This window comes from Acomys minous (assembly GCF_964271855.1).
Source record: "Acomys minous genome assembly, chromosome: 4".
Taxonomy (NCBI): Eukaryota; Metazoa; Chordata; class Mammalia; order Rodentia; family Muridae; genus Acomys; species Acomys minous.
The window spans coordinates 93,167,265-93,239,353 of NC_140486.1; the positions used below are offsets into that span (position 1 = coordinate 93,167,265).

General features: G+C 43.7%; 1 protein-coding gene across 1 annotated transcript; it reads left to right on the plus strand.

Annotated features, from left to right (window-relative positions):
- The first annotated feature begins 5,432 nt into the window (after positions 1–5,432).
- IRS1 (insulin receptor substrate 1) lies at positions 5,433–59,713 on the plus strand. The gene is made up of 2 exons (XM_084779130.1): positions 5,433–10,376; positions 55,248–59,713. Exon 1 carries the CDS (start codon positions 6,600–6,602, stop codon positions 10,353–10,355), a length of 3,756 nt encoding a protein of 1,251 aa, XP_084635256.1. The 5' UTR covers positions 5,433–6,599; the 3' UTR covers positions 10,356–10,376; positions 55,248–59,713.
- Positions 59,714–72,089: the final 12,376 nt, after the last annotated feature.

The following is a 72,089-nucleotide window of genomic DNA, read 5'->3' on the forward strand; positions in this document are numbered from 1 at the left end:
CAAAAATGTGAAGTCCTGCATGGAGTTGGCCTCATCCTCTGTTCATGCTGGTAGTCTCAGCATGATTGGGAAGCTGAGACGGATTGCAACTCTGAAGTCTGTCTGGACTATGATGAGTTCAAGGCCAGAGGGGCACTCAAGTGAGACTTTTTCAAAATAAAGAGTTATAAAGGGGCTTAGCAGACATGAGACTCTTGGGTCAATATCCAGTCCTGAGTTCCTGTGTCCTGACACCAAAGCCGAAGGAGTGACCTTATCTGAGCTATAGGATGGAATGACAAATGGCCCATATGTATTAAGCCAATGGAAAAGAAATTAAAAGATCATAGTTTAAAAAAAAAGATGTACAGATGGGTTGGAGGGATGACTCAGTGGTTAAATACACTTACTGCTCTTACAGAGGACCTGGATTCAGTTCCAAGCACCCGTATGATGGCTCCCAACCATCTATAGCTTCAGCTCCTGGGGTCTGATGCCCTCTTCTGACTTCCATGGGTATCTTACGTGCACTGGAGGTACACATATGTAATCACACAATCAAGTTCAGTTCTAGACAGATGTGAAGAAAATAGAAAACAAACAAAAAGGGAAATAAAAGTTATCGAGACAAATGCTATTTATGAACTTACTTGGGGGGGGTGCGCAGGGGAAGCATCAATCAGTACAATTCCTGAAATGGAAGAATTAAATTATGACGCTGAGTTTTTACCTTGTGCCTTCCCTACAATTCATCCGTGTGCTTTTTTCCTGCTTTTATATATACCCAAAATGATGAATGTTTTGACATTGTTGAAGGGATTAGTACATTTCTGAAATCCTGGGTCAGTGCTCAATGCATTGGCTTTCCCTGAATTCCCTAGGATGCAGTGTGAAATCCAGACTGAGAGCAGAGATGGATTCTCACCAGCTGATTGCCAGTAATTGATTTTTCTCAAAGCTGCTATGAGATGCACCCAAGCGTAGGCCATTGCCTGCTCCACCAAGCTATAGTAAACAGCTCCCAAATAGAGACCTTTAACAGGTAAGCCGTATGCTCATGTAGTTCCATAGCACGTAATTAGAAATTTCCCCTTTGTGTGTAAGCCAACATGGCTTAAAGCTCTCTTTGAGTAAGAGTTCCTTGCAATACTGCTTTAGATGAGGATTTCTTCTTCTACATGTTGGTTTGGGGTTTGGATGAGGCCAGAAATCTACCGTATTTTAATTACATCTTGGAAAGAATAATTCTCCATGCTTGATAGCTGTGATTGAATAGAGAAGTCCCCAAACAGTGAGAGCTCCACTGAACAGGATCTTTATCACCGTTGTTCTCTTTGAACGTGCATAAAGCTGTGAAGTGTAAGCACCCTGCTTGCATTTCACAGCACCTCACTATTGCGCCTCTCAATTCATCATCGCTAATCAGGCTCAGTGGAATCTGTAGCACTGGAGACAGTTGGCAACACAGGCCCCTGGCCTCACTCTCTGGACCTTCTGAAGTAGGACCTTCCTTTTAAGAAAATCTTGGGGTCAGAGAAGCTCCAATGTAGCAGATTCCGAGGCCAAATGTGACTTTACTGTTCTGCTTTAATAATCTTTTCTAATCCAAAAGGATGAAAGATTTTAACGGCAAGAGGCAGCCATGACTATAAAATGCATTGTCTACAAATGATGCCTTATACATTAGAAGGCAGTTGCTTGCCATGTGTTCTCAGGCACCCAGTCCCATGCTTTGTTGTGGTTGCTGTTGTTCTTTTTTACAGACAGGTCATTATGTTCAAAGAGCTCAGTGCCTGGTCTAATGCCTGACGCACAAGTAGATGTTCCAGGAATTGAAATGAGGAGAAAAATCTACCCATCACTTCATGAGTTGTAGCTGGCCTTGGCATTCAAGCTTATGGCTCTTCTCCTACGTGAAGTTTTTTTTCCTTTCACTTTTACATCCAATTGGGCTCTGTTGCTTGAGTAAATGTCAGGTACTTGATAATTAGCATGTGTGTGTGTGCTTGTTCTCTCTCTCTCTCTCTCTCTCTCTCTCTCTCTCTATATATATATATATATATATATATATATATATAATTTTGTATTTTTGATACAAAATAAATGCTGCAAGAATCTGTCTCCTATGGTTTGGATGGCTTTGCAGAGGAGGTTTATGAATATTTGTAACTATGAAGGTATATTAAAATAAAAAAATTCCTTCAATGAAAAAATTCCATGAGTTTTAATTGCCCTTCAGTCATTGTTCCAAATTGCCAAAACTGATCTGAGGTTCTGATGGTCTCTCTAGTGCTGCCCCATTTGTATTAAGGCATATGTCTGTTGATACAAAGGTACTAATATAAAGTCAGTTTTGCAATTTTAGAAAGGGTAGTTATAGTTTCACTCTTCTCTCAAATATATATAATAACTGACAATTTTATGATTTTCTTGGTAAAATCATACACAGATCATTTTCCTATTTTAACAGTAATTTTATGTATGTTAATCAAATTATGCACCAAAGACATGGAAAATTTTAATTTCCACAATCACAAATGTATTCAAGGCATCAATATGTCAATTTAGTTCTTGCACTGTTTCTAGTCCCTGTCTTAAAACGCATCCGGTTTACCTTCACTCATTTCAGATGTGGTCTCTAGCTGTCCTAGAGATGGCAGCATTGAGCAACCTAATTTGATAATCGGTTGCTTGCCAGTTCTGTGGATTTTCTGTTAGGTGTAAATTTTTCATACAGAACATTTCATTACAATACACAAGACTAATTTAGCATAAGGTGACAGGATAATACATGCATCTGCTCAACACGACTTCACTTAGATTCCACAAAAGCCTTTCTTCCTGTTCTCTGTATTTACATGAATCAAATGTGAATCTGCATTCCCAGAGTTATTTCAACCAATGAATTAAAAAAAACAAACAAACAAACAACAACAAAACGTTTAGAGCCAAACTTACTGTAGTGCAATTTGAATATTAATTACCTTTAAGATTTGAATATTGAATATCTTTAAGATTGGTAGTAAAACTTGAGAGAGAGAGAGAGAGAGAGAGAGAGAGAGAGAGAGAGAGAGATTGATTTTCACTGGTGAACAGTTTGTTACAATGAACTGGCTCGTGAGTGCATGTGTGTGTGTGTGTGTGCACGTGGGTGTGTGTGACGTGCATGTGTGTGTCACTGAGGATTCAGTTGTTCTACTTCATCTTCAGCCATAATAACAATAACTTTCATATCATGAAAACCCTAATGTTCTGTGTTGATGACTTGTAAAAAATTTCCAAATTAGATTGCTCTTCAGGTCGTTCCCTCCTCCTATGTTTTTCCTCATAAAGGTGCAAGCCTATTTTCTGTTTGTTCTTAGTTGGTGATTGAGGGCAGGAAGGAACTAATTTAAAAAGTGAAAGTCTATGGATTTGAAATGCTTTCCTACAAACAGTGAATTACTGTTCTTGCAAAAAGTCCTTTGGCCAATCTAGACCACAGTTAGTTGCTAATAAACAGCGGTTTATTTTCTCTGTCTCTGTCTGTCTGTCTGTGTCTCTGTCTCTGTCTGTGTCTCTCTCTGTCTCTCTGTCTCTCTCTGTCTCTCTGTCTCTGTCTCTGTCTCTGTCTCTCTCTCTCTCTCTCTCTCTCTCTCTCTCTCTCTCTCTCTCTCTCTCTCTCTCTCTCTCTCTCCCTGGGACAAAAATTCCCACTGTCAATTCTTCTAAGCTAACTTCAGGCATTTCTGCTTGGCATCCTCCCTCCCTCTAAACCTTCAGAATCCAATTCCTGCTATTGCTGCCTCCTTAACATTTCCAAATTACTTACTATTTATAGCTTCCTGTAGTGGGCACGCGTGCCCGCATCACCAAGCTGTCAGAGTGGGGAAAAGGAAGGCTTTCAATTCAACCTGTGTACCAGATAATACATTAACCAGCTTTAGAAGAGCCTGCATGCTAAAAGAGGTGAAAGAGAAACCGGAGGAGTCTCCTGGGCTTGGGAGGAGGTGGCGCCTGCAGATGAGGGATACCCCAATTCAAGTACCGCAAGGCTCTGAATGGCGCCAGTACCTAGTCTGTAGGCTCACCCTCTCTCCGGTTTACCGCATCTGTGTAAGGCGGGAAAGACAGGCTACTCCACCAATCAGCAGGCTGCCCTAGGAAACTCACCCCGCCTCTCGCCCCCGCATTAGGCGGAGGCGCCCCCGCCCCAGACTCCCCAATTCCAGGCCAGGTTGTCTAGTGAATTGAGCATGCCCAGCACCTTTACTACTGCGTCTCCCTGCGAACGTCCTGCAGTGCCAAAAAGCTGGAGGCTGAGGGCGTTCCTGGCTTAGGATAGGAGGTAGAAAACTAGAACAGCCCAAGGCTAGAGGGATGGCTTTAAGCTCAGGGACCAGCGTCACCTTTGCAGGTCTTTACGCTAGACAAGGACATCCTGCTTGGTTTATAGGTCACCTTAAAAAACAAAACAAACAAACAAAACCCCCAAAACTAAGGGAGAGTCTGCTTGTGCAGAGACTGAGTAATATACTTTGCAATTAGGCTGCTGACTAGTTTTCATCAAGAAGTACCCATTTTCCTTTGCAGCCTAACCACCTATCCTGTCTCCCTCTTATCCTTGGGGTCAAGGTTAAAAATTTATAGGGTCATTCAGTGCTCGTGGAAACTATGAAACAAACAGCTGCTAAAATGTACACAGTAGAGGTTTGGATTTATGAACTCTCTGCAGGTCCTTAACATCTTTTTTTTTTTTAAATCATGAACAGAGTTGAGAATGTGATAAGGGCGCCTGGTTTCCTCCGCCCCAATGCTTTGCACAAACCCGTGTGTGAAGCCCTGTTCACCTGCATTAGGGGAGTGAAATTGTGGTATTTACATTTTATTTCCTCCCTTAGTGATCGGAGGCTACTCTCAATAGCGCCAGGTTTGAGATCCCAGGTCTAGGTTCAAAGAGACCCTAAGGCAGCAACAGTCGTTGCCCTTGGGCGTCCCTCACAGTTCCTTCCAGGTGCCTCACCACGGCACATCCGGACATTCCAGGTGGAAGGCTGGCCCAGAAGTCCTTTAGAAAACCTTACAAAAATGTAGATCTCCCTACCTGGGCCTCTTACCCAGAAACCGACTTCCAGCTGGTTCCAGAGGGGTTGTCCTTACCTGTTGGGTGAGAGGTAGCAAGTCACCCGCCTCCCCTCCTCCTCAGCCCTCCTACTCTGCAGCCGCAGTGCACCCCCTCCCACTGCCCCCTCCCTCACTCCTGCGTCTTCCCAAGATCTCCCCCACCCGTTTTCCCAGACTCCCCTCCTGCTCTCCGGTAGCCACCCAAACACGCCCGCCCTCCCGCCGCGGGGATTCCTGCGGGCCGGGGGCGCCCTGGGTGGCGCAGGCATGGGAGGCGCAGCGCCCCGGGCTCTGGCGGCCACGCAGGGGCGCTGCCCGAGCGCTGCAGCAAAGGCCCGGCGCGGGCGCCTCTGCGGCAAAGCCGGGGGGTGGAGAGGGGCGGGCGCGGGGCGGGCTTGGCCCCGAATGTAGAGCGTAGAAGGAGAGGGAGAGAGACCCGGGCTGGAGCCTCCCGGCGGCGGCTGGGCTGCAGAACGCAGAGGCTCCGTCACGTGTTTCGCTTCTCCGGAGTGAGGCGGCGGCGCGGTCTGTGGAGGCCGGCGCACAGTGCTAGACGCTGCCGCCGCCGCTTGTTTTGGTTGGGGCTCTTGCAACTCTCCGAGGAGGAGGAGGAAGAGGAGGAGGGAGGAGAGAAGTAACTGCGGCGGCTGCGCCTCTGGAGGACCGGGCGTCTTCCCTGATTTTTTCCCAAACCTTCCCCCTCGTCTCCCTCCCTTGTCCCCTCCCCTCCTCCCTTGCGGACTGGAGCTAGGGGCAGGGATGAGCCTGTCCCTCTGGACCGTCCCCTACTCCCCGGACTGCCCAGTAGCGTTGAGCGTGGAAAAGCCACTTTCCCCGCCCGCCGAGATGGGCTCGAGTGCGGACTGCAGAGGACGCGTCCTCGGGCGGCAGCAGCAGCAGCAGCAGCAGCAACAGCCGCAGCGCCGCGTTCTCTGCGATTGAGCTGGTATTTGGGCGGCTGGTGGTGGCGGGGACGCTTGGCGGGTGGGAGGAGGCAGAACAGGAGGAGGAGAAGGAGGAGGAGGGAGAACCCCGTGCAACGTTGGGACTTGGCAGCCCGCCTCCCCCTGCCCAAGGATATTTAATTTGCCTCGGGAATCGCTACTTCCAGAGGGGAACTCGGGAGGGAAGGCGCGCGCGCCTGGAGGGCCAAGCGGGGACTCCTCGGCCGTCGCTGCCTCCCTGCACCGGACTCCACCAGGGCGGCGAGGGATGCATCGTACCTCCTTCTCGGCTGCAAGGACTCAGGGGAGACTTAGTCCCCGAAGATTGCGGCTGCACTCACCCTAGACACACTGCCTTCCCCTCTGGGCACGAAACGCCCTTAAACTCGGATCGGGCTATCTTCCTAGGCGCAGCTACCTCGTCCTTCGGCTGCCCCTCCCCAGTGTCAGGAACAGCGTGAATTTCGGAGTCAGGGTTTCTGCTTCCTCCAGCCCGGAGTGCATGTGCGGGGCCGGATTGAGAAGCCTCCCCCCAACCCAGATTTTCGGCACCTCCCTCTGCTCCGCAGCAGCATGGCGAGCCCTCCGGATACCGATGGTTTCTCAGACGTGCGCAAGGTGGGCTACCTGCGCAAACCCAAGAGTATGCACAAGCGATTTTTCGTGCTGCGTGCAGCCAGCGAGGCCGGGGGCCCGGCGCGCCTGGAGTACTATGAGAACGAGAAGAAGTGGCGGCACAAGTCGAGCGCCCCCAAACGCTCGATCCCCCTGGAGAGCTGTTTCAACATCAACAAGCGGGCTGACTCCAAGAACAAGCACCTGGTGGCTCTCTACACACGAGACGAACACTTTGCCATTGCGGCAGATAGCGAGGCTGAGCAAGACAGCTGGTACCAGGCTCTTCTGCAGCTGCATAATCGAGCAAAGGCCCACCATGACGGAGGTGGAGGCTGCGGTGGTAGTTGCAGCGGCAGCTCTGGCGTCGGAGAGGCAGGGGAGGACTTGAGCTATGACACAGGCCCAGGACCCGCGTTCAAGGAGGTCTGGCAGGTTATCCTGAAACCCAAGGGCCTAGGTCAGACAAAGAACCTGATTGGCATCTACCGTCTCTGCCTGACCAGCAAGACCATCAGCTTTGTGAAGCTAAACTCCGAGGCAGCGGCTGTGGTTCTGCAGCTGATGAACATCAGACGCTGTGGCCACTCAGAGAACTTCTTCTTCATCGAGGTGGGCCGTTCTGCCGTGACAGGGCCCGGTGAGTTCTGGATGCAAGTAGATGATTCTGTGGTGGCCCAGAACATGCATGAGACTATTCTAGAGGCCATGCGGGCCATGAGCGATGAGTTTCGCCCGCGGAGCAAAAGCCAGTCTTCATCCAGTTGCTCCAACCCCATCAGTGTTCCCCTGCGCAGGCACCATCTCAACAATCCTCCACCTAGCCAGGTGGGGCTGACTCGCCGGTCTCGCACCGAGAGCATCACTGCCACGTCCCCTGCCAGTATGGTAGGTGGGAAACCAGGTTCCTTCCGGGTGCGTGCCTCCAGTGACGGTGAAGGCACCATGTCCCGTCCAGCTTCAGTGGATGGCAGTCCTGTAAGCCCTAGCACCAACAGGACCCACGCCCATAGGCATCGGGGCAGCTCCAGGCTGCATCCGCCACTCAACCACAGCCGCTCCATCCCTATGCCTTCTTCCCGCTGCTCACCTTCAGCCACCAGCCCAGTGAGTTTGTCATCCAGTAGTACCAGTGGCCATGGCTCTACTTCAGACTGTCTCTTCCCGAGGCGCTCTAGCGCTTCCGTGTCCGGTTCTCCGAGCGACGGCGGTTTCATCTCTTCTGATGAGTATGGGTCTAGTCCCTGCGATTTCCGAAGTTCTTTCCGCAGTGTCACCCCAGATTCCCTGGGCCACACCCCACCAGCCAGGGGTGAGGAGGAGCTGAGCAACTATATCTGCATGGGTGGCAAGGGAGCCTCCACCTTGAGTGCTCCCAATGGTCACTACATTTTGTCCAGGGGTGGTAACGGCCATCGCTACATCCCAGGTGCTAACTTGGGGCTAAGCCCAGCACTGACTGGAGATGAAGCCGCCAGTGCAGCAGATCTGGATAACAGGTTTCGGAAGAGAACTCATTCTGCCGGCACGTCCCCTACCATTTCCCACCAGAAGACCCCTTCACAGTCTTCAGTGGCTTCTATAGAGGAGTATACAGAGATGATGCCCGCTGCCTACCCACCAGGAGGTGGCAGTGGAGGCCGACTGCCCAGCTACCGGCATTCCGCCTTCGTGCCCACCCACTCCTATCCTGAAGAGGGTCTAGAGGTGCACTCCTTGGAACGTCGTGGGGGCCACCACCGCCCAGACACCTCCAGCCACCACACTGATGATGGCTACATGCCCATGACCCCAGGGGTGGCTCCGGTGCCCAGCAACCGGAAAGGAAATGGGGACTATATGCCTATGAGCCCCAAGAGTGTATCTGCCCCACAGCAGATCATTAACCCCATCAGACGCCACCCTCAGAGAGTGGACCCCAATGGCTACATGATGATGTCTCCTAGTGGTAGTTGCTCCCCTGACATTGGAGGTGGGTCCAGCAGCAGCAGCAGCAGCATCAGTGCAGCCCCTTCTGGGAGCAGCTATGGGAAGCCATGGACAAACGGAGTAGGGGGCCACCATACTCATGCCCTGCCTCATGCCAAACCCCCTGTTGAGAGCGGGGGTGGCAAGCTCTTGCCTTGCACAGGTGACTACATGAACATGTCACCAGTGGGAGACTCCAACACCAGCAGCCCCTCAGAATGCTACTACGGCCCAGGAGATGCCCAGCACAAGCCAGTCCTCTCCTACTATTCATTGCCAAGATCCTTCAAGCACACCCAGCGCCCTGGGGAACCAGAGGAGGGTGCCAGGCACCAGCATCTTCGTCTCTCTTCTAGCTCTGGACGCCTTCTCTACACTGCCACTGCGGAAGATTCCTCCTCTTCTAGCAGCAGCAACAGCCTGGGTGGGGGTCACTGTGGGGCTAGGCCAGAGTCCAGCCTCGAACATCCTCACCACCATGTCTTGCAGCCCCATCTGCCTCGAAAGGTAGACACAGCTGCACAGACCAACAGCCGCCTGGCTCGGCCCACAAGGCTATCCTTGGGGGATCCCAAGGCAAGTACCTTACCTAGGGTACGAGAGCAGCAGCAGCAGCAGCAGCAGCAACAACAACAACAACAACAGCAGCAGCAATCTTCGCTGCATCCTCCGGAGCCCAAGAGCCCAGGAGAATATGTGAATATTGAATTCGGGAGTGGCCAGCCTGGCTATTTAGCTGGCCCTTCAACTTCCCATAGCTCTCCTTCTGTCCGGTGTCCACCCCAGCTCCACCCAGCTCCCAGAGAAGAGACTGGCTCGGAAGAATACATGAACATGGACTTGGGGCCAGGCAGGAGGGCAACCTGGCAGGAGCGTGGTGGAGCAGAGTTGGGCAGAGTAGGCCCTGCACCTCCAGGAGCTGCTACCATTTGCAGGCCAACCCGGTCGGTGCCAAACAGCCGTGGTGACTATATGACCATGCAGATAGGTTGTCCTCGTCAAAGCTATGTGGATACCTCACCAGTGGCCCCAGTAAGCTATGCTGACATGCGGACAGGCATTGCTGCAGAGAAGGTGAGCCTGCCCAGACCTGCAGGGGCTGCTCCCCCTCCACCATCTACAACCTCTGCCTCTGCTGCTCCTCAAGGAGCAGCTGAGCAGGCTGCTCACTCTTCCTTGCTGGGAGGCCCTCAGGGACCTGGGGGCATGAGTGCATTCACCAGGGTGAACCTCAGTCCCAACCATAACCAGAGTGCCAAAGTGATTCGTGCAGATACTCAAGGGTGCCGGAGGAGGCATAGCTCTGAGACCTTCTCAGCACCTACTCGGGCTGGCAACATGGTGTCCTTTGGAGCGGGGGCTGCAGTAGAGGGCAGTGGTGGTGGCAGTGGTGGTAGTGGCGGCGGCAGTGGCAGCAGCAGCGAGGATGTGAAACGCCACAGCTCTGCATCATTTGAGAACGTGTGGCTGAGACCTGGGGACTTAGGGGGAGCCTGCAAGGAGACGGCTCAAGTGTGTGGAGCCACTGGGGGTTTGGAGAACAATCTTAACTACATAGACCTGGATTTGGCCAAGGACGTTAAGCAGCGCCCTCAGGAGCGCCCCTCTCAGCAGCAGTCCCTACCACCCCCTCCCCATCACCAGCCAGTAGGCAGCAATGAGGGCAGCTCCCCCAGACGCTCCAGTGAGGATTTAAGCAACTACGCCAGCATCAGCTTCCAGAAGCAGCCAGAGGACTGTCAGTAGCTCAACTGGACATCACAGCAGGTGCGTTTGTTTTGCGATGGCAAAGTCCGAAGCCAAAAGTGCTTTTACTGGGGTTGCTTGAATTCTGTTTTTTTTTTACCTCCACTCCTTCTCACTCGGTCCCACAGTGTCCTTGGGGAGGATACACTTTCAGGAGGTGGGGGCGGTGGGTCAGGGTACACAGATGCTCACCCCACAATGACACCTGGCAGATAGTGAAAGAATGTGTTGGAGCAGCCACAGAAAGGCTTCTCTATTTGAGAATTCCCAAGTGGAGTGCTCGCTGCCACATTTTAAAACTTACATTCTATAAAACCAGCTCTGAGGTCTGGCAATTACCATTGTAAGAGTCATTCTCTTCCTCTCGAAGGTTTCTTTTGACTGAATATTAAGGTCAACCCCTCGTAGGGACAGCTGTGCAAAAAGACCTGCGAGAAAGCCGTGGTTTAAGATCTTCTTCTCAGAGTTCTGAAGGGCAAGCTCACTGAGTGGGTGCACTTTTGTTCTGTGACTTCACAATAACCAAAGCGTAGTAAACAGCAGCGACTTTTATCCCAGCTGTCTTCAAAGGAGTAAATGAGTAAGAGCTTTTTAGACACAAATATTTAGAGATAAATTCTTATCTATTCCTAATCTCCAAAGAAAGTAATTGTGGGGCACATTTTCTTTTTGTTCTTGTACCAGGATTCATGAAATGTTTTTCACACACACACACACACACACACACACACACACACACCATCTTGCAGGCATGGCTGCTTTGGTACAGAATATGCAAGAAACACCATGCGCCTGGGACCCATTATGAGTTAAGAGTTATGGAAGTTCACCCTAGCCTGCCTGCCTTATAACTGCTATTCTTGTACCGAGGCATCACATGTACCATATGGGGGCTACTGTGCATTTTGGGGGGGGGGTAAATCACTTAACATTTTACTAGTGAAATGAACAGGCATTGAGTCAGAGAAAAGAGGGTGTTTGTTTTAGTGTGTGTTGAATGAAGAGACAAAACTGTAGTTTCCATTTGTAGGTTTTGTTTTTGGTTTTGTTTTTTAGTTCAGGAGTAGATGCCTCAGGGATGTTGAAAGGTGGCTTTGGGTCATCTGTGGCCAAGGCTGTATGAAAAGAAACATTTGTAATAGGAAATTAGCCTGCCCTTCATTCTGGGAGCCTGTTTTCTGGTGGTCAGTGTGGTTAGAGAAGAGGAGTGTCAGTCCCAGATATAATGTGATGAGTTGGCAAATCAGAACTTTCCAGAATCGGAAGCAGTTTATTCTGACAAACTGATTACCTTGTGAATTTCGCACGTCCTTCACAGGAAGAGCACTGAAAAACATTCATTCTTCATAACAAGTCTCTTCATAAGAAATTAATTTGTGCCTTGGGCTTTTATCAATAGGAAATAATAATAAACAACAGGAGTGGCTATGTGATTAAAAATGGTTCTGATTCTGCTTCCCATGCCAGATAGAGGCACATGAGCATTAAAACTAAAATGTTATATGTTAAGAAAGCACCCATCTGATTGGTATTTATTTCAATATTTGCTCTCATCACTGGGACAGGGAAATTTTTATTGTGTTGTTGCCAAGACAATATTCTTGGGTTATTTCTAATGTGGTTTTTGAGGGTTGGGACTTCTGTAAGACTTGCCTTGTAAACGGCTTCCTTCAGAAAGTAGGAAGAACCCGAAGCAAACAGATGCAGTAAAGCTAAAATTGGGGTCTCACGGGAGGTAAAGAAAGAAGAGAAATGAACCCCCTCTACCTCCAGGTACTTTCTTACATCACATAGATTTTGTTTTCCAAAATAGAGCAAGCAATGTTTTGTCTTTTGAAGAAACAAACACAATTCACACACACACTCTCAACAAAATCCTTCCCCTCCCAGAGAAGTTTAAGGCTGAACTTTTCATTCGTAAGTTTCTTAGGGAAAATATGATAATCCAGAAAAATCAGTCATGTTTATTACAATACTGGACTAGCAAGAGATCATGCTTTGTCAAACGCCAGGAGCAGTCTTCTACAATGTTTATCTAAATGTTAAGTAAGTGTGTGTGTGGTGTATTCTCTAAGCAGCGCACCTAGTGTTCCTACACCCTCGGTTGTGCTTGCTTTTGCTAAGTTTAAAGGTTTTGTTTGCTAGTCAGTTATCAGAAGCTGAGCGAAATCAGATCTGCCACTGGCAAACAGCTTCTGCTCACAATGAGTTATCACTTAGCTCTTTTAACCTCCCCTGCCATTGCTGTCGCTGCTACTTAGAAAAAGACTGAAACGTGGATAAAGGAATACAGCTGCCACAAGGTGTGTGTGTGTGTGTGTGTGTGTGTGTGTGTGTGTGTGCGCGCGCGCGCGCCCCCCCCCCTCCGCCCAGTTCTCGGAGCCCCTCTTTTAAACCTCTCAGCTTGTTTACTTTGTTTCAATGTCAATCCAAGGAGAAACATTTGTGAAGCATTTAGCTCTCCTGCTCAGGACTTGACTGATTCAACAACAGTCTTTTCAGTGTCTTTTTTCCTCTCATGCACTTCAGGGTCACCTCCAACTTAGTTCTTAACTGCTAGATTCTGCTGTGAAAAGATCAACCCCTTCCCCGTTCCCTTTGTCCCCCACCTCCTAGTGCATGGTCCAGGCATTAGTACAGTCATTGTGGCCTACTGTCTGTACAAGGCTAACCTAGAGCCCAAAGGAAATGATTAGGACCCCCTGGACCTCAGCATGACTGTCCAAATACCTTTAACCAGCATTTGCCTTAGATTCGACTTTACAGTTGAAACTGTAGCTTGGCAGACAGCACACTTTTGCTGACACAGACCGGAGTCATCCCTCCGGGATCCTTTTTGTTTGTTTTTTGTTTTTGTGTTGTCATCCTTTTGTTAAGGCCTCTTTAAAAAACAAAAACAACCCACACACTCATTTCAGTCCCTGTTTTTTCTTACTGCGACCTCTAGGATTCCATGCCTCCACTACTGCCTCTCTGACCCTTCCCGCGATGCTCTCAGTCCCTTGGCCTTTGGAGCTGGCCCAGACCCGCGAGCCCTGGCACTTTCCCTTTTCCCGGGTCACCTCCGCTTCCTGCCTGCCCCACTCCCCCCATTTTGCTTGGCCCTGGGCCCCCTTCTTCCAAGACCCCTCCCGCCCCGAGCGGAAGACTCGGCCGCAAGAAGGCCCTCCAGGTTCCCGCCCCCGCCTGGCTCGGTCCTTGCGGGACACGGAGCCCCTTCCCAGGCCTTGAGGTTGGCAGGGGCAGCCGAGCCTCCGCCCCTCAAGCAAGCGGGCTGGATGCCGGATGCCGATTGGCTACTTCAAGAGCCAATCAGCATGACTGATGGCCGGGGCGGGGCCAGGCTGGGGCCTCGCTTGGGAAGCTCTCACCCGTCTGTCTGGGTGTTGGCAGAGCTGATCCAGGTCCTCCCGCCCCCAGGTCTAAAATGCGGGGCGCTCCATCCTCCATCTCTAATGCATCTCTGCCAGCATCATAGGAATGAAAATGGCTCAGCAGCGGGCTGACAGAGGCCGGAAATGCAGCACTTCCTCTTCGTTTTAATTGAGAAAAATTCAGGCCTCGACCATGTGGCATGCCCCATTTTGTTTCCCTCCTGTCTTTACTATGCTTTACATATTCTCATCTCCAGTCTGCTAGCAGGAGCGAGCGGCAGGCAGCACGTGGTGTGGGGACGATGGGGCTGGCTCTCGGTTCTCACATTTGTGTCTTCCTAAACGGGAGGAGGAGACACAAGCCTTGCTAGGGAGACATTCTGAGAAAAACTCCTTTGCCTTGAAAGAGCCTAACAGTATAGACTTTATTGAGCACCTGCGGTTTACAGTGCACCTGAGCAGGATTAGATCAAGGAAAATTGATCTTCCCACCCCTCTTGGGGTGAGGGAACTCCTGAGCGTAGGCTATAGCTTGCACACTGTGTCTTCGGAATCATTAGAAACGTTTGAAGAGTATACATGTGTTCCATTACCAAGACCGTGACGAAGAGTGGGTGTTTTTTTTCAAACATTTGGTTTTGTCCCACCAGTGCTGACTGGGGTAATTTTTTTTTTTTTTGGTTTTTTTTTTTTTTTTTTTTTTTTTTTTTTTTTGGTTTTTTGAGACTGGGGCAATTTTTAAGGCTTGTTCTAGTTGTACTGCGCCCTCATAACAAAATTTTATGAGAGCTGTTATGAGATTCCATTTCCTGTATAGGGAACGGGAAAGGTACTAGAGAAAGAAAATAAGAAACCTATAAAAAGTATTTTCTCCTTCCCCTACTCTCAGAAGTGTTCCTCAGCAGCCAGCATCCTTCTCCGTCACTCTCATAAATCACCGGGGTAGTGTTTTTCTGAGGTGCCCGTGGAAGAAGCAGAGGTGAAAAAGCAATGTGAGGGACAGCGCCGGTGTGAGAAGATTCGAGTTAATTGAAAGCAGCAGAAAAGAGTTTAGCAGGGCATCTAATTTCTTATTTCCTGCCACTGGTTAGGTCGCTTATGTTTTCAAAAAATTATATATCTCTACATAATAACCGTTTATTTGAACGCCCGAGGAAAGAACTTAAGCTCCAAACCAGCATGCTGCTTTAAAAAACAACAACAAAAAAAAACCCCACTTTCTTCTTTGCTTTTTTTCTTCTCCAGTTTATCAAAATTCCTGGAAAATCACTTTGTGCTATCTTGAGTGATGCAATGGAAGAAAAGCTGCTCCCTGGAGTAAGCTCTTTGAGTTCTAGCCTCGTGACCTTGATCAAGTGATTCAATCTCCTTGAGCCTGTTTCCTCATCAGTAACTGGGGACGTTGGTTCCACATTGTTCGAACCTTCTTTGCGGCTTTAAACATGGGGGTGGGGGTGGGGGTGGGGGCAGGGATTGGAGCCAATGACTGATACCCTGTCATGAGTCATCCATTCTGAGCATTATTTCTCTAAAAAGCTGTCCTTGGGGTCGTGGTAGAGTCATTGGGATTTCCTCTTCTGTTCTCTTCCTACCACCTGTCAGATCTTCTGCCTGGGCAGATGGAGGCCTGGAAGGAAGGCTCTTTGATTTAGGCCTGATTTTCTTTTTTTTTCTTTCCTTTTCTTTCTTTCTTTCTTTCTTTCTTTCTTTCTTTCTTTCTTTCTTTTTTTTCCCTGACCTTTCTTTTTTGGAAAGGGCATTTTCATGTTTTATCAGACTTTCAGGCAAAGCCTCTTGATTGTATTTATCTAAGTGTTTGGAGCCATTTGCAGACTGGGTTAGTCTCCTCGCGCCTCATTTAAAAAGAAAGCATCCCATGGGGGATGGAAGTGGCCTGCGATTTTCTGCTTCCCAAGATCACTCGCTGGGAGCACCACACGCCACAGTGTGGATCTTGCTGTAACCAACCTAGGCCTGTGACGCTGCCCGGCATTTCCTCAGTTGAGAATCTCCCCTTCTTTGTAGGTCATCAATTGATGGGTAGTGTTTCTCATTTGTATCTTCAGTATTCTCCAGTGAGATACCCAGTTAAGTGAACGGATAAGAAACACAAGAATCCATTTGAGAACTGTGGGTTGTCTGTCTTTCCATATGTTTCGTTTGTTTGTTTGTTTGTTTAATTTTGTTTTTGTACAATTTATTTTTTTCTGGTAGGTGTATTAGACAGCTCAGTGCTTTTCTTGAAGGTAAAACGTGTGCTGTCCCAGGACTCTCTGTGATTTAGAATTATGGAGTATTTTGCTGAGCTATAAATATATGCATTCTGCTGACCGACCCAGTGTTATCTTGGCTGTGGAGTTATTAATATATTCAGAGGCTCCCATGGTATTCACTTCTCTACATGGGCTTCATAAATCATTAGAATAATAGTCTATGTATTTTTTATTTAAAACTATTCACTTAGTCTTTTCCCATCTTCCCACTGTAGAAGGATTTCTTAGCTGAATTGGAGAGAAACAGCTCCTTTTATTGTGATGGGTTGGTGATTCATATAATAGAACTTTATAGTTTTAGGGTTCTGTTTTTGTTGTTTTAGAGAAAGCCTTTTCCTCGATCATTTTCTTCTGTTAGAGAGTTCCTGGAAATAGCATGCAAGGAAAATGACTTATTATGAATTTGGTTTGAAGTCTTTTTTTTCATTAAAGATTCAGCGACCTTTTTTTCATACCAGTATTTTATGGGGAACTTTAAAAATAATAGCTATCTGTTCACATTTAAAATTATGTATTTTATTTATTATTTATCTTATTACCTTATAGATCCATAACTACATGCCAACTTTAAAAACTTCTTAAAATCATAACTATAAGGGGTTTTTTAAAAAACAGAATCACATCTTACACAGCACAGTATAATTCTAGTGCACTTTGGTCTAATATGAAACAGTTTATGAAGTGAATAGAAGGCTATTTGAAATGAGAGGCTCATATGCGTCATCAGTTGGCATCTACTTTTGTCTTATAGAAAAGGTAGTGTCGTTCCCTTTTTGTTTGTTTGTTTTTGTTGTTTTGTTTAGGTTTGGTTTGGTTTTTCCAGAGAGAGTTTCTCTGTGTAACAGCCCTAGCTGCTCTGGACTCACTTTGTAGATCAGGCTGGCCTCGAACTCACAGACATCTGCCTGCCTCTGTCTCCTGAGTGCTGGAATTAAAGGCATGTGCCGCCACATCCAGCTGGTCTTTCCCAGTCTTAATTCAAAGATAAAGGGAGACTATGTAGTAGACGAGACTAAGTTACTTGTCATCCACAGTGAAAGAGATGTTTTCCATTTCATGTAAGAGCCTTGCTACAGGCTCTGGTATAATCTATTTGTTAAAGTAAGTTTAGCTGGATAAATGTCTTTTGTGCATTTTCCGTGAGTCGCTGATCTTTGAATAACAAGGTTTTAAAAATAATGGGTTTATGGAGAGAAGTCTGTGCTTCCCTTTCAACCCCTGTGCTATCTGTTCATTCCTGATGGCAGTTGAATGCAATGCTAAGCTCAGACATCAATTTACTTGTGTCAGTCTTCCACAGAGAGGAGACCTAGTGACTTTATCCCAAGTGTTTCATTTCCTGCTTCCTTTATCACTTCATGTCTTAATTTTGTTTCTTGCAGTTACATGTTGCATATACATCTTCCTGTTCCACTACTTGTGTGTTTGTTTGAGCAAGTATTCTCTGATGCATGTTCTCTCATTGACCCTGACATATTCAGGTCATGTTGCTCTCGTATTGTTTAGTCTTTAGGATGTGATAGTTGTGTTTCCTGAAGTAACCAAAGAGCCATGGTTTCACTACAAATGCATGTTGTATTACAAACAAAGTATGTCATGCACAGGGAGTTCTAGTTCTTGCTTTCAGGAAAGACCTAGAACATATTGTTTTTAAATTCAACATTAAAAAACAAAATAGCTGTTGGGCCAACAAGATGGCTCCGTGAATACAAAAGTGCTTGCTGTCCAAGCCTGACAGAAAACCTGTTTGATCTATGGAATCCAGGGTGGTAAAGGAGAATTGACTTCCAAAAGTTACTCTCCGATCTCCACACCACATACACATAACACACACACAGACACACAGACAGACAGACAGACAGACAGATACACACACACATACACACACACACACACACACACACACACACACACACACACACGAGGTGGAGGGAGAGGGAGGAAAAGGTTTGGCACTTGAATTGACTTGATCTTTCTGAGTCTGGCTTATTTCACTTAGCACAATGAGCTCCAGTTTATGCTGATAGACATCCATGGTGGTTCTCTTCTTTAGCTGCTGTAAATAGTGTAACAGTAAACGTGAGTGTACAAGTAGCTCTGTGGTATATTGACTTGAGTCCTTTGGGTCTGTGCCTAGGAGTGGTATGGTTAGGTCATACAGTAATTCTATTTGTAGTTTTGTTTTTGTTTTTGTTTTTGTTTTTGTTTTTTTTGAGGAACCTCCAAACTGAGTTTTATAGTGTCTGTATCCATTTACATTCTTACTCTTAATCTATATGTCTTTTTTCCTCTTCCTCCACATCCTCATCAATATTTGAGTTACTTGTTTTCTTGGTGGTAACCATTTGGACTGGCTGAGATGGAACATTAATATAGGTCTCTTTTTTTTTTTTTTTTCTCTGATGGATAAGAGTGTTGAACACTGTTTCAAGTATGTCCTGGCCAGGTATATCCCTTTTGAGAACTGTCTTTTCAGTTCCTCAACCCACCTATTGACTGAATTCATTTTTGTTTTTCATTTTTGCAGTTCTTTATATAGTCTCGATTAATTCCCTGTCTGATTATAGTTGATAAAGTGCCCCCGCCCCATATTTTAGGCTTTCTTTTCACTCTGATCGTTGTTTCCTTTGTTGTGAGTCACACTGCTTTTAAAACTGAGACATGTTGGGGGCGATTGCTTGGCAGTTAAGAGCATTGCCTCCTCTTTCAGAGGACCTGAGTTTGATTCCCAGCGTCCAAGGGGATCCCAAGGCTCAAGGGATCTGATGCCTTCTTCTGGCCTCTGTGGGCACCACATGAATATGGTATGCAGACATACATCCTGACAAAATACTTGTACCCACTAAACTATATGCATCTTTTTAGAAGTTAAGATATACCATACATATACATGCTTTGACTTTCAAGTATTTCTCTTTTTTCAAAGGTAGAGTGGAAAATGAGTCTTCTTTCTGTCTGCTTCATCTTTGCTCTCCTTTGCACAGGCTACTTGTACCACTTCCTTTTGTTGAGCTCTCACAATTGAAGTGTCTGTATATTCTGAAGAATCAGTAATAGAAAGCTGATTAAATCCTCAACTCCTCAGAGCCTCCTATGAAAGAATATACTCTGCTCCCACACTTGGGTGCTGCTGAAGCATAACAGATTAATATACCTGGTATGGCGGGTGTCTTGCTTTTTGTTTTCGTTTTCCCCATAAAGGTAGAAAGAAAAATAGACTCTTTTGAATTTTTAGGTACAGAATGTTTCCAGAGATTGTGTTTAGTCCAGTAAAGATGAAAGACATTAGTTAAGAAGTAATCAGCTATTCTGGTGTTGAGGTGAAAGGTCTCTAAGTTTCCAAACACCAAACTTGCAAATGTTATCACTTTTCTTTCTTTGTTTACTTGCCTGGTAGTTGTCATGCGCCCCTGTTGCTCCTTAGATGGAAGGGATTATAATTCTTCTCCATGTACTGTGGTAGGACTAAGTAAAAAGGTTAAAGATTTCCATGGAGGCTTCCTGGGCACCAAGGGATCATATTTGTGAAAGCTGGAAAAACTTGGTGTTTTTTACTGGTGTTTATTTTTTGTTTATTTTTTTATTTTTATTTTATTTTTTTATTATTTCCTCTTTTCAGATTCTAGGAGCAGTGTGTTTTAAGAATCCAACTGTATACACAAGTTAAATCTCTTTACCTTTGTGATCTTATTTTACTCAGGATCTCCATGGGACCAGAGTGGAATGTAGACTGTCTCTCCTTTCCTCAGTGGAAAATTACTCAAACAACTTATAATTTGAACCAAAGTCGGACCTTCTTTACTGCTCCATGCATAAATGGCTGACACATCTCTCCTCCTCTTCCTCCTCCTCCTCTTTCTCTTCCTCCTTCTCCTCCTCCTCATGCTCCTCCTCCTCTTCCTCACTTCCTGTTTGTCCTCCTCTTCCCTCCTCCTCTACTTCTTCCTCCTCCCTCCCCCTCTTCCCCTCCCCCATCTCCCTCCCCCTCCCTCCTCCTCCTTCCTCTCCTTGTCCTCCTCCTCCTCCTCCTCCTCCTCCTCCTCCTCCTCCTCCTCCTCCTCTTCTTCTTCTTCTTCTTCTTCTTCTTCTTCTTCTTCTTCTTCTTCTTCTTCTTCTCTCTGAATGTGGTCCAGGATGATTATCATGAAAATGACATGGCTTTTGTTACAAAATAGAAACTTTCAAGACTCTGAGAATTCATAATATTTATTCAATAATTATCAGTGTTTGCTCACTTTTGGTGGTCTTTCTCCTACAAAAAATATACTCACAGTAATCATGTCTGTTTTGTCCTAGTTGTCTGGAATAAGAATGAGTGAAAAGTCTTAGATACAATATTGTGAAACATTTTAGATAGATGGATTGCTTAACTTATGAAGTATAATATATCACTCCAAAGACAGATTTATTAAAACATCAAATATTTATTGAGCCTCAGTTCTGTTGGCTGGTGTTTTGGGCTGGGTTCTGCTAGGCAGTTCTTTTGCATGTCTGTCTGGGTTGTCTGAGGTGAGGTGGACTTTGTCCCTCCTCATATGATGCTTCAGATGATGCTTGCTGCTGACAGGGCCATGGTTTCCTAGGAGATCAACCTGGACTTCACATGGTTTTAGGTGGATTTCCCAAACAATGGAAGCAATACTTGAGTTTAAATCACATTTGCTACTGTCCTGTTTCCTAAAGCCCAAGTCACACAGCCAAGCCCACTTTTTAAGTATTTTTGTGTCTATATAACATGTATCTATGCATGTGTGTATGTATGTATATGATATGTTTGCATGTTTGTATGTGCAATAGTGAGTTTGTAGAGGTCAGCAGACAACCTCAAGTGTTAGTCCCTACCTTCCTTGCTTGAGACAGGGTCTCTTTTTTTGTCCTTTTCAGTGTTTACCAGGCTAGGTGACCTGTGTCCTTCCCGTCTCACCCTCCTGTCTTGCCTCAAGAGAACAGGGTAGCTCTGAATACAGACCAACACAAAATTTAAAATTTAGGAGATTGTGTGTGTGTGGTGATGGTGGGGGCGTTGCCTTGATTGTGCAGTCATAGAACATGAACTTTGTAGATAACAACTTGTGTCACCATGTCAAAAGGTTGAGGTTAGATGTGCCTGGTAGAGGCTTGTACTTGCTGACAGCCCTCAGGTGGCTGGCATATGACCTAAGAGCCAAGGGTATCAGTGGGAGGAAGCCTCAAGCCAGAGAACGTCTTCCCATCCCTCTCCTGGTGACTAACCTGCAGACTCAGCAGGCTGGATGACATGTGAACTGGCTGGTTGGAGGACTAGACTGTGTGGGGAGAGGTTCAAAGCAAGGGCTGTAAAGAGACTTTTTAATGTTTTGGAAGTGTTTTCCTACAGGAGCACAAGTGTAAATACAACAGGTTGAGCTTCACTCAGAGCAGGTAGTTTCCTGAGCATGGCCCAGCCCTCCGAACAGCTATTGTTTATGTTTTTCTCTTACCAGAATCACAAATGCTTTAAATGTTCTTAAGGTCAGTAAACAGAACAAAACAGGACACTGTCTACAGTACATTTGATGGTGGGAGGGGAGGGGACCTCTAAAGTTTTATGTGCAGGTAGTTGAACTGATGCTATTTATGTTGTGATTTTGGTGGCTCCCATCCACCACCTGCCCCCTTTCCCAATTCCAACACACTATTTGAATCTCAGCTAAACAGTAACTTCCTTTCAATGCAGATTCCAATCTCTCTGCTTAGGCTAAAGAATAGACGTAAATATCCTGCTTTTAGAAGAATGCATAGTGAGATAACTTCTGAAAGTATTGGTTGGATACCCTGGAAAACACTGGGAATATAATTAAAACCTTTTCTTTTGCCTAAACTTCCCCATTTCTGTGTGTGTGTGTGTGTGTGAGAGAGAGAGAGAGAGAGAGAGAGAGAGAGAGAGAGAGAGAGAGAGAGAGAGAAAGAGAGAGAGTGAGTCGGAGAGAAAGAGACACAGACAGAGACACAGACAGAGAGAGAGCACTTTGGGGGTTGAGAGGAAAGTTAAGTTAGGAGGTGGGAATTAAAGTGTAATAGAAAGGCAGCATTCAGAAAACTAGGTCTTTAAAAATATTTTGTAGCCTAAGCCTTTGGTCCCTCGCAAGTCCCTCCAAGGGACGACCTTCAGAAAGTGTGCAGGCTTGTTGTCTCTCTGCCTTTGAACTGGGTGAAGAATGTGTCTCAAGATGGAAAAATGAATGGCTGTTGCTTTTAGCCTGCAGCGTGAAACTGACTAGAGGAATGTCTTTATGTCTTCAAAGCCTGCTTCCCACTACAGCGTATTAGATGGATACTTGAAAAGTGTCCTTGCTTTGTCAAGCACGTCACAAAAAAATGCCACCCAATTCACTTCATTCACTTGCTCCTTTTAGGTGGATTTTTAAAAGAATGAATGTGCCTCCTTTATAAGAATAGAACTTCATTTGGCTCCTTCTACACCACACTGATAGGATTTATTGTTATCCATAGATCAGGCACTTTCAGGCTCCCACCCTCCACTGCAAGAGGAATAATTTTTAAAAGTAATGACAGAGGTATTTAGAAAAAAAATCATAGATGTATAGAGTTCTGAATGAATTTCCAGCATAAGTAAATTGTGTTTATCAATTATAAGTTAAAAACAAAACAAAACCAACCCTTAAGTAACCAGAAATGCATAGTAGTATTTTATGTTCCAGGTTCTAGCTAGCTTAGCCCCAGCTGCCCTTTCAGAAAGATCATTCTTTCCTGGGGTAGAGGAACAAATCTTATTCTTGTGTGGCTGCAGGCTTCCTGGCAGTCTTTTCTTAATAAAAGTTGTGAGCTGTGTATGAGTGGGTTCCATTGTCTCAGTTGGTGCTCATAAAAACCCCTGTTAAATTAAAAACTTGTCATCAACAGTTCACAGAAGAGCCTTTGATCACAGAAAGGAAGGGTATAGAAAAATCTCGAACAGAAACTAGTAAGACGAATATAGTTTAGGGATCCTGAATCATTTCGTTTGTAAAACATTTAAAACATTACCAATAGATTTAGTAATATCATATATATTAAATATAGGCAAAATTATGATCATCTTTATGGTCTGATATAAATATGAAAGTACGGATAAAATTCTTTATAAATGCTTCATTTTGAAATAGCAATGTATCTTTTCTTTTGTGTGTGTGTGTGTGTGTGTGTGTGTGTGTGTGTGTGTGTGTGTGTGCATGTGTGTAAGCAAGTTCGTGGTTGAGAATGTCTTCCTTAGTTCCTCCCCACCTTATTTTCTTGACACACGGCTTCTCACTGAGCCAAGTGCTTGCAAATTTGGGTAGACTAGCTGGCCAATAATCTCCAGAACCCCTCCCATTTCTGCCTTCTCAGTCCTGGGATCTCAGATTTGCCATAGCTGAATTTTTAAGAATGCTGGGGATCCAAACACTGGCTCCCAGGCTTAGGGGGCAAACATTTTATGTACAGAGCCACCTCCTTAGCCTCTGTAGTGTGTCTTGGATACTTCTCCTGTTTCCCAAACCATTCATTTGAAGATTGACAGAAACTCTGCTGTGTTGTGACAAGATTTATGTCTCAGCTCCAACAGCAGCTCATCAACTTGTATTCTATTAATATAGCTCTTTTGATGTTAATTGTAACTCACTGATCTAGGTCACAGCATAGTATTTTCAGTAAGGTTTAAGATATCAAAAACCCTAGGCATGGTGGCACACACCATTAATCCTACCACTCTGGAGACAGAGGCAGGTGGATCTCTGTGGGTTGGATGCCACCTTGATCTACCTAGTGAGTTGCAGGACAGCCAGGGCTACATAGTGAGAATCTGTCCCAGAGCACAAACAAACACATAAAAAGATATCAAAAGCAATGGAAAAATTACATTAAAAGTAACTGTTGTATCAATTACCTCCGTTTTTAGAAAAGGCCAATTGTTCAGTTTGTGATTCATAAACCCTCTTCTGATGTATCAATTTGCTTCATTCCTCTTGGGCATATTATTGCCAATTAGACCTTGAGCTAAAATATGTGGGGAAGGCTGGACAAAGCCATTGAAGTTAAATGAATCTGTTTGGCAGTATGGCCATTGTTAGCAATCCTGCTAAAGTGTTTCCTTGGTGCAGGAAACTGACCCCAAGTGCTAAGATTTGAGCCTTTCTCCTTGTCTGCCCTAGAATTCACGTTGGTATTTGCTTTTAAAGTTCAGTTAGTATCATATCCACAGTAATACAGTGTATATTCTAGGCTCAGTTGAACAACTATTATAGCAATTATTTAAAACAAAAACATTATCTGAGGGCTGAGCTTGGTGGTTTGTGCTCAAAGCCCAGCAACTGGGAAACAGAAGCAGGTGGATCTCTATGAGTGTGAGGCCAGCTTGGTCAACATGGTGAGTTCCAGACCAGCTAGGGCTATCTAGTGAGACCCTCCCTCAAACATGGCAAATACATACCATTACTTGGCATTTCAGATGTGAAAACTAAGGTTAAAATCCAAGCAAATGTACATGTAACAGAAAAAGCATTACTCTTTTTGTATAAAGTCCCCAACTACTTAGTTTTTATCACACAAACATAATTGTCTTATTTTAAATAGAGATTCAGTTCTGTTGGTCTATTGCAGGCCCTTGACATTTTGCTAATTCCTAAAGCCTGGAAGAATTTCCCAACAGGTATGTATCACTTATTAAGGGAGGTGGCTTCTCTCTGCAGCCACATTATTGGTGAGCTTCAAATACTTGGTGGGGTGAGCCTGGCATTTGGTAGATCCTGTTTGTGGTATCTAGGTATGAAATGAATGAATGTTGCACCAGGGCCTTTAGTGTACAGAAATATTCAGGCAGGTTATCACCTGTAAACCAGATCCTACCTGTTTAGCATAGAGATTTGCTTAATGACATTACAGTTGTTGCCTGAGACCAGAGGAGTCTGGATGTTGCCTTAAACATCCCCACTTGTTGCTTTTGTATTTCCTGTATCCGAAAGTGAGATGAAATCAGCTTTCAGAAGGGTACATAGTGTGGTGGAGACTGTCTCAGATGTTTGTAGGCCAGATGGGAAGGAATATTCTGGTTAGTGGCTACACTGAGTAGTTACTGAATTGTTGGTACTTCAATCTTAGAAGTGGTTCTGTTCTCAAGTGTGTGAGAACAGTTCAAAGAAGAGGGCTGAAAGGGTCATTAAGATGGTGTGAGATAGGGCACTGAGAAAAGGCACAAGGTCTTCTGGTCCCTTCCATGGACTGGAAGGGTTGACCAGGGTGACTGCTTTGATGTTTCTTTATAAAACTCATGACTTCATTTGCCTATATGTAAGTACCTGGTCACCCTCCTGGGCTTGTGGTTTTATGAGTAAGGCTGTCTTGTGACAGCCTGGGTGAAACAAAGTCAGGCTTTTCTGATGTCATAGAGATATAGAATAAGGATGTAGAATAAAAGTAAGCAATGTTTGAATTCTGTCTGAGAGAAGATGTCTAAGGTGAATGATCTACAACAGGTGGCAGCCGAGGCCACCAGGGTATATTAAACCACACGTTCATGGAGGTCATGACCCCTAGCTTATATTTCAGGGTTGGATGTTAGGAATTTTCAGAGGGTATTAAGTTTTCTCTTAAGGATCATATTCAAAAGTGATTATATATCTATATAGGAACCCTTTTCTAAATTTTGCTGAAAAAAATCCCTTAAAATTATTTAATACATTTGCATTTCTCTGGTGTGTTCCTTATGAAAATTGGGAGGAAAGAGTAATGTCTTGAAACTGATTTTATATAAGAAACTCTTAGTTTGACATCACTATGTATTTCACAAGTAAGTATCCTTAGGCATATCCCTGTTAAAGCCATACCTGGCTTGAGGAAATCTTGTAGCTTTAAGATTATTTTCTGTAGGGGTAACAGCTACTGTGCTGGGACATTCTTTCTGAGAAGACTTCTTCTGATTTTATGAGTGATAATGCACTGTATGACTGACATTGAACACATTTTTTAATCAAGGCCTTTAAATTATTCTTCAAATTCCTATGTTGAATGACAAGACTTTCCTGGGGAGATGGAAACACACATCTACTCACCCCACATAGGGATCCTGTGACGCACCAAAGAAAGTACAGATACCACCAGAGTCCAACTTGCTGAAACAGTGACTTTTATTTGGATTGCTTACAGGAATATGGGTGAAGGGTCACTTACAGAAGCAGAAATGACTCAAAGACAGATGGATCACCAAGGTCCATCCTACCATGGGTGACAGTTCACAAAAGTTGGGAAACCTGGAGCTCACTGCCCAGCCTGCAGGCAGCTCAGCAAGTTGCAGAGTGTCCTTTCTAAGTAGCTCTGGTCTAAACCTCTTCCAGGCCCTAGACCTGGTTTCTGCTTCCTCCAGGCAGCTGGTCTGGTCTCAGAGTCTTCTTTTCAGCTCCAGTTTCTTCCATGTGAAGGGGAACTCTCAATTTTTATTGCTTAATGTGGCAGGGAGGAGCCTAGATAATCTGGTCGGTTTCAGGGACTTCCTGAAGTCATTTGGAGTTGTTTACTTTCCTGTTTAAAGAGCTTCCCTGTGAGATAGAATGCTTCAATCTCGGAGGAAACTGTTACACTTTGTCTTCTAATTGTTGTCAGCCCATAGTCCTCTGAAAAGCAACCTTAACAACTAGAAGTGGGTGTTGTAAAGACTGTCATTTACGTTTATTCTTATAAACTCCTTTTGCCCCTTAATTCCAAGTTATTCACAGTCAGCTCTAAGCCTACCCACCTCCTTTGGTGTGGTCATTTCATGCACTTGCAGTACATTTAGAGTCTTTTGTCACATTCAGAATTCCATCTTAGGATCATTGAACTAAAAATTTATTTATTTAAATCTGCATTCACTTGAGTATTCTATTTATGCCATAAAGCACTACAGGCTTTACAGAGTGCTTAATGTCTTTAGACTGTCACAGAATAGCTTAGTCTTACAATTTCCCCAATCAACATTTATTTAAAGTCTCCCCAATCTTTTTTTTTTTTTTTTTTTTTTTTTTTTTTTGAGACAGGGTCTCTCTGTGTAGCCTTGACTGTCCTGGACTCACTTTGTAGACCAGGCTGGCCTCGAACTCACAGTGATCCGCCTGCGTCTGCCTCCCGAGTACTGGGATTAAAGGCATGCGCCACCACGCCCGGCCCCTAGTCTCCCCAATCTTATAGCAACCACCAGTCTGTGTTTTATTTCTATACTATGGGGGATTGTTTAAATGTGTTACGTTATAAGATTGATTCCTTTTACTTAGCAGTACACACATCAAAGATTCCTCTGCATCATTTGCCCTTTGTGGCTGTACCGCAGTTGGCACAGTCAGTCCATTGACCTCTTGTGACATGTTTCTTTTTACACATGTTTGAAAACCCTTATGAAGCTAGCTATCAGTTTCCCCTTAATTTTTATCATTTTTACTTTTCAGTCATGACTCTTGACTTCTCAAACCTTTGATTAACCCTGTGGTTGTTTCTGAAACTTGTACCGTGTATTTTTCATGTCCTGAATTGTCCAATATTCTGTAGTTCTGTGCTTCTGACCACCATGGGCTTTGGCTGGAGACTGCTTGCTGCCCATTTTCTGTTTGTCCTGACTTTAATATGTTCTATGTCAGTGTTATTTGTTCATTGATGACAGAGTTTTATAGACTATATGCCGTCTTAGGGCCACTGAGATTCTTAGGGTTCAAAGATAAAATTCTATACCTCTTGGGTAAGATGTGGTCTGAGGAGATGGAGGAGAGAAAGAAAGGGAGTCACAAGTGTGCACAAAAAAATGTACTAAAAATCCCAAGCCATTTTTGCTTCATAGTGCAATTCCATGTGCTCCCCCTTCCCCCTTTGAAAACACAGACTCTCTTTCTCTCTCTGAAGTGGTCTCAGATTGTTCTGCAATTATAGCAATAAAATCCCTGACATGGCATATCATAAAGATTATAGCTGGCATCTCTTAGAACTGTATGTGTGTGAGAGAGAGTTTCATATATTTTAACCTTAAATTACACATGTAATTCTTCAGGCACATTCCCTTATGATCAGTTTTGTGCTATATACTTGTTGACTGGAAAAATTATTTTTCAATAGCAAACCCAGAAGTATTATTTTACATAGCCTTTTTACTAAAATGAATTGCTTGGTCAAAGTTGTTTTTCTTTAACTGAAAATCTTATGGTCCTTTGTTGGTTGCATGCTAAAAATAGGAATATATATATATATATCCTACTGGCTTGTACTTCAAAGTTTTCAGAAATAGCCTACATAGAATCCCATAGGTCATTGGTTGCAGGCACTTGTGGTACCCTCTATAGTATTTCAGTCACTGCTTGGTTGTGCACATTCCATATTGTCACCAAAGTCTACAAAGGAACTCTGTGACTGGGTTACATTTGTGTGTGGAGAGTGTACCCAATGCTCAGGAGTACATTTGCTAGGCTATTTATGAAACAACTTCAGCTAACAGCTGAAGCTCAGAAGATGCTATTTGGGGGAGTTGCTAACTGTGAGGTTCTGTGGTGGGAAAAAAAAAACCAAGATAAGAACATATAAAACAGGACACAGTGGTAACTTATTGCTTCCTGTTTTGTTGATAAAGGTACTTAGAGCAGCTTAAGCCTCCACTTCTGCCTTCCTAACCCAAGAGTTCTTGTAATCCTCTCCCGGAAAAGGATTAGATATTTTTTAAAAAGGATGTGTGGAAGGAAAAGATAATTTACCTCTGTATTTTCTCCCATCTTGATAGATCTCCTTCGTTATTTCTTATCACTCATTGTCCCTGTTTAGCTAAGTGAAAAAACTGATTGATGATGTTCCCTTATTCCCTAATTGTGTATTGTTGACTAGAGAGTACTGACTGACCAATTATATGTGTGTGTGTGTATATATATCAATACCAGAGTGATTGCTATAGGTTACTGGACACAGTGACAGAGTTGAACCAGCATGGTCAGAAAAAAAGAGGTGTGCATTTTCTTCTTGCTCTTGCTTCCTGGGGGGAATTGTCATTCTTTGACCTAATTTTCTGGTTCATAAAATTGGAGGAAGTAATATTTCCCCAATCCAGTATTGTCTTGAGGATCAGATGAAAGAATAAATGAAAGTGTGTTTGTAAGCTGCAGATTGCTGTGGAGGGCTGCGGTATATAGTGCTCTGCATATATCCTACCAATTCCTTTACACCTTCAGATCACATGGGTACTTTTGCTTTTGGTTGTTTCTTTATTAGAAATATTTTTCAAATTCAGCCAGCTTCCCTGTCTTGGCTGGAGGAGTGTATCGTGATTGAGTGTGTGAAGAGATACATCAGTGTTGACTGTGCAACTCAGATATTTATTTCACAGGATGAACACGTTATGCTGTTACAGTCTAGGAAATTGGGTTGTATTCATGAGGTTGACATAGTTCAAAAAAAAGTTCTACATGTGAGCTAAATTATTTTGTAAGCTAGAACTATGTATTAGGATTAAAGACTGAAACACGTTTACTAAACTTAAAAGGGGCTATGTAGATACTCATTGTGTAGCTCCTGTGGATTTAATTACATATTGAATATGGAAGATGAAAGTAATACTAGATAGTACTGAATGTTCTTCCTTCTACAAAATGCTTTTTGATAAATATCTGTACTGACTCTCAGTACTCACCAGTGGAGAGATCTCCTGTCACAAGCTGGGCTGGGCAGATAGGAGGACTATCTTGAAGAGATGGATAAAAGAAATGCCATAGTTCACCTACTAATTCAGCAAGCTAGATCAGGCCTTCCATGCTGGCCATAGAGTCTGAAGTTTACATGATCCAATAAAAGAAACCATGGGGAACAAGAGCTAGCCAAAGCCTCTATGGCATTTCCATGCTCGCTGTTAGGGGACAACAGATAGTGTCGGCTGCGTTGTTTGTGACTTTAAGGTATGCCCTGTTTTTATCAGAAAGGGTATATGTTTATGTGCAGTTTCCTACTTGGTCCAGTCTGTATTTGTTAACCTCTCAGGTTTTTGGAAGGATACTGAGAGCGTATGTCCTGAATATTGAGGTGTTCAGTGCTGGGCCCCCTTTTCTGTGTTCAGGTGCTTGTTATCAGCCAGTTTATCCACCAGCTCCCTCTCCTTATATGTGTTTCAAAGTTACTTCTGACTACTTCGCTAGACCAGGAAAGGCAAAAAGACAACAGAAAATGAGTGGGTGCAAGGGAGGTGCAGTGGTGGATGTGCGGGGTTCACACGCCAGCTTTACGGGTAAAGCATGGTTGGCTAACGATGTATAATTTCCTCAGGGTCAGAGTCTAGAACTGCTCTTTCTGTCTTTGCAGAGTGGATTATGGAAATGGTTGACTGTGTCCCTTAAATTTATTTTTAAGAACGTTAGAGCTAAAAGTGTCCTCACGGGTAATAAAACAGTTTCTGTTCACAAATAGACTCGTGGTGAAAGACATTAAGAAACTTGCTCAAGATGGTACAGGCATTTCCTGGTAGAATTAGAGAACGACCGATGATGTGCTGCTAGCTTCGTTGGTATTCCCTCCCGTGCTTCGGCTTCTCAAGGTGTACCTGTGAGGGATGTCTTGTCTGTTTTACAGAAGAGACACTCTGTATTCATACGGTGCTCATTCACATGTATGTGTCCAGTGACTATGTGTTACAGACATGCTTATTTCCTTATTTGTTCCTCAAGTGATTATACTATCAGACACCATTTTGGATGTTGGACACATTAATGGAAAAAAAAAAAAGAGTATGGTTGTTCATGCCTGTGATACTGGCTTTCTGCAGGAAGGAGAATGTTGACTTCAAGGCCATCCTTGGTTAGGCTGGCAGACCTTGTCTCGAAAAACAAAACAAAACAGCTTGATGTCTGCCCTCTGGGAGTTTTATGTTCTAATGAGTGAGACAGGTAATAACCGATGGGGTTCTTTCAGATAGTGGGGGTTACTCAGCCAAAAGCAAAGATAGAAGAGTTTATGGTCAAAACACACTATCTTACAAATTTGTTAGAGGAGCTGAAAGGACCACATACACATTTATGATGATGATGATGGTAGTAACTACCATAATAGTCATTTGTGTTTATTTGGTTTGTGCAGATGCATGTGTGTTTGTGTGTGTTTGTGTGTGTGTGTGTGTGTGTGTGTGTGTGTACGTGCCTGTGTACGTGCACTTGAGCACACCATGACGTGTGGAAGCTGGAGGGCAACGTGTGGGAGTCAGTTCTTTTCTTCTACCGTGTGGTTCCTGGAGATCAAACACAGGTCATCAGGGTTAGTGGCAGGCACCTTTACCTGCTGGGCTGTCTTGCCAGCCCTTTTAATTACTGTTATCATTTTAAATTTAGTCTTAAATTGGTGTTTTCCAAGTTCCTTTTGGAAACTTTTTATCAAGTAAGAAGCCACTCAAAATATATGGTTGGAAAGAAATAATAGTTTATAAGAATAATCAAAGGAATTAAAAGGTAGCTTGTTAAAGGATGTTTCTCTTTTATATGTAGAGTTCTTAGATATTAGTTTTACCTAACAGTAATTTGCGAGCACTGGTAATTATCTATCTCTGACTTAGTCAGTCTTAACCATGAAATTTTAAAACTGCATTTATGGTTCGTAGGAGTTTATTACTGTTCCCCTCCCCCATCCCCCCCCACCCATGTTTCTTCTGTTTCCCTTCTGGGAGGTGAATGGATTTCTTGGCCCCTTCACTGCTTATTAGACGCAGAGTGGAGAAACTGTGATATTATATTCTGTAAGAATTGAAAGGTCAGACCTTAGACAGTACTTAGGCAATGCATGGTTGGGGCTTCTTCTTTAAGATGAATGTAATCTATACTCTGTGAAGAGTCCGGATTCAATCAGACATTTCGGAAGCTTCTATTCCATTTGATTATAATAGATTGTTCATATACATCTTTCCTGGGGTCTTAATAAAACATTTTCTGGCATAGAAGTCCATTTTCTTTCCTGTTCCCACCAACAGGATCCTTTCACTAAACTCATTTGGTACCATAATGACAGGTCATGGTAGCTTCATAAGTGACTGATTGTCAATTGGAAGTTGTTTCTAAGACTCCTTTGAATGCCCTAGCAAGGCTAAAATGTCATCACCTACGTGCCTAGGTCTTTCATACGTGTGTTGATTGTCTGTAAGGACAAGCCCAAGAATAGCTCTGTGGTTCCTTCTATAGACTCTTGGCAACCTATGTTACTTTTACCTAATCTTCCTTAGAGCTAGTTGCTCCTGATTACACTCCAGCTGTTCCTGGTTCAGCTTTATTTTCCTCTTCGGTCACTGAGTCACTGAACTTGGATCTCCCTGAAGTCAGGATCCACATACTGCATTGCTAGTGACTGTCCTTGGCAAGGCAAGGGTAGTGGCCTTACTTGTTTTCAGTTTTGCTGTCTGGCATAGCTCTTTTCTGTTTGTGCTCTGAGGACTGTCATCATCGGCGTGTCTTTAGTGCTTGCAGTAGGATAGGACTGTGCCCTCACAGAGTTAGTCAGTGCTAGCTGTCATGTTGACATTATAGGATTCCATTACCAGTTACTTGTTGATGGTTGTCTCTTCAGTTGCATGAAACAATACTGAAGTACCCTGAGCTTAGTTATATGGACCGTATTGACCCTGAGCAGTCATGTGATGAAAGTATTACATCGTTGTTTTTGGAGAATGGGTTCCAGAGAGTGCCAGGGAGAATAGAAATTTTAGTAAAATTTCAAGGGCATTCAGATTGGTTTTTATAACATACAGTTCTAATTTCAAATGGTTTTTAGAGTTGGCAAATTAATTATACTTGTTGCCGTCTTGGTAGCTGTTGTAGTATGCAAAGAACTAAGTTTTTGAGTAGCTCCCTAGGTTTAGTTAATTTTTTTACTTACAACACACACACACACACACACACACACACACACACACACACACACACACACATATGGCTGGGTGAATGTATGCATGTGTGTGGATACATGTACATGTACACATATGCCTATTTATGTACCTATAGAAGTCAAAGGTTGAGTCCATCATGGTGGCACACACCTTTAATCCCAGCACTCAGGGAGGCAGAGGCAGGTGGATCTCTGTGAGGTCCAGGCCAGCCTGGTCTACAAAGTGAGTCCAGGGCAACCAGTCTCGAAGTTCGAAACCTTCTCTCGAAAAACCAAAACCAAAAAGAGGAAATGGAAGAAGAAGGAGGAGGAGGAAGAGGAGGAAGAGTAGAAGGAGGAGAAAAAGGAGAAGAAAAAGAAGAAGAAAAAGCAGCAGCCAGAGGTTGACCTCATGCATCCTCTTCTACTGTTCTTCACCTTGTATTTGTTTGTTTGTTTCATTGCCTTTTTTGAGTCAGTGTCTCTCATTGGCCTGGACCTCACAGATTCAGCTAGTTGACTAGTGAGCCCATGGCATCTTCTTGGTTTGGCCTCCTTGCTCTGGGATTACAGGTCCATACTGTCATGCCATACTTATTCCGTAGGTGCTGGCGAGTCAGTCCCAGACAGCCAGCCCATTACTGACTTAGTTATCTTCACCGCCCCGGGTTTGCTTTGTTTTCATCTTTCCAATTGCTACTACTTTATTATTTAGTATTTCATCGCTTATATCATAAAATCTATTTATTTCAATGTAGTCAGTATATATCAATAAATACCAAAAGGAACACAGTTTCAGAAAGAACTGCACGAGAAATCAAATGCTGTAAAGGGAGAGAGAAAGGGTAGGGTGGGCTGTTTTTGAGAGAGAAGGCAGTGTTTGGGGGGAAAATGTGTGTGGTTAAGCCGAGGAGAGAGACACATGACTCTTCTCCAGTCCCCCCGGAGGCAATAGTAATGGCAGAAGGGTGCAGTGGGAAGTTTTGGCTTTTCCCAGGACATCTGGAGGAGCAGGAGTAACAGAAGGAGTGGACTAACAGACTTGAACCAGGCCTTGGAGAGACTGTGGAACCACTGGAAGTTGGGTTTTGTTCAAATTATGATGCAGGAGGTTAGCAAACGTGCCAGGACCACCCACTATGCCACCAGGTGCTCTGCTGAATCTGTTATTCTCTGGGTCTTTGTGTTGGCACAGCCCATGTGCTGGGATCTCCTAGATGTAAGCTAAACCCCCACCCCCTTTTCCATCCTAGATTACCATAGATTCATTCCTAGGACCAGCCAGGCATATCCTCGGGGTGCTGTAGCCCCTGAAATGCCCATTGGTCAACCCAGGCCTCTTGAGAGTTGCCAGTAGAGTTTGGTCTTATATATCCTAGCCTACCTGGACCCTGGGCTCCCCACCACTCAGAAGCGACTCCATACATACTTGCAAGACCTACCTGCTCTGGTTTCTTCAGGCCTGGTTCTCGAAAGAATAGCCAGGTCTTTCCTTCTGATATCAGACCTTTGTTTTAATCCTCCAAAAAATTTTCCTGCTATAAATAATTTGACCCATTTTTTTTTTTTTTTACTATCTCCTGAATTGGTTCTTTTTGTTCTGGAGTCCGCGTCACCTGGTGTGACCCGTTCACTTCCTGGCCTGTTTTTACCGTGTGCCAGGACTTCAGCACTCGTTTTTATTGGACGTGGTTGTTAGGTTATGAGATCCAAACTTAGCCTCACTGATAACACCTGGCTACCAGTTGACTGGCACCGTGTAGAAGGCTCATTATGTTTTAGGAAGTACAGTGGTAGTTCATTTGAATCCTTTAATCTTCCTGTGTGCTGGATAATAGGCTGCTTCAACACCTACATTTCAAAGCTTTTTTTTTTTTTTAAATATTTTAAGCCCACAGAAGATATATGTAGCACCAATTAGGTATAATGGGGTTGCTTTAAATGTTACTGGTCCCCCTCTCTCTTTCTTTCTGACTCCCTTTCTCTGCATCCCTCTGTCTCTCTGTCTGTCTGTCTGTCTGTCTGTCTCTCTCTCTCTCTCTCTCTCTCTCTCTCTCTCTCAAATCCTGATATCCACAATTCCCTGGAAAGTTATGTTGGTTGAATTAGCTTTCAGTGGCTCTGTCTTTAGGTGCTAATTTGGTGACTATTCCTGCTTTGAACTGCCGTAGACAGCTGGTGGTAGTAGTTTCAGGGAGGCACGCTCGAGGGTGATGAAACCAAATCCTACCATATGGTGGGAGGGGAGGGGAGAGAGTGATCTTCGTTATCTGAACTCCTGCAATGATGAGGATCTAGCAGGGAAGCAGATATAAAAATATTCACTAACGAACTAAGCACCTGTAAACTCCCCCGGCTTCGAAGCTTAATGCATGGCATCTATTCCCCCATCCCTTTGGTTCAGTGTGAAATGTACGCTTGTTCTGAAAACCTACCACACTGAATATAGTAAGCGAAAGTGACATTGGAGAATCATGAGTCTCATGAGTCGTGGCAAGTACGGCACCAGCACAGTCAGATGAAGCAATGGGGAGGCCCAAAGATGGTGGCCACTCTAGTGCTTCTGGCACTTGAGAAAACAAGGAGCACTGGGAAACTAACAAAGAAAACTGATCAAACTCTTGAGTGGTTCTGTGGAAATGTTCTTCTCTTTGACTGCCCTAGGAGAACCAGACAAGAAATCAAAAGTGAAACATGATGGGAAAATAATCCAAAAAGTGAACATTTGTCATTTGTTGATACTTTGTTCACCCCCCCCCCCCCGAATGCTGTGAGGAGCAGCAGTAAAACTTATATCATGTTAAGCATAAGATAACATAGCTATTTCCCATGTCTTTCATCTTTATTTTCCAATGTAACTTTCCAATTGAATCCATCTTAGCATAAACGCTGGGCCCACATTTCTAACGGGGTTAATTTTTTTTTTTTTTAGCACAGCTCCAGTCTGGTTCCAGGCTTTCCCCTTGAGGTACATACCACCTGTTATCCTGATGAGGTGGCTGAGCAGGGTCTTCGGCAGGTCTTGCCTTTTTCTCTCCACACTCTACAGAGTACCTATAGAGTTCTCTGAGTCATTTGTTGAGCAAGCAGATGGCAAAGCCCCACGGAGCCTTCACTTTTAGGAATTTACAGAGGATCGCTAGTGACCACAAAGTTGTTTTGGAAAGCTTCCATAGATACACAGGGATATTACCCAAGGTTGTCGAAAACCCACGTAAATTGCTCGTTTCCCACAGGTTCTTAGTAACAATTCTCCCAGGCCCTGATGGCTGTATGTGGTTCAGATACCCAGAGAAGATAGAACAGAGAACATTCTCAGACAAAGTAGGTTGACAACAAAAGCCATTCATTATGAGTTTGCTCTTCATTGGGCAATGGAAATCTAAAGGCGTGATCTCATGTCTGATTCCCATTTCAACTCAGCTGGAGGTCCAGAGGGAGGTGATTTGGAGCAAATCCTTTTCTAAGAAAGAAATAGGAATTGATGAAGTTGTAGGTGAGTTGGCAGAGTTGGAAATGTAATTCAAGAAGTTGGAAATGCAGTCATAAGCAGATCTTGGGTCAGGTGGGAATTAATAAAAAATCATTTGCGTGGTAGAGTTCTACCTACTGGATTGATGACATTCCTTGAGCTTCATGTGCCTTTATTCTGTTATGAGCATCTTACACATAGCATTTAGACCATGACACTGCAGCCCAACAGGCAATAAATGGTCCTAGTATTCACCTCTAGAAGTTGATGCTACAGAGGCCTATCATTTTGATCTGTGTAACTTCGTTTTCTTCGGTTGGTAACCCCTTTCTCATTCTCTCTTTATTACCTACAATTACCTACAATTTTCAGTTAATCTATTATCTACATTATTATCTAAAAAATTCTAGCGTTCAAATTTAGAACTCAAATCATATACAATTTAATTTAATTGGGAGGAAGAGCAATACTCTTTGCAGTTTCACATAGGGTTTACTCAGTTAAAGGTCAAATAAGAAGTAAACATTTTAAGTACAAGTGACTGTTGACTAGGGTGGGGAAGGTGGCTGGGAAGAATTACATAAAAAGTATCCATCGTGTAGTATGGTTGTGAGGTACAGTTCTTGGAGATTAGTATAGAATGCCTAAATAAAACCTGTAATTGCAGCTGGGCTTGGTGGCGCACACCTTTAATCCCAGCACTGGGGAGGCAGAGGTGGGTGAATCTCTGTGTTTCAGGCCAGCCTGGTCTACAGAGGGAGTTCCAGGACAGCCAGAGCTATAGAGAGAAACCCCATCTCAAAAAACCAAAACCGAAAACCAAAACCAAATTAGCATGGCCTGTGTATGGCACAACTTTGTGGCATAGTCGATATTGACACACACAAGGTACACACAGCATTCCCTGAACTTGTGTGGTCAAAACTTCAGTTACAGCAATAGTTAGATTTAAAATACTGAAGTGCATCCCAAAGCAATTATGTTGTCAAATACCTAGAGGGCTGGATCTTATTAGTATACTTTGCTCATTAGAACCTATAGTTAAGAATTGAATTGTCTGAGTAGTCACATTCCTGCCCACAGTGAGTTAGGTGGTAAAGCTTGATACTAGATTCCAGTTTGGTGTCTTAAGTTTAACCTAACATCCTGACGTGGTAGGGTTGGTTTTCGCAGAAGCACTGTGGAGAATCTTTACTGAACTGCATGTGTGGGAGTGCTGCCCTGAGAAGGAACAAAGTGTAGCCCTGGGTTTCCCAAGGTTACATTTACAAATTGGCCTCTGCATTATACAATATTTGGGTCCAAGGCTTCTAATGGGGCATGATGAAGGTGGTCCGTTGAACTTCACACAGCCTTGATGGCATGTTTTGAATCTTTGTTCTTGCAGTATCTTCCAACAACAACAACAACAACAACAACAACAAAACAGCATTCGGTAGCTGATAATGTTTCAGCTTTTAAAAAAAAGCACGTGTCCTTACCAGCATTATCTGAACATGAATAGAAGTGGGTGCTAGGGGATTAAATGTTTGACCATGTGCATGCATGAATAAAACTGCTTGCCCTCTTATGTACGCAAGGTTTTGCCAACTGTGTACTTTTGTGGAGGCGGAGGAGTGAGGGTTTCCTCCAACGTGGAAACATTCCAGATGGACAAGAGTGTAAATGCCAGGTTACATTTTTAGGGGCTTACTAATGGAGCCACAGGAGATTAGGAGGTTAAAAAAAAAAGCGTGGCTGTGGGTATTTGTAGAGATGTGTGGACTGGATCAGATTTGCTCTCTGTGAGGTGTAGTTTATTGACATTTTATAATTTAATTAGGTATTTTCAACTCTCACTAAGAACTAGAAAGAGGATTCTTAAGGCTGGCTTTTATTGGAATAATATTTCATGCAACCTCTTGGTAAAGCCAGGTATTGAATCTCAGTTTTATAATTGATTTTTAGTCTTGTGGAAAAAAAGTGTAAAATAAAGCAAAGCAAATTAATTGGTGCACATGAATTAGAATTCTCGTCTGGAGGATAGGTGAGCTTCCTCCTGCCTTTCCTTTTAGCAGACTTCTGGTTGTATTTTCATGGCTTTGTTATTCACTGTCTTTTTTTTTTTTAACTTTTATTGTGACTTTTAGCATCCCTGGGTTTTCTATGAAGGATGATACAGGTTTTAAATTGTATCCAAATATTTTTCTTTTATTTGTCTTCATTAGAATTTTGAAACATGTTTCTACCTTACTCTTTATTCATTTAAAAACTACTTTTGAGAGTATATCTCTACTCGGATCCTGACCTTTCCCGTTTGCTTCCCTTGGCTTTAGTGAGGACAAGTGTTTCCTCCCATGCCAGCATACCATGCCATAGGAAGTAGTAGATTTCAGAATGTGCCTTGAGTCTGCAGCTGTTTGGTAGTTGATGGCTCAGAACATTTGCCAGCTGCTGTGGTCCTGCCGTATTTTGTTGGAGCTGAGCCAAAGCCCTTGAAGGTTGAGGTTCCAGAAGCCAGCACGTATGTGTCCTTTTATTAAATGCCAGTGGTATGTTTAGAGATTTGTTTGCTGAAATGCCCCTTTAGCACTTTTCTCTGAACAAAACATTTCGTTGTGCAGGAAGCACCTTTCCACTGATGAGCATCACAGGGCAAAAACGTAGCAGTTGTATGTCACAGTTACATCCGTTCGCATTTGGAACCATCTTTCAGAACCCACGTGGGTACCTAACAAATATTACTTGGTAGTTGTAATATTTATTTGTGCTCTGAGCCTGCATAATTCCCCTCCAAAACTGCTGTTTTGGACTGTGGGGCTTTTTATTTTTTAAAAATTGTACTTCATTGGGCGTCTTAAGTCATACTTTGGCACAGACCAAAGGGAATGTGTAATTGCAGGGCATGTCTTATCCCACAATATCTAGATGAAATCATTTGTGATGTGGAAGGAACATTTTTGTTAGAAGATCTTATAAAACCTCTTCAAAGATAATATTGGCATGTTGTCTGTCAAGCCTTAAAAGGTCCTTTTTTTTTTTTGTCTATTTTAGAAGTCTATGACTGGATTGTGTCCTACTTAGTTATTTATGAGGTTTTAAGCATTCGTGTCTGATCAATTCATCTCAGCCCTCTCCACTACCTTCCCATCACTATGCCCTTTATGTTTCAATTTTACTTTTACACTGGAATAGAATTTAGATGTATGTCTTAGAAAATGCTGTATGTCATCCCAGATTCTTAGAGGCCAAAGTCGTAGTCTGATTGGCTTGAGTTATTTCTGTGTGATATCAAAGCCCAGTAACTTAGTGTGTGAAATTTGCAACAAGTCAGAACATTCCTACGAAGACTTTTACCCTTCCCGGATTCCAAATGAAGACAACTGTAAAACTGAGAAAGCATTTAGGTTCAAAGGTAAGACAGTATTTTCTTTAAACACTTGAAAGAAAAGATATTGGTTAAGTTTTTCCTTTTAAAAGGATTGGAGTGTTTGGTTTTGACCGAAAGCTGATGGAAGCATTGGTTTTTATGTTTCATCAGCAACAACAACAAATGTAAAAAAAATAGTTTTATATCTCTTCTACTTTTCTGAGAATTATTTTAGATGATCTCTTCGACAACAAAACCTTTGATCTGTAAGGCATTTGTTCACCAGCTCCATGGTGAGAGAAACAAAAGAGCTCTCGTATATGAATTGGAAACAGGGAGGATGGTGGATCTCAAACTATGTTGGTGAAAACCTAGGGAAGTTGAAAGAATGCATTAAAGTGAAAGGGAAAAGAAAATTTGAGGGGAAGGGAGAGGGAGAAAGAAAGTAGAGGATGAGGTGTGCCAGGTAATGTGTGATCTTACCTTAGATATACCTAGACCACTCCACCTCTGCACCGGCCTACTTTCTTTCTATTTTCCATTTTCCTCAGACTCAGACCAACAAGTAATTCTCTTGACATCTAAATATTATGTCAGTTTAAACATTTTTGATCTGTTCTTTTCTTTCCTAAGCCACTTGAGGAATTTGAAAATAAACCAAGCATGGTGTTTTCAATGAAAGCATAGCTTTTTCTGTAAACTTTATTTTTAAATAAAATTTCTAGCCTAATGCATGTAATGCGTAATATATGCCAGTGAGTGTGGAGGACCGTGGCTATTGGTTATTTTTCTTTATAAGGCTCTATCTTGCTTTTTCAGACAAGATCTCTCACTGAGCAGGATGTTTATTGACTCTGGCTGGCCAGCAAGTCCTAGGGATCCTCCTGCCTCTGCCTCCTCAGTGCTGAAATTGCAGGTGCACAGTGCTATACTGCTTTACTAGGCCTTGGAGATCCAAACTCAGGGTTTCATGTTTGTGTACCAAACGCCTTACAGTGTTGACTCATTTCCCTGGCCTCCCGAGAGCAGCTTTCTTGTTAGATTAGTGTTCTCATGCTCAAAGGCAAGAATTTTAACAAGAAGAAAAGAGGTTGTTGGTGGGAGGCCACCCAGTTTTCTAAACCTGATCGTCTGCAGTGGGCTAAGCTATATTTATGGGTGGTACTAGTTGAAATAATATATTAAAGTGAAAGGAAGAAGAGTTGAGGGGAAGAACAGGGAAAAGGGTTGAGGACAAAAACAGGGAAGAGGGAGGGGATGAGAAGATGGTGTGCTTAACCCACATCACCCCACCCTTGCAACAGGCTTTCAAGCCAGGCTGGCCTCAAGCTTGAGTTGCTGAGAATGGCTCTGAGTTTCTAATTCTCTCATCCCCACCTTAGAGCTGGGATTACAGGCATGCACTACCGGATCCCATTTATATGGTGCTAAGGATCAACCTTGGGGCCTCATGTATGCTAAGCAACTGAGTTCCAGTCCCAGCCCTCACTCACACCTTAGACCTGAAAAAAAAAAAAGCCTCTTCTGTTATCTGTTGGAGGATAGAACTTACTTCGTTATTTTAACAGCGTCGTAGGTAATTTTTTAACTTTTCTGCAGAAGGAGATGACTAGCACGCTTAATTATAGGCCTCCATTTGTGCCATTCAGTTCAGTTGCTGCCGACTCTGTATAAACTTGGCCCTGTTTATATGTAAACTGTGTAGTGGTTTAAAGCCAACGTCACTGTTTTCCTCTGCTTCAGGCACAGCATGTTTTGATCTACACAGGGAGTATTTTTAAAAACTGGATGTCTAAGAATGTAAACAATCGGGAGGAGAGATGCAGCTGTTTATAGTTTACTTTTTAATCTTATGTTCCTTTGTGGCCTCTTAACGGCAAAGGACTTTTATTTACCTATTATAGTGTATGGTTCATGACTATATAAGTATAGTTTTTCTGCTTTTTATATAGCTTTCTAAATAAAGGAGAGAGGGACTGAAGGAAAACTTCTGGATAAAAATATCCCCGATGCTGGGCATGGTGGCGCACGCCTTTAATCCCAGCACTCGGGAAGCAGAGGCAGGTGGTTCTCTGTGAGTTAAAGGCCAGCCTGGTCTACAAAGTGAGTCTAGGACAGCCAAGGCTGAGCAGAGAAACCCTGTCTCTCAAACAAACAAAAAAAACAAAAAACCAAAACCAAACAAACAACAACAAACAAACAAACAAAAAAATATCCCCAAGTCCCCTAGGTCTTGACCAGAAGCAGTAGGGCAGCATAGCTGGGCCACTGTAGAGGGAAAAGGATTCTATCTTACAGGGGCCACAACTGTCAGCCCCGTTCTTTACCTTTGAGCCTCCTTGTGTTTGTTGGCGTCTGGTGTCTGCCACTGTCTAGACTCTACCAGAAATGAGGGGTGGGGGGGGGTGTGTTGTCAGTGTTTCTCCCCCACTGCCCAGGGAGAACACATAAGAAGGGATAAAAGCATGCCTCCTCACTGATGGCAATCTCTTTTGCAGCCGCTTTCCAGCAGGGAAGGTATTTCTGATATGTAGGTGCCTCTGAGGTGGACTGTTGTTTTAGTTGCTGTTTATCAGTGTGGCCTTTCAGCATGTCATTTCTCATTACCCTCTGTAAACACAAAGCGTACCCTTGGTTTCCTTTTATAAAAATAACTTTGTATATTGCAGTGGACTCTGTTTAGATGAAAGCTTTAACCATACTTCCACCCATGCTTTTTATAGCATTGTCTATGAGTGTGTGGCTAAAAGCATGGGATTTGCATTCCAGCCGCCCCAGATCCAGGCAGGGAGATCTTGAGGATTCTTGCTCACTTTTTTCTAATCCTTCTTTTACTTGTTTTAAAAACAAGAGCAACAGTATAATCTCAGTGTTGTTGTAAGGATTAAATGAAATATTGTACATTAAGATCTTCAGTATAGCTTGCGTGTAACTGCTCGCTACAGCGTTTAACATGGATGGAGACTCTAAATTGCTTTATATGTGTTTATGGGCAGGGCTGGGTTACCCTTTGACCCACTTTCCAGGATGGGAGGGAGTAAGATACAAGTGTAATTTGAAAACAATCCTCATCAGTGTTAAAAGTGCTTTATTTTCTTAATTGGGATGCACGGTTTGTAGCATTGAAAAGCCGGCTGAATTTGTAATATTTTTAAGAATCCTATTAAATTGAAATGACACTTGATGGCGGGGGAGGACTGCTGAGAATCAAGCAACAGGGCCTCTTATAGGCCAGTTGAATAACTATTCATTAGCCACACCCCAAACAAATCCCTGCCTTCAATTACTGCCAGCTCAGGGGATCTCTTTCCCAAAATTTGAAGTCCGTTACCTTTACTTTAGCTGAAATAATTTAACCTTAATCAAATGGCATGGGCCTTAGGATAAGTGAATCTGTACCTAAAGATTTTCCTGTAATACTCTTGTGTAGGCAAAAAACACAGTTAAATGGTTAGCTGTACGAGAAACATTAGAAAAAAAAAAAACAGACTAGCAAGGGTATTAACCCACTGCAAGCTTATTTCCAGCCTCAAGAGATTCTGTTTCACGACACAGTTGGAGCACAGTAGGAGTCCACAGTGCCTAGACATGATTTTGTCTTCTGGATAATGATGCAGAGAAATATTAGTTCTAAAATGGGCGCTGTAGAATATCTCCTGTAGTTTCAGGGCAGTGCAGTCCAAATAGTGGTTCAGTGACGTGCGTGGCAGGCTCAAGGCAAGGAAAGAAGGGCCTTCATACCCAGTGATAAAATGATAAAGGAAAGTGAGGTCTGTTATCATATGGTGTGTGCGACTGTTTTGATGTTGTGATTTTTAGAGGCCTCCCCATTCTGCAAACGTGGGAAACTGCAAAGAAGCAGAAGTTCTTTTCAAATAACTGTCCCTCCCCGTCTCATTCCCCTTTTCACCGGCCCCTCTCTCCCCCCCCCAGATGGTTTCTAGTACCCCCATGTTAATAAATTATGTGCTATCCTTGCTAAATCGCCAAGCTCTGTGCGACTTGGTCTGTAGTTAGGTCCACACTTTCACTAGGAAATCACAGTTTATTGAGACTAATCAGCGGTCTGCAGTCCCACTGGTAAGTGGGGGTCTTGTGGAGCAGTCAATAGCTATGGCTCACACAGAAGGCATCTTGCAGGAGGCTCACATTCCTGTTGTATCCCACAGCCCTGGGTAAAAAAAAAAAAGCATTCTCACTCTGCCCCAACTTGTTAGGAAAATAACTCCGTTGTGAATTGCATCCAGAAGTTTCTGTAGAGGAAGAAAAGGGAATTGTGAATTTAGACTAATTGGATAAACTACCTGTCTTCTAGAGGGAAAAAAAAAACATGATTGAGGAAACAGGACACAGCTCAAGTGAAGATGTAAGCAAGCTTACTAACTCTGAAAAGGGTCTAGATATGCAAAGAGGTGTTTTGAGACTCTAAAGTGCCATGACAATGGCAGGTTCTAAAAGTAGGAAGTTCTCAGAGTAAGAAATGTCAAGGCAAGAGCCTCACAAGTCCCGGAAGCAGCCAGCCAGTGAACAAACCCATTTTGACCCCATTCTTCAGCTGGAGGCTTCAGCCCCAGGGCATAATTTCTCCAGCAGCGTTGAGATTTTGGTACCAGATAGTTCTTTGTGCAGTTGACTGTTCTGTCTATGGTGGGGTGTTTAGCAGCAGTTGTATCCTCTACCCGTGAGACATTCATAGCACTCCTGCTACTATAGATACCCTGAATTGAAGGCGACAGAAGTGTCTGTTACCACATGTCCCCCATGAGATAGAATTCTTCCCATCAACCCTATATGAGAACATTGGTCTAGATATTAAGCAAAAGGCTTGGGGACAAGAAGGTGTCTATCTACAGAGAGATGGCATCAGCCTCAAGTGCATGTTGGAGCTGAAGTACAGATGCCCCCTTGTGTGGACATCAGTGATCTTGAAGGTGACCACACTTCTCTTTCCTGTCACTGTGAGTTGCTCTCTTAGCTTGGGGCCTTCTAATAGAGCAGGTGGCTGTACAATAGTCCCTCATCTAATCACTATGACAGATCACCTGAAAGAAATAAGGGAAGTCAAATTTAATCTGATTTATGGCTCCGGGGTCCATCATGGCGAAGAAGGCAAGGTGGCAGAAGTGGCTCGTGACTGTGGCAGTGGACAGGGATGAGTGGCTGGTTACACTGTGACGGTAGTCAGAATGGGTCAGTGGTCAGGAAGCACAGAGACACATGCAGGAGAGGGGGTCACACTAACACCCCCAAGGCTCTTCTCCTATTGACCCGCTCCTTCCAGATAGACTTACTTCCTAAGACACTATAACCTCCCAACATACTGTTACCGTCTTGAGAGCGAGCGTCCAAATGCCAGCCTGTGGAGAACATTCCCTATTCAAACCGTAACAGTGGCTAAACAAGACTTGCCTCGCTGTCACAATTCTGGGGCCCAGAGAAGTCAAGATCAAGAGATTCCTGATCTCTTGTCTCCTGAGCCCTCCTTCCTGGTTTGCTGGTGGCCTTCAGGACACAATAGATGGCAAACTCTTGTGTCTTGTATAGGTGTCATTATTCCTTTGCCTTCGTGATTTAGTGACAATCCCAAGGCTCCCTGGTCAGCCAAAGCTCAGGATATAGAGAAAGGCTGTCTCCAAAAACCACAAAGGACATGGGGTGCCTGAGGAATGGCACAAAGTTGATCTCCAGCCTACACATCCATGTATGTGTCACACACACACACACACACACACACACACACACACACACACACACACATACACATTGGGGGTGGGGGTTGGGGTGTCTAGAGTCTAGAGTCAAGTGGAAGTGAGCCTTGAAAGATGAAAACAAAAGGTGCATGACCTTTGGGGTTAGCAAGTGAAAGGTCACCACCATGCCAGGGGAGAGGATTTTGCTTCTTTGTGTGAGACAATGAAGAGCTGTTTGCCTTCAGTCAGGAATCCATACCAGAGTCTTCTTCAAAGGCCTGAGAGTTGCAGGCAGCCATGTGTGCATTATCAACTCCTCTCAGATTATCTTTCAAAATTTCCCCCCTTACTCCCCCCCCCCCCCCCAGCTGCCATTGGTTAGACTTGATTGCATCTGGCATCCACTTCAGCTTTTCAAGTTGCTCAGGCAGCCCTGACTGGTCAGGTTACTATCCTGTTTAGTCCTTGCAGATGAGAGACTGGAGGAAGGAATTTAGGAGCCTAAGCCACCCAGCCCCTCCCCCACAATGATGCACACGCTTTAGGTACTAGAAACAGCGCACTAGGAACACCACAGTGAGCACCCCTCTAAAGAGTGTCCGAGTAGTTTCTTTGTGAACGTTTTCATTATCAGACTTAGAAAGGGGTGAGAGGCCTTCCAGCTTCTAATTTCTTCAAGAAGCAGAATTGGCCTTTTCATGCATGGTGTTTTTCCGGAGATGGCATTCATTTAAGACCTCAAATGAGTGTATTGTCTCTCTATTTTAACTCCTGCTGTGCCCTGGTCCTATACAAAAGCATACCACAGGGTGTATTGTGAGCTTCCCCACTGCCATCTACCCCTTTCTTTTCTGTTCTGTTATTATTCTCCGTGCCGTCTCTCCTCCACTGTACCTGCAATGTCTCCTCCTAAGCTGTATCCAGCCTGTGGCCGCAGTGTGGCCTGTGGCCCCATTTGTGCTCACTAGTTCCTTAAGCTATTGCTGGTTTATTTTCAGGTATCAGGAGGATATCTGAGTGCCAAAGATTTCTAGTTCTTAAGTCAGGAGTTACAAAAGAACCACTGATTCCAGACCTCTATGGCATGCATAATACAAAAACTTCTATGGCATGCATAATGAGAGAATTTCATGTATCACCTCAGTAGATCTCCATGACAATCCTACACAGTGGTTGTTGTTATTCCATGTTGTAGATGAAAATATTAAACTCCAGGAGTGTGAGTAACTTGCCTAAAAGTACAGAGCACAGGACAGCTAGAGAGGAGGTCATAGAACTTGCCTTAGTTTTCATTCACAATTGAATTTGTGAATGAGTTTGGAGTTAGACAAAATGACCAGCTATTAAAAAGCATTAGAGCTCTGTGATAGCTCAATTTTCATTCTCAGAGTAACCGTTTGCAACTTGGCGTTCCCAAAATACATTTTCGAATGCGTTCTGATATAGGCTACTTATCTATCACTGGAGGAGTGGCAATCCAGGGTGTATTAGTTAATACTGTCAACTTGACCCCACCTAGAGTCACTTGGGAAGAGAGTGAATTCTCTAGATCCAGCTGGCCTGTGGCCATGTCTCTGAGTATTGTCTTTATCGTTAATTGATGCTGGAAGACCCAGCCCATTGTGGGCAGTACCATTCCCTAGGCAGGGAGTCCTTAAGAAATGAGATGCTGGTTGAGAACAGGCAAGCTAGGACACATGCCTCTGTTTCTTTCTTGACTGTGGATGTAATGTGGCTTGCTTCAAGTGCCTGCCTTCATTTCCCCTCAATGATGGACTGTTGCATGGAACTGTAAGCCAAATAAGGCCCTTTCTCCTCTAAGTTGCTTGTTGGTGTTTTAGCACAGCAGTAGAAATGAATCTAGAATACAGAAGAAGCACACATTACTGCTTGATTGTGAGGGATGTCTGCAGCTTATTTTTGATACAACCCATTTCATAGGAGCCTTAGCTTTGGACTTATGTGGTTGAAAGTGGGTGGCATGTTTTTCTAACTTTTCTTATTATTTGGTTTACATTTGATCTTAGCCAAAAGGCTGAATAGTGATTAGGAGTTTTCTTGTTTAAAATTTAGCCTCATACTCCAAAAACTTTTGCAAGTTGTATTTCCTTAAGAGTTTTTAACTTGAGATCAGTGGGGTTTAATGCATTTGGAAATAATGCCGTATTCTTAGGCATTTTCAATGAGTTTCTGAAAGTGTTCTTTTATTAGTTAGACCCTCCCCCCTTTTTTGGAATGGTTCACTTAATTTCACAGATCAGATTCTCTACAGCATGCTCCTCCCTGCCCCAAAGTCTCCTCCAAGGAAGAAGAGAGATAGGTCAAACAAACTTCTTCCCTGACACTTGACCCGAGGGTTTCCTGGAGATGTTAGTTAGAACTGCATAGTGGGGAAAGAAAGTCTTTTCCTAACACTAACTTCCCAGGAACTGTTGGGAGTGTTTCATTGTTTCCGGGTAGACCAATTTAAACCATGTACGGGGTGGGAATCAGGCCACACTGCTGAGCTACCCTGTGGTTCCTTTATGACCTTCTTGTTGGGTTCCATAGCCATTTCTTGCATTACCAAGATCTTCCATAAAGCCAACCACAACCATCATACCAGGGACTCCGGCTCACATTTGTAGCAATCAGAAAATAGATTAAACAGAGGTTTTTCCTTTTTCTCCAGCTGCCAAAAGTGATGTCAGTCGTGGTAATGATTGTGTTACCTTAGTCCCCTGCAGATCCAGGGCTGTCTGTGTGAATGTCTGTTCTGGGCCCTGTTCTCACGTTGTTATGGAAAATCTGATGACAGTTGGGAAACAACTGGTTATCCGGACACTCACTCACACAGGCAGCCATGGTTTTTGCTTTCTTGGAGCAATCAGACTCCAGGGACAGAGCAGGCATGAGAAACTTATTTAGTGTTTAAGAGCAAAGGAAAGGTTGTAGCAATAGGTCTGCCTCCTTCCCTTTTGTCCAATTACAGAAACTGTGTTGCAAACACTTTTTACTCTCTCTACACCACATTGTAAAGGAAGCCATGATGTAATTTAAGTCCACTGGTTTGTATCCAAGCCAGACTTATAAATTCTGTGTCCTGTATTCTGACCATTACAAACAAAATAAACCAAAAAGTGACGGTGATGTTACAATATAAACCTCAGAACAGGAATGTAATTCCTGTAAGAGAGAATATGCTGTTGGCACAACCCCACCCCCACCCACCACCCGGTGAGTGTGAAAGACTTCCTGCCCTATGGCACTTACGTACTGGAGAGGAATTTTTCCAAGTCTTCCTGCTTTGATTCTGACATATATGTCCACATACATATTCCTTATTTTATTGCTGTGACAAAAACAGCTTAAGGATAGGAAGTTTTATTTAGGGTCACGATTCAGGGATACAGTGGATGTTGGTGAGGAAGTTATGGAGGCAGGAGCTGGAGGCGGCTGGTCATGTGACCTCCTCAGTCCCTTGGCGGAGAGGGATGGATCCTGCCACTCAGCTCTCTTTGTCTTTTTCATTCGCTCTTGGATTCCAAGTCCACATTTAGGGTGGGCCTTCCTACCCTCCATTAGCCTAATCCAGAAGGCTTCTCAGCAGCATTCCCAGATATTTCTCTCGTTGATGATTCTAGATCTGTCAAGTTGACAAAAGTTATTCATTGTAATAATATACAGTAGTGGCAGGAACATTGAAGGCATTTTGATTTTCCGATCTCCAGGGTCACTCTTATGCCATTGATACCCTTTGCTTTATGATCGTCCTTTCCCTTAATTAACTGAAGGAATGCAAAAGTTTTAATTTTATTTTATGTTCATGAGTGTTTTGCCTGCATGATTGTGTACTGTATGCATTCCTGGTGCCCACAGAGGCCAAAAGAGGGTGCTAGATGTCCTGGAATTGGAGTTACAGATGGTTTTGAACTGCCATGTGGGTGCTAGGAGTCAAACTAGGTCCCACAGGAAGAGCACCTAGTCATCGTTTAGCCCTTGGATCTTCTCTTTAGTTTCACTTTAAAATATTTTTGACTTTTATTTAAATTTATTATTGACAGCACACCTTTACTTATTAAGAACTGAACATCTTTGTTTAAATTTCTCTTTGTAATCCTTCGTCATTTTGAGACGTTTCCAATGCCTCATGGAAGCTGAGGAAGGAGGACCCCACAGTGAGGGCAGCGTTCACCCCAGTAGGTCAGAGGACCAAAAGGCTTGATTGCCTCCTTAGTAGATTTCGATTTTTTTCCCCTTCTAATAAAGCTTGTCTTTCTTCATTGGTGGTCTCCTAAAGTCACCAGCCCTGCCAGAAGGTCTTTTGCGGGGACAAAGGAGGAATTGGAGCGAGATGGCCCTCTCACATGTTGGCACTTCATCCTGGATTTTCTCCCTGGCAACTCTGCGCTCCTGAAGGTCTGGCCAGCAACCTTGTTATTTTCATCAGCTCTCTCCATGTGACTGGCACCGGGCACAAGTGCTATTTAAGCAGCTCCATTAAAGCACTGGTTTGGCCTGGTTGGTTACCCTTTGCCATTTAAGACCACGAAACCCAGTCTTGCCAGCTCAGTCTTGGCCAGTTTGAAAAGGAGTTTTCTCTCTTTAGCTTAAAAATGCCTTTCCATTTTCTAACATCCCGTGGTAGCTACGTCAATCCTTCTAACTTCCATTGACTCTAACTGGAAGGCTCTAGAACAGACAGTGCCTTCTCGCTACCTGGTTTCACCTTCTTCCAAAGCTTCAGTTAGCCTTAGTACTTCCTAACTGTGCCTTCTAAAGACTGAGGAGACTCCCTGTGCCCTAACCTTTCGAATCTCTCTGGTCCTAGCTTTCCTTTTCCTTAAGTGGGTGGTTGGCAGGGCTGGCAGAGAGGGCTCTTTAGAGTGTGGCTCGATTCTTGGGTGCTGTCATCTGACTCTGATGTTAGAGTTCAGGATCCCATTAGTAGGCATTTGCCAGTCTATCAAGTTGAGCCGCCCTTCCGTTTCCTCATCTAGGATTGTGCAGTAACCCACGTTATAATTCGGGAATGCCTGTTCATTGCAGGGACCATGATGGCTTTTGCACCTGGTGTGCTTGGTTTTGTTATTCTTTAGTTTACTGGGTTCACTTACTAGATTGAGGAGTGCTTTAAAAAGAGTTTTCTCAGAGTACGTTGTAGATGCCATGTCACTCTGTCAACATTCTAGAAGAGTTTGAAGTGAGTAGTACCAGGAGTCATTGCAGCAGCAGCTGCAGGGAGAAAGCTGGAGCCGTGAATGACAGTGGCATGAACTTGGATGCGATTGCATGAAATGAGAGACCGGTAGCTCTGCAGACCTGAGGAGATGTCTCCCTGGGAGCTGGTAAAGGGCATGCTGTGCAAGCCTAAGGATGTGAGATCGATCCCAAGAGCCCACTTTTAAAAGGTGGGATGGAACAGCTAATCCTAGTGCCGGGAGGCGGAGACAGGAGGATGCCTGAGGCTTGCTGGGCTGCTAATCTAGCTGACTCTGAGAGCTTCAGAATTAGTGAGAGACCCTGGCTTAAGAATATGAAATGAAGAAGTGATAGAAGACAACACCGGATGTTGCTTCCACGGGCATCACAGCCAGGCGTTATAAACAAGGGTTTGTTTGTTTTTTTTCCTTCTATAGATCTTCTCATATTTTATGATGTCCTGTATTGTAACTTCTCTAAAAACACAGAGAGATTTACCTTAAGTGAAACACTGATATGCGGTTTTGGCACAAGTTTTTGCCCTGCAGTAGATTGAACCCAGGAGCTTGTACATGCTCAGAGAATCCTATCTGTCTACTCAGCAGCATTCCCAAACTTTGACTCATTTCTTTAAGTAGAGGGATTTAATTGACAGGAAACTGTCTTGCCAAACCCACAGTGAGATGTCAAGCAGTGATCTCCATGCAGGGAAACTCAGTCCTGCAGTCCTTTTTTAAAAAATGTCACTAGATGAGGGAGGCTTACTTTGTGGCCGCATCTTTGAACCACACTTTACTCCTAAGAGTCAAGACTAGTAACCCTAGTCAGACACTCGTTACTAGATGTCATCGACTGACAACAAGCTTCAAAACATGTGAGCACAAGATGGTAACTAACCCTTATCAATGGCTTTGACTAAAAGTGGGTTGCTGGAAGGGTACAGGTCCACCCGCTGTACTTCTGTTTAAGATGTGCACTGTTTTCAACTTTCACTGTCAAAATTGACAGTAGGCCAAAACAATGTAAAAAGAGGTAAAAGCTGTATTTGTTTTTCAGCTTGAGTAGGCATAGGTTAAGTGGCTACAGTTCCGGAAGATGTAAATTCTTCCTGGGTGCAACAATGCAATAATCCGTTGGACTCAAGTGGCATTGCTCAAGTGTTGACTCATTTGATAATGCTTTAAAAATTACATTTTTCATTTTTCTGGCAGCAGGATTAGGTAGGTTTCATCTTACAAAAAGATACACACAGAAGGGTACAGTAGATACTGGTGTGGTGATGAAATTTTGTCAGAGTGTAATTTCCTGCTACCAAATCTCGTGGCAGGTGCATCGCATTTCTGGGTTCAGAACTGGTTCCCCAGAGATGCAGGTGGAGAGAATGTGTGACAGAACGTCATCGCTTGATATTTGCACAGTGTCGTCTATTGAGGAAACGTGTTGCAGTTTCGTTTTCGGTTTATGCATGGGACCAGTGAGCTCTTAATATTTGGAAAGTAGCATGGCCACATTTGGTATGACTGATTGTTATCTGCCAACTGAGGCTGTGCATATCAAGTACATTGTGTGTACATATGACTGCATCATCTTTTTTTTTAAAAGCTTATTATTGTATCTGTCATTGCATTTGTGTTTGTCAGAGATATTCATTGAATTGAATGATGGAGAGCCTAGTGTGGTTCTTTTTTTCTTTTTTTTTCAAACATATTCCTAAATTACAAACACATGCACATTGAGAGCTTTCCCCTTCTTCTGGTGCAGCGGGTGTTGCAGGCTTTGTCTGTCTAGATGGCAAGAGTGTAGTAATAAGGAAGCGGGAAGATGAGCCTGAGTCCCACGAAGCCCCTGAGAGGTCTGCTGCGAAGTCTGCAGTCTCCCTGATGCATGAGAAGAACCGAGTCTTTGCAGCTTCAGTCTTGATGCTCACTGGCTTTAGATAATAGGTCACAGGGACCCTGCAACCCTGCTTAGTCAGCCCCTTTATTCACCATATTTGGCTAGGAAAGCCTTTTGGCTGTCTCCAAAGATCAAATGTGCTTTCCGGCTGCTATAGAGATCATGGGAAAGACTATGTCTGAGCTTGAGAAGACGGTTGCAGAGAGAAATGGGACCTTGAGAAGGCGTTCCACAAACGCTGGTGCAAACAATGGCGCCATAATGGGAAGAATTGTGCTGCCTCCAAAAGAGCCATGGTGGGGCCGGTTCTCACCGAGGGCCATCTGTTTAAAAGAAAACATCGGTGGCATTACCTGGTAGCTAGCCTTCATGTGCAGTCACAGGTTCACACCATTGTTCGAAGCCAGGCAGGTATGAGCTTCAAACGTCCTCTGTAGCCTTCTGTTCCCTCTCCCCACCTCACCTCCAGCTTTCAGTCTTTCAGTGATTTCCTAAGATGGTGACACAATAAGTGATGCTAGTGGCCGAAGTGTGTGTGCTGGCAAGGATTTACATGAGAAACTTTTAAAAAGCAACATGCTAAGCGTCTGGAAGGAAGGCATTTGATGAAGGTGTATGTTCTACTTTTTTTTTTTTCTATTTCTTGCTTTTTGAACATGCTTATGCAAAATTACAAGGGTGGCACCTGGTCATGCAAAGCAATGTATTTAAGCACACAGCGGGGCCATATTTTCATCTCCCCTCCAAGGGTTCTCTAGTCTCTGCCTTGTACACCGATGCAGCTTGGCACGTGTGATGATAAAACCTGGGTACAGTTTGTTCCCGTCCTGAGCTGTTCGTTCAGCTCTGCTGGAGGAGAGCCAGATATGAAATGAAAAACATGCTATGCCCTTCACTCTGCCACCCGCTCTGCATTGTACATTTGGCAGGTTTTTTTTGTCACACATTGTTTAATATGGTGTGGCCCACCTGACTGATTTTAGGTCCAGAGCTGTGAAGTGTTGTTTAGGTGTCTCGATATCCAAAGAGGAGTTCAGGAAAAGTTAAAAGTAAGTGAGAAGCTTGGAGCTTCGCTGGCGAGTTTCACAGCCCAGCTGGGGCTGTTGAAAGGATGGCCTGGCCCTTTCTCCTCCTGAAGTAAGTCTAGTCTCATCGCAGTTAAAGTGAGAAACCCAGGACACTTTTGTTTGGTTTTGCTATGGCATCTCTGAATCTGTGTTAGTAAGTTAAAAAAAAAAAAGTAGCTTGTCTTTTAGAGGCAGAACTACTATTTTAAAATAAGTAGAAATCTCCTAAAATTAGAGGCTTCCTTTGGTAAATTATCTGAAACACATTATGTAAATAGTTAGTAGATCAGAGTCATAACCAATCTCTTCAAAAGGAGATAGAGGCCAGCCTTGTTGGTACACACCTTCTCTAATCCCAACACTGGAAAGGATGAGGCAGAAAGATCATGAGTTCAAGGACATCCTTGGACTACATAGCAAGACACAGTCTCAAACACAAAACTAGGGAGAGCAGAGGGAGAGAGAAAAGACAAAGTTGCGTTGCTCAGCACTTACACCTGTGAGTTTTAGAAACCATTGTCCACCCTGCGTTTCACCTGTCCCATGATCTTATCTGAGAGCATTGCCTTTGTTAGCCATGGAGTTAGAGAAAGACCTGCTGGGTTGTCCATTGAGGTTTTCACCATGTACCTGCCCTAGATTTGTATATTTAACTCCGTATGCCTTGTAAGGTCTTTGGCAATCCTATACAAATGCATCCTTCTTATGGCCTACCCATTGCTGGTCTCTTACCGTCTGGAGTCTTGTTCTGTCATGTCTTCGATGGCAAGTCTGTGGCGTGCCTGCCCTTTGTTCGGCTCACATTAAGTGCCTGCTATGTGGGAAGCCTTGTACAAACACCAGGGTGACAATCCCTCCTTCCTTTTCTTCCAAACACAGCCAAACGTGTCAGTAAGGTACTTACCTAATGGTCTTAGCTAAAAGCACTCTTCCCTCCTTTGTGCATCTAGAATTTTCCCTCTGTGCACCTGTTGTGAAATTCACTTGTTTGTTTCACATTCTATCAATTTATGAGTGACACTTGTCTGCCTTTCTGGAACTGCCAGAAGGCAAAACTGCAGCATAATTCCACTTTGTAGACTCCATGACGTTTAATGTATCCATTTACTCATTCCCCAAGTATTCATGGTAATCAACTCCACTGAGGGGCAGGCTGTTTGGGGCATGCTCTACATATTGATATGTATAGATTAAGTTCTGAGTGCATAAAAACAGGTACTTCCGAAGGACTGTCTGGTGTAAAGCTTGAGAGCAAGAGATGCTTTCGGGGTTTCCAGAAGGGTCTCCTTTCTGAAGGAGAATTAAAGGTGGTGCCCTGTTGTAGTCAGCTTTGTTGAATTGCAGAGAAGAAATGTACCTAAATTCTATAGCACCTAAATTAGAAGCATAATTGTAGGCTCTAGCTATTCCTTGTGTTTTATAATATTTCAAATGAGAAGTAGAATGTATATATTTTTTGTTTCAATCGTAACCTCAAAGAACTGTATATTTATTTGTTGCCAAAACTCTGAAATGTGTGGGCCACATTGATATGTTTGCTGCTTTGGTAGTGACTGCTTTTAGTTTGTGATTACTATAAACACTTGCGTTTTTGAAAGGTTGAGTACAGTGTTTTGATTTTAGGTAGGTACACGGTACCACTTGTGCCTACAATGTTAGCTGCTCTCACACAGCCTCTCTTCTGAAAGGGGTGAGCTCCCCACATTGTGATTGAAAACATATTTCCAGATGTCTGTGCTGACAATTTCCCCCCATTTTCCTTCCAGAATGAAGACCTAAATGACCTCAGCAAATCCTCCTTTTAACTCATGGGTACCCAGACTCGAACTATTTCACGATTCACAACCAGGACCTCACGTCTTCCTCCTCAGTAGATGGTACGATGCATTTGTTTACTTTGTACAATCCTCAGGAGTCCATTGACTGAACTGCACGTTCTGTATTGTGCCAAGCAACAAGAAAGCACTGTGACACCAGAACAATGAATCTGCGTAGACTTCATCTTGAACTTTAAGGACTTCGCTAGCCAAGATGCGCTGGTGTGCACCGCCCCTCCCCCCTTTGCTGCAGGAGAATGGGTTTACTCTCATCGCGTTTGCAACATCCGGTCCATCTACTCTGAAACTGTGTTCCATGAAGCACCGCTGAAGATTATCTCACATGGAGCTGTTCACGATGGGTGGAGAGAGTATTAAATATTTAACATAGGTTTTGATTTATATGTGTAATTTTTTTTTAATGAAAATGTATCTTTCCTTACAGCACATCTTCTTTTTGGATGTGGGACTGAGGTACTCAGTGTTCTGTTGTAAAGAGTGGAGCAAATGCTTAAAACGAGGCTAAAAAGAGTAGACTAGGGTATGGTCCTTGTTTTAAGGTTCTAAATCAGAAAAATAATATAATAAGAATCATAGTGCCATAGAAGGTTCTGGACTGTATCATGTATCTGCTGATACTGTCTCTTGTAATATAAACTTGATGTTGAGCTGAGTTCCTTTTAAGAATTAATCTTAGTTTTGTATTTTTTTTCCAAACGAAGGAGGATGTATTCTACTGGAGTGTTTTCAAGTGTTGGCTTAGAATTCGTAAGTGAACGGAAGCAAAACTGCAAAGAAAGGAAAGCCGAGGCTTCCACTGTACATACTGTAGAGAGAAGGAGACATGGGTGATTCCCTCCAGTTAAAGGCTTTCTTTGGAATGAGGAATGTGGGTGTTTATAAATTCTGGAAATGTCTTTCTGTTCATAATAAACTAGACACTGTTCTCCCCTCCCCACTTCTATAAGCCTTTTGCTCCCACCTCATTCTTTTCTTCTGTGTACACATCATGTTTCATTTCATTCATTGTCTTGAGAAGGCTGTTAAGACAAGTGCATTCTTGCTAGCTGGAAATTGAAATTCCAGATTTTTTTTTAAAAAGTCATGACCAGGGCTCTGTGTTCCTTGAGACGCCTATCTCATGTGTTCTGAGAGCTTCTATGTTATGTCTGTTTTAAATGAACGCAATTGGCCCATTTGCCCTGGTGTTTGCTGGCCTCTTAGTGGTTAGCTAATAAAATACAGTTTACAGAGAGCACATTAAAAAAAAAAACACCAGTGACCTGCCATTGAAACATCTAGCCAGCACTGAAAATATTAATCTTTTCCTTGTTTGGAAAATCCACATGCCTTGGAATTTTTGACGTATCAAATAGAAATGGCAACGGATATACCTGAAGGTGTGTCCTCCAGAATTATAAATTGTCTTTTAATGAGATTTCCTGAAAGTACAGTGGATTAACACAGTGATCAGGCTCCCACTCAGTCCCTGTGAACTTAGCCCTGCTGCAGGGAGAAAGAACACTGTACTTCTGGGAAGGGTTGAGCTGCCTGGGTGGGGCTTTGAGAAAGGAGCAAGGGTTGGAAGGCACTGCAGTGTCTGTTGCCCTGATCAGCAGGTTGGGGACCCCTTGCTCTCTTCAAAGACATAAATAGACCCCCAACTGCTGAGGCTGGGGTTAGTATGCAGTCAGCCAGATGGCGTGGACCTCACAGACTGCTGTACAATGTTCACTGTTGCAGATCTTCATCATTTGCATGCTCATCAATTTCTAAGGTAAATAGGACTCTAGTCATACGAATACATTGTTTTCAAGGAACTCACTGAATGACATCATTTGCCATCAGTAGAAAACCCCACTGGCTTTGAAAAGCTCATGTGATGGTCTTTTACAAATGTGCAAGAAGAGACTTTCATTGCCAAAGTAACTTTGTATTTTTTTTTTTAAGCATTCTGATTCAATCTGTTGCTAAGGTAAGAAGAAAGCAAGCCTCTTGCTCTCTTCCCTTGAGGAACTAAAGAGAGACCAGTGAACAAAGTCAGCCCCAGCCATTTGCCTGTAAAGCTATAGCTTTCAAGGAGCTTGGACTTCAAATATCTATGACTACATACCTCTGCGTGTGGAGTTATTGACATTTGGGGCGGGAACAGAAATGAACAGGCTGGACAATCATCTCTTGGTTTCTATTTCTCTTATGTTTTATTGAGTCAATAGTGCAAAGGTAGACAGACATTCTTGCTTCAGCTTCTTCTAGAGTTACATGAGCTGGAGTTGTTGAGAGCATCTGACTTGGCTGACTTAGAACTGGAAGTTACTGGTACCCAGGCTGAGATATCACTCTCTGGCTCCTTGCAGGGTTTACTTTAAGTGTATCAGCTGCTAAGTTCTTGTGTTCAATTCTTATTAATGGGGGTTGGCTTTTATCTGTTCTCAAGTATTTGCAGGCCAACCAAGCGCTTCTATTTCATGGGGCTTCTAGTGGCCTCTGGCTAACTTGGAAGTTAGTGGATTTTTCTTTATGAGACCAACCTTTCATAGCATTCTTTCTTAAAGACTTGTTAAGGCAGAGTTTTTAAATTCTCCTTTGTGAAAAGAGCAAGCTATGTTCCCTGGTTATGATGATACCTTTGTCTTAGGCAAAAGTGTAGCCCTAGTACCAGCTGGAAATGAGGGACTCTATTAATGATCAACCACCTGGGTCAATAGTAATCTATCAGTACTAATGCCACAGTGTGGCTATTTCTTGCTAACTTTCAAAGGTCAGGGACACTCTTGACTAAGTGAGTGACTACAAAAGTGGATCTACTCAAGAATCATCTAGCCAAAAGTAGAGTTTTAGCCTGTCTTTCCTTGGCTTTTGTCTTCTAGCTATCTTTTTTATATGTGAGACAAAGTGTTAAGCAACAATTTTACTGTACTGTAAGAAACAATATTTTATAGTGCGGAAGCCCTATTTGAGTCAGTGGTACATCCTAAATGCAATATACCATGTAGTTGGAAACACCTTTAAAACAGGTGACTTAAAGATAGGGGAAGGCGGCTCACCACATGGTGACAGTAAAAGCCATGGGGGGTTAGTACAGTTTTGAAGTGCTGTGGCTCTGGGGGATAATGAACCCCTATTTACCTCATGCTGCCCTGGCTGAGCTCTGTAAGTGAGATGGTCATACAAAGAGGTCCTATACCAAGATACCAACATTAACACCGACAACCATGGGAAGAAAAAGGTATGTTGGAAGGCACGTGGAGGACAATTGGGAGGAGAGTTGATATTGCCATGACAAGGTGAACATTAGCAGGAGGTGATGCTATGCTCACTTGTTTGGGCTGCTGAAAAACCTGAAGGAAGGAGGGTGTTCTTCCTGGGGTGTGAGCAGGTACCACCTTGTCAATGATTACAGGAAGGCTTCTATGCTGGGCTGTGGACTTAGCTATAGAGAACATAGTCAGCCTTCCATGTAGTTAGTAGAGCCAAAGGTTCAACACTGGGCCTTTGGTTATCCCTGGGGCCAAGGCTGAGATTGCAAAGGTTCTATCGGAGCTCTGTCCATCAGTCTCCTCCACGTGCCTGCAGAAAGTGTGGCTCAGCCGATGTGTTGGGTATCTATCACTCACTGCTTGCGACTAGAGCACCAAATAGATGCTGGAAGCCGACTGAGAAGTGCTGGAGGGGTTTGGCCCTACTCTTAATTAAGAGCCTATACTTAGCAAGTAAGATTTTTCAGTGTATGACTTGGGTAAGGCATTATCTTCCTTCCCTAGCTTATTGAAGACTTGGCATTTGTGATGTCTACACCAGGAGATGGGTGTGTTGTCCCTTTGCCATTCACCTGCTATTCAAACCTCTCTTTGTCCATGCTGTCTCCTCCTCCAGTGTCAATCATTAGGCCATATCATAGAACAAATTCACTTCCCAGGAAACCGTGACTGTTTGCGTATACATTTGTAGTGCTAGCAATTTATTTTAGTCCATTTTAGAACTTTGCCACTGGCCTAAGGATATAGTTTTCAGAATTATCTTTCTTGTGTAGTTACTTTCCTTATACCTCTTGGCTACAGGGTGGGCCAAACGAATGCCATCTATCTTTCCATTTGCTGTATGTGGTTTGGTTTATCATCTGAAGATGGTGGTGCTATTGATGGTGCTGCTTCATCTGTGTACAAAAGACCGACGCATGGTCTATGTTGCTACCAAAACATTTACTGTATATATGTGGATAACGTACTATGTATATATGTAATGGGTACCAGGCCAGGTTTATATATATATATTTTTTTCTTTAGAAGTGTTTCACTTTTCTAAGCTTTCTTTGTAGTGTTATGCTTGTGTTCAATTCTTTTTACCCCCAATTCTGTCTGGTACTTAGGATTGTAGTGTCTTCATTGTTAATTAAAGAAAACTGTCTAAATGAACCCACATGATGTGCCTAGCAGTCATTCTTACTGTGTCTCGCAATGGGACTTGGAACAGACGTGGGCCATTGGTTGGATATGGGTAGTTTCCACTGTGAACATGGCTTCCATAAGTGTCCTTGCTATTCCTTTCTTGGTCTGCATTCAATGGCTGAGTGTATTAAGAAAAAGAGCTCTAAGGAGACTTTTAGATACTTGATGGGTGGTGGCACCAAAGGAGAAAGGTGTGGAGAGGAAAAGAATGTGTCACCTCCGTGGAAAGATGTGTTTTTCCTTTCTGTTCACTGGGACAGCCTTTTTCAAATGTAAGTCGTGGTTCTGGGACACTGAGAAATGATGGTCCACTTGGGCTGGGCATCAGTTGTTGCTTTCAGTGTTTCCTGGGAAATTCTAGCAAGAAGTCAGAGTAAGAACCTCGGCTGGGGGGCGGTGCCCAAACTTGCAGGCTCATTAAAACCGGCTTATTAGAAATACCTGCTGGGGGTGCTAAACTAGTGTAGGAATGTGTACTTTTGCTAGAGGGAGCACATGGCTTTCCTGGTAGGTGAGTTTGGGAAGCCCTGGTTTTGTACAGGTGGAACTTTGGGGTTGTTTTTGCCCCCGGAAGGTTTACCAACACTTTGTTAGCTACTTCTGTAGTGCTGGGAAACATCATGACCAAGGCAACTTGCAGAAGAAGAGTTAACTACTGCTTATGGTTGCAGAGGGATAAAATCCCATCCCCATCACGATGGAGAAGTGAGGCAGCTATCAGGCATGGTGACTGGAGCAGCAAGCTGAGCTCTTCCATGGTAAACTGCAACAGGAAACAGAGAGAACACACTGGGAACATACTGAGGCCTTTAAACCTCAAAGGCCTCCCCCAGTGACATACTTTCTCCAGCAAGGCCACACCTCCTACGCCTCCTCACAAAGTGCCTCCAACTCAGGACCACCAAACACTCAAATGTCTGAACCGGTGGGGACTCCCAGTCTATCCATCACAAAGACAGAGCTAGAATTTTGGGGGATAATTGTCTGTGTTGCCAGTGTCAAAGCAACCAGCCCCCTACACACACACACACACTTCTGAGTTTTCTTGCTTAAAAACTTAAGAGCAAAGATGACGTTTGTAGCTTAGTTTGTCAGGGATAACTCAAGTTGGTGGCATTTTAGAAACAGATTCAAGGTTAAGTTTCAAAATTTATTATTATTTTTTTTTATGACCGTGAGCCTCTGAAGATTGACTTATTTGGTACAAAGACTAGAGAGAGCTGCCTGACAGGGTAATCGATAATCTTACTGTTTAAAAGGAGCACACAAAATTGACTCCATACATGCAAGTTGTAGGTGATTTTTTACTTTATATGACTTCTTCCCGTTTATATTAAACGAACAAACAAAAACTCTATTTTCTTGTAGTGGAATTACAAAGTAAATAGAGATTTATCTCCTATTGAAATCACATCTGAGTATCACCAATTAGTATTAATTAGAGGAAAGTCTAGTTGGAATTACATCAATGGTGTAACTTGTAGCAGAATTGTCTTCTTAGCTTTACACACATAAAGAGTATAGCAAGTAAGGTGTCGCTGACAAAGAACTTCGAGAAGTATTTGCCAGGGAGAATTTATAATTAGCTCAGTGGTACTATTAAATCAGTATCAGGGTTTATTATACACCAGAAATTGCATCAATTATCTGGTCTCCAGCAACCCGAGGTAAACAAGGTATGTGTCCGGTCACAGCTTCTCCCTGAGGATTATTTATTGGCAAGTTTTACATTCTCATTGGTAGCCTGTAGGCCTCCCATATACGTGTTCTTTAAAACCTGTTTCAAACATTGAAAACACTACTGAGTTGGGTATATAATTAAGTGATGGGGAAGCTTACACAGTATGCAAGGAACCCTTTCTTTCACCCCTTGCATAGCAACACACACACACATACACACACACACACACCCATGCTCCTCAGTATCCTTCTAGCTGCCTTGTGTTAATGACTGCAGAACAAATGTGATCACACTTGAGGTTGAAAATGTGGCCTTGTTCAGCTTATAACTTCCACCACACAAGGTAACAAGGCCTTGTTCTTTATGTCTAGTTATAGTCCATCCATGTCTCTTGCAGTCTCTTATCTCACTTGATACACCTCGATTCAGCAACAGAACAGAAACATCTGTCTATTTTTAGAAAGACAATACAACAGTGAGTTAAATGTGAAAGCTACATTCAGTCCAAGCTGTGTTTTGCGGGGATTAAGTCTTGCATATCACCTCCACTAAACCCTCCTGTATGAGAACGTCTAATATTGTCCATTAAGGGCACTGATAACCATACCGACAACAGGTAAAATGGACAGGCCGATGCCTGAGAGTCATCTGGGTTGGAGAATGAGCCCTCGTCACTTGAAAGCAAATTGTCAATGCTCACCACAACTCAGAAGTCTCTCTTCTCTGACAGACGCTCAGTGTGTATCAAGGCCTGAAGTGAGGGCAGCTAGGATGGAACCCGTAAAGTACTAACAACATTATAATACAGATCTCACAAGGGCCACCGGAAGTCCCACCACACCACACGCAAATGGAAGACTGTGTTCCAAAATACTAAGAACTAGTATGTCTGATAGTATTTTGTGTTGCTTTTCTATCAAGTTTTGCAAAGATTCGACCTCCCCTTTTCAAATGAGGAAGAAATCAATAAAATATTTAAAACACAGAGGATGTTGGATGAGGATCTTATTGTGAATGAGAATCCTCACAGGCTTAGCAGTCCGCGGTCTACATATCAGAGGTTGGCCACCTACCGCTGGAAGTCAAATTCAGTGCGCTTCAGTGTAACTGTGCTATTTTGACAGCAGACTTGAGTGGCTATCACAGTCTCGGTAGCCTGTGAAGTATAGTGAGTGTTGCCCAGCCCAGTGTTTCTCAAGAGGGAGAACTGGGTTCTGAGGCAACAAAGATTCCCTGCCCCAGGCTTCTCACATTCTCTAGGACCAGCTACAAACGCTGTCCCAGGAGATACTAAATCTTTGCTGCCACAGGCACCACAGTTACTACGCTGTTTAGATGGGGTTCACAGCCCTGATGTATCTTCGTGCCACTGACTTAGTTAACGATCCTCCCAAGCAACTTCATGTATAAGCTCCAATCCCGCTTTATAGTTTGGTGGGTTAGCTTTGAACTAAGTAGAGCTAGGATTTTTGTTTCTGGGTGCTGTGTCAATTTTTATAAGATACAACTTTTTTTTTTTAAATGGCGTAGATCAACTAACAGTTTTTCTTTTCAGTCAGAGGTTGAAGGCCAGAGAAACTTCAAAGGAGACTGCGGCATCCAGGATAGAAAGACCTCGGTAAAGATTAGGGAGAGGCAGCACAAATTTCTTTTCCATTATTGTTTGCTAACTCGCCACAAACTACAGAATGGAGGACAGGTATTTCCACTTTGGCCAGGGAGCTATCTGGTTGCCTACAGGGCAAAGATAAAACGTGGGAGGGTTATTAAATTAAAAAAAAAAAAAAAACACCACCACTGCTCTATGCTGGCATAGCTGAGACAGGCAGGCAACTCCTTGGCATTTTATCACCAAGTTTCAATAGTCTCTCAGTGCCACAGAGCTGATGTTGTAAGTGAGATGACTTGTGCCACAGAGAGACTACTTACCACGGTTTTGTACTGGAAATAAGCTTCGGTTTTGCTGTGTTTGAGTTTCTATTACAGGTAAGAAAATTCGATTTAATTTCAACCTCCATTTACTGCGACTTGATTTTAAAGTCATGTTGATACCATGTTGATTAACACACATGCCAAAATGCCTAAATGTACCCCCTTCTCAGCCAGTTTTTGGCATACCTGCCTGGACACAGTATAAAGCTGGTGGTATACAGATTTAAGAAGTCAGGCTCTGAGAAGTTGCCAAAGCCAGTTAGATAGCCAGGTGGAGAGAAGACAGATTCTGCACTAAATGGAAACAACCAAAAGGACTCTAATTCTCTTTATTTCAGCCTCGTATGGTGGCGCGCGCCTATAATCCCAGCACTCAGAGGCGGGGGGAGGTAGAGGCAGGTGGATCGCTGTGAGTTGGAGGCCAGCCTGTCCTACAAAGGGAGTCTAGGACAGCCAAGGCTACACAGAGAAACCCTGTCTTCAAAACACACACACACAGAGAGAGAGAGAGAGAGAGAGAGAGAGAGAGAGAGAGAGAGAGGGAGAGAGAGGGAGAGGGAGAGAGGACACTAGAGTATGCAGGAGGGGAATTTCCTGTGGCGGAATGTTCACAGGGCCCAAAGCACAAAGCCTCCCACATGCCTTCCGTTGGGTCAACTCTTCTATCTGTCATAAGCTAGAACTTCTCATTTTCATGTGAAGACAAGAGGCTGAGCTCACCAGTCTTGTTCATTTCAAGTGTTCAGAAATGCTTTGTAACCCCCACAACTCATGCCCATCCCCCATTCCCATAACACACACACACACACACACACACACACACACACACACACACACACACACGAAATAACGGTGCATTTAAAAGTCATTTTAAAAAATCCATAGCATTTTCTGCTTTAAATTTAAATGCCTCACTTTATTTAGCATCCTCCCATCATCCCCCATCACAAGGCATCTCTTCTAAGCAGCAGGATTCTCTGCCCCATACATGAAAAAAATTCTGAGTCTAGCTCACTTCATCTCTTACAAAACGAAATCAGTTTGGCCAAGCTAGGCAAACTTTTCCCTGAGTCTAGCAATCCTCCTACTTTTATTTTCAGAGACGTCTGATAGCTGTGAGTCTGATTTCTTTTCCTGACAGTGTGAAAACTTCCTGTTTTCATCTTGGCCTTGTAACAAACTGGGCACCTTTGGGCAAAGTTCTCTCTGGCCCTCCGACTATTTGATCATCGGAGGTGAGTGTTAACGCTCTTCAACTTGGGACTCCAAATTTGTGAGCACATCACAGACACTGTATCTGTAACGTGATGGTGTGGCTGTGTGTGTTTTCTATTCCTGGAGAAAGGGTATAATTTTTATGGAATCCACCAAAGGTTCTGTGACAACAAAGACACAGTACCTTAAAATAATCCCTGGGGCCAGAGATAGCTCAACTTGGGTAAAGTTTTTTGCTGTGCAAGCGTTAGGGCCTGAGTTGGAATCCCCAGCACTCATTAGATGTGGTGACAACTAGCCTGTAATTCCAGGCAGGGGCAGGAGGTTCCCAAGGGATCTCTGGCCAGACAGTAACCAATTGATAAACTTCATTCATGTTCAGAGAGAGATTCTGACTCAAAACCTAAAGCGAAGAAAACGAGAAAAAAATCACTCAATGTTGACCCCTGGTTTCCACACACTCGGGCACAGGCACAAACGATCTAATTGTGATTTTACTTCTCCAGCTTATGTTATAGAATCAGGCACTGGCTAAGAACAAAGCCAGATGGAGTTGACCCCACTTCTTCTCTCAACACCCTTCTTCCTGCAGTTCTGGCATCTTCTGTGGGTGACTGTTTCCTCCCTATGGCACACAGCCTTGGCTCTGACCTACTGAGACAGTCTCACATACTTACATTGGCCTGAAAAGAACTGGATCAGGAAAAGAATTAAATAATTTATTCTGCTAACAGACAGCTCAGATTTGCTGCTCCTAATGAGAAGTCTGTTTTTTGCTCTTCCCTATCCAAGGTCTGGAGCTGATTTTCAAGACACAAAGATGAACTCAGCCAAAAATATGGGAGAGTGTACAACTCTTCATAGGCTATAAATTTGAAACATATTCTCCCAGAAACCACATGACTGTGTTTCAGGTAGGACCTCTGATCTCTCTATGCTTGTTCCACAAACATGCTAAGAACATGTATATACAGCCAACAAGTAAAGATTTTCATCAGAGCTGACCATGGAATCAAAATCTGGTGCTTAAGCTTTGAGGGTGCATGTGCACATTTGTGCTTGGATATTCAAGTATACATCTGTTTGTATGCATGGGTACGGGTGGCAACCAGAGGACAGTCCCAGGTGCCATTCCTCAGACACCATCTACCTTTTAGTATGAGTGTGTGTGTGTATGTGTGTGTGTGTGTGTGTGTGTGTGTGTGTGTGTGTGTGTTTTGTTGTTGTTGTTGTTTTGGGCACAGGGTCCCTCACAGGTCTGCAACTGCCAGTAGCTAGGATGGATGAACAATAGACTACAGAAATCTACCAGTCTCTACCTCCCTCTAGTAAGATTACAGTCATGTGCCACCACAGTGGGCTTTTTAATAGGAATTCCAGGGATCAAACTTATCTCTTCATGTTTGTAAGGTGAACATTTTAGCACCTGGGGTGTCTTCCCAAATCCTTCCTAAAGCTTTTTTTCTTTTTTTTTTTTTGGTTCACCAGAACATGAGTTTTAATTTTAGTAAATGACTTTGGAATTGGAACTTCATAGCCTTGGGTCAACCTGGAGATTCCTCATTAGCTGAAATTATGGGAAAGTTACTTAAGTTCTGAGAGGCATAGTTTTTCTGTCTGTATTCAAGGATGCTGCTGTTCAGAGTGCAGTCTCAAGTTCACTAGGCATACACAGTACTGCTGCTCCAGCCTTGGCATTTAATTCTAAACATCTTTACAAAGATCAGGCATGCTCTCTTACCTCACGATGAATGGTGAAGTTAAAAGGCCTGGGAAAGGGGACAGCTTCTCACTTGAAGTCCTCTTCTGCCTTCCCCTCTCTGCCTGGTAAAATATAGTTGTGTGCTAAAGGCAAGTTTAGAATTAAGCCATGAATAGATCTTACCAAGGTTGTGTTGATTCCCAGAATGTATTCATGAGACTACCTGATCTACTGCCCCTCCCAATCCTTGCCTTCATGAGGAAAGTGAGTGAGAGCAGTAACAGCCAGCTGTACCTTTCATTCCAACTACTACATCCCGCCCTTAAGAACAACTGTTAATAGAAACTCCCTTTGAATTGGTCTTGTTTACTTTTATATTGGATATATATGTATGTATACACACACACACACACACACACACACACACACACACACACACACTCCCCACATCTACCATGTCCGCACTTCTGGATCACGTTGCTGCTTTGTTCAGAGGAGCAAGCATTTGTTTGAAGATATCGGTCTAGGGGTGGCTGTCCTCTGAACCATTTAGGTTACTGTAGCTGGCCAGATTAGCGTTCCATTCTTCTTTCAATTAAGGTTAAAAATTTAAAAGAAAAAAAACCATTTAAGGGTAGGTAGTTTTTCTTCTTCATTTAGGCTCTAAGTTCCATCAACAATCCTGTTTGGTTTTTCCTTCTTTCTTTTGTTTTTAAGTAGCAGAGGGTGTCCAGAGGGACCTTGCCAAACCAGACTACGTTACCCTGCCTGGAGAGATGGGATGCCTTCCAGACCACGAGGAGTTGGAGGCCCTGGAGAAATGCTGTGCTGAGCTGTCCTTCACCTCTCCTGTTGCTTCCCAATGCTTTCTCTCCGTTCTTTTGGCTGAGCCAACCGTTGTGACATCATTTTTACTTCCTACATGGTAACAGTCACTATCCACCCTTCCCCCTGCCTCATCCTTGTCCCCGAACCTCCTTGCAAAGATGTGTGATGAGTCTTTAACCAGTGTGATGAGGGTGCCAGGGACACCGCATGCTTCCCTTTAGCCCCTTGCATTTTCCTCAGGTGCTTGGTTCCTTCGGTCACACATGAACTTCTAATTCTTTGCAGGCCTGTGTGTTTTGTCCAGACTTCAGCCTCTCTGGGGCTTGGCTTGCCTCCTTGTTTAGGGGAATGCTTATTGCTTCACAGTAAGACCATCTGACAGTTGTTATCTGCGACCTGAGACACAGAACTGCCAGCGACGAGTGCCAGCGATAGCGATGAGCAAGACCTCCTGGTTTCCCAGGCCCCGCCCAACACCATCTGGGACCACCCCAGGAAAGAGACCAGAATGTTCACGGGAGGGGAAATCCCCCACCCACCATGGCCCATCTTATTGCAGATGAGAATCCCTGAAAAGCATGAAATCCACCCATCTGGATGCCTCCTCTGATACTCCCCTTTCCCCTTGTCTTTTGGTTCTCTTTCCATCCCATTTCACATCTTCCTTCTGCCTCTGCTTCTCACAGAATCCTGAGTGCCAGCCCCACTGGGTGACATCTCCCTGGGAGGCAGACACAATGACAGACCTAACTCTGGGCACACCCAGCGAGCCATGCTTTCCCTGAGATCCTCGGGTCCCATGGGAATTGAACCCCTGCTGCTCCTCAGGCCAGCTGGGCCCTGCAGGAATGAAGCACTTGGCTTCAGAGCCCTCACAGGTGTTTCCTTCCTGTTCCGCTCTCAGCCCAAATGCTCCTGCCAGCAGTGGCCTCTCTCTATCCTTGCATCCCCTGTCATTCTCTGAGGTACATCTTGGTTGTGGTTTCTCCACAGCATTATCTTCATCTGCATCTATCTGCCACCATTTGTTTGCTTATTCACGTTCCCTCTGTCCATCTAAAGCACTCTGTGCTCAGTCCTCTGTGGTCTCCATGGCCTGGTCTATAACTTACAATCAAGACAGATCTGCTGAACAAGTGGACAAGTCATAAGAGGATATAAGAAAGAACTAAAATAATATCTCTAGTAACACTCTGAATAATGATACCAACTGCTTTCTCTTTGCAATCTACGAAGCACTATTTTTGTGTACATTATTTCACATTCTCAAACCAATTCGGAGAGAGAAGGCAACCATCGGCTTTGCTCAGACAAAAAGTGGAGGCTCCCAGGAGTTGGAGTTTTCCCAAGGCCACCCAACAAGTGAAGCATGGACCTGGGTTTTATCCTCAGATGTGTCTGCCTCTACAGCCAACAGACTTTCTTTCCTCTTATTCGGCCTGTACAATCACATAAGCAACGTACCACGGAGCACAAAGAGATAAGATCCCTGTGAGGCAGAGATGAAACATCAGGGAAGATCAAAGGAGGAAGATGTGACCTCTGAGGTGGGGCTAAAGAGGAAAGTGTCTACGACAAGATGACCATTTCTCTGGAGGACATTGGGACAGCTAAAAGGGGAACAAGAAATCCCAGGACCCTGGGCTTAGGGAGGTGGTTCAGTGAATGTGAGGCCCTAGATTTGGATTCCCAGAACCCACATAGGTCCAGATGCTGCAGTCCAAGATTCCCACAGCTAAATGGGAGGCAAAGACAGAGGAATTCTGGGAAACTCATGGCCCTAATAATATTCTTAGTACACAATGGAGAATGAAAAAACCTGTCTCAAACAAGGGGGAAAGTTAAAGCCAACACCTACAGTAGTCTCTGACCTCTACACACCCTTTGTGGCATGCATTCACCCACACTCACATGAGCATAGTGCACGTGCCCCCCCCCCACAGGATACATTGTGAAAAGAATTACAGAATGCTATCATGGTGAGTGAGTTTGTATGCACATGTACATGTGTATTTCCATGAAATAATAAGGCAGAAAGACAAAGAACATAAAATGAGCTTAAATTCTATTCAAAGGAGAAAGAGGCAGTGCCTTCATTGTTCAGTTCTGACTTCCATTCTTAATGGGAGATGTGCACACCTCTATGTACTGTACCAGAGCTTCATACATGCACAATGACCCCCCCACCCCCAAATTTCTATTCAAAGAAACCTTACTGTTTATCTATGGAAATGTGTTTTGCCATCAAATCACATTTAAGTTAGGATGTTGTCTTATTGTCCCAAACCTTGTCTAGCCTAAGGGTCAGCAGGACCACATTACCACCGAAACTAAAGTTTCTAGGTTCAGCCTCCTCAGTAAGCCAATGAGGACTTCAGCCTCCTGGAAAAGCTCTGCCCAGATTCTTTGGAAACCTCAGGGCACATTGGGTGTGTTAACTGACAAGTCTGTCGTACCTGGCTCTGCTATGCCAAACTACTACCCTACCCTCTTTTTGCTGGTGGGCGATGTTGTCTCTACAAGATTTTAGGCTTCTGCCATCGGGCCAGCTCTGTAGGGTGATGCCAAAGCTAACGTCTTAACGTTCCAAACTGGCTGCATTTGTCTTAGTTCTCATGGTCATAGGCTCTATCTATATGGTGGCCCTAACAGGATGACAAAGGTGTCCTACTTGCTAAACAACAAAGTCCATGGAGGAAGGCTGAAGTCAGACTGCTGGGACAGCTAAAAGATAGGCACACATGATGGGGAGTCTGTTTAGACAAATAACAATGTTGCAGAACTAAATACTACTTCTTTGATCTCTTGGGCAAAGAGATGAATTGCATCATTTATAGCAGATAAATCAACCCATAGAATTAAAAGTCTATTTAAAAATGTAATAGCAGATATTATAAACTAAAACTGAATAGCAAGGAAAAGATGAATTTTGGGAAGCAAACAGAAATATAATAGGTCCTATCAAGTGGGCATCTTGATTACTGTATGTATCATTTAATATTATGAGGAGTATGATTCAGAATGAGGACTTAATAGTTTGGAGATACTCATGCATAAGAACAGAGTGTCTGTAAACAGAAAAGCATTTCAAATAACAGGGCATGGGTGGAATATATTTTAAGAAGAGATCCTCATGTGTTCTCTTAGTGTACAGCAGACCTAGGGAATAAAAAGTAACATACAAAGCACAATGTTTAAATAACTCAGATACCAAGAGAAATCCAATTAGTGTATGTAGTCAGCCCTCTCATTCTCAAGTTCCACACTCATGAATTTAGTTCCTGATGGTTTGAAATACAAGAAAATGGAGAGGTTGATCTGGTCCCTTTGTAGAGCCTTTCACCCCTAGTATTCATTATACTAGAAGGATTCTGCCTGCTACCAAAGGAGCGATGTTAACATCGACCCAGCTACAAACCCTTCCATCTACAAGAGCGACCTGCTTTCAAGATACAGTGGTGTAATAGTGGCACAAAGATTGTTGGAGTAACCAACTAATATCTGATTTGAGTTAAGACCCACTCCTTGAGGTGCCTGCATGCAAACAGAAAAATATTTAATATAACAGGGCATGGATGGAATATATTTTAGGAAGAGATTCTGCCATAGTCTATGCTATTTGTGTGGCCAAGAACATGAAACAAGACAGGCTCGGGATGTATGGGAAAACCAAATACTATTATTTTGCTAAAGGAACGTGGCAATAAAATGACCTAATGACATTCTGCCATACCCGTAGATCCATGTCTTGCTCAGATATCATCAGAGAAGCAACAGATAGAAACGAATACAGAGACCCATAGCCAGCAAATATGCAGAGAGTGAGAGACCTTGGAACCCTCAGCCCAAAAATAGATGTTTTCATCAAACCCTTCCTCTCAAGGCTTGGGAGCACTGAAGAAGAGGAGGCAGAAAGAGTGTAAGAGACAGTAGGAATGGAAGACATTAAGGAAAAACCTTCCAGACACAACAGGACTAGTGCACATGTGGACTCGTGGAGATTGTGACAGCATGCACAGGGCCATAACATGTCTGTACCAGATGGAGTCCTAGAGCTGAAAGGAGAAGTGGATACACACCTTCATCTCCAAGCCAGACGCTGTCTCCAATTGATAGACACATGCAAATGAAAACGTCTCCAAAGGAGTCTCACTAGGGAGACAAGCCTTACTCCTAAGGGCAGGTTTCATGCCCAGAAGTACATGGCCAATAAAAGTGGATGGATCCTTTGAGTATATATTATAAGTTCCAGTTTGGGTTTTTTTTTTAATGGGATTCCTGAGTGTGTGAATGTGTGTGTCTCTGTCTATATGCATTTCTTGTGCTCTTTCTTTTTTTCCCTTGTATGGTTGGCCTGCCATATTTTGATTTGTCTGTTTTTATTGATTTATTTTATTATTAGTTCTTAGATGCCTGTTTGTTTTCTAATAAGAGACAGAAAAGATGTGGATCTGGAGAGCAGTGGGAAAGCACAAGTGGGGAGGAGCTAGGAGGAATAAAGGGTGGGAAAGCATAACCAGAATATATTGTATGAAAAAATCTATTTTCGATAAAAGAAAACAAGAAAAAAGTCTAAAACATTCCAAATAGAAAAATTTGAATTCGCCACATGCTAAGCACTATGTTAAATCCACACAAAGCTCTGTGAGGGTACATCCTACTGTGGCCTCTGATTGTTCACAATCCCTCAGTCTTCTGCATGCCTTTGAGCATTGTTTGCTTCATGTCTAATTCATGTGCTGTATAGTTATGGCTAAGAGATGTGCTCCTGTCCTCAAGATGAGCAAACAGTCCTTAAAATACAATGTGACAACTATTTGCCTACCTTGTATACCGTGTCAGGTATTGTGAGTAACTTGGTGGTTGTTTCAGCTGTGGGGAGGGTATGAGGGGACTATGCAGAAGTATTATGCTGCTTCGTAGAACGGACTGGAGCAGCTTCGTACTTGGTCTTCATGGGAGTCCTGAAAACATTTAGCGGACAC

Excerpts from the sequence above, each read along its gene's own strand:
- IRS1 (XM_084779130.1), top strand. The coding sequence starts at position 6,600 with ATGGCGAGCCCTCCGGATACCGATGGTTTCTCAGACGTGCGCAAGGTG.